Genomic DNA, 72,089 nt, shown 5'->3' on the forward strand with positions numbered 1-72,089 from the left:
TCACGTGATTCTACATGTCGAGACAAGCAATTTACACATAGAAAACATCTCCAACGGAGCTACGGATCAAAAGATACAAGCACCGCAAGATATGATGGCATGAATGCAATATGTGTGCAACGACGGCTACGGGCACTTCAAAACATACAACCAGTAAGATAAAATGAATCTACACGAGATTCTAAGCAACTTTCAAGTAGGACACGATCAAATCGGAGCTACGGATCAAAAACTACGAGCAAAACAAGAAATCACTACAATCTGCCAAAATCAGCCACATAGCATTTTCTACACCCCACAACTACGAGCTACACAACTCAAATATAATCAACCAAGGCATGACACGAAACAGGGCAAGAAGCACTACAACAAACAACTAACAACAACTAGCATGGCATCATGGAACACTAGGAAAAGAAGTCACAAAATGGCATCACACACACTATTTCAGACTTAGTGAAAATTACACTTCATGAAAGTGCAGTTTCGATCTGAAGCAATATTGACAGCAGCAAAACCTATAGCTACGGTGCTCCAAATGGCATGAAAACTCACAGCATGCTAGAGAAACACAAGGACTACAACTTACTCCATTGGACCAACCTCAAAAGAGCTAAAGATCACAAGATACAAGCAAGACAAGACAGCAACAAAATATAACAGATTCCAGACTTAGAAATATTTCAGCTCCTCCAAAACAGCACTATTTCTAGCAACTTGAGGGCAATAAAACCACACCTAAACATGCATTTCTATTGCAACGAAAAATACCAGGGGCTAGTCTAAACACCCAAGAACAACTCCCTAGTTGACAACTCCGTCAAACGAAGCACGGAATAAATCCTACGAATTAAACAAAAGGGCGTCATGACAAAATATCACGCGAAGTAACTTACTCAAAAGCTAAAACTAATTGCACAAAAAAATCCCATGGATTTTTCTACCCCGAAAACATATAAAATATGTGGGGTTGCAACACAAAAATAATGCCACACATAAATGCGAGAAAATAACCTATACACGGGAAAATAAACTAGCGGCAATCCCTACACACAAAAATACCAATGACCGCTCTAAAATACATAGCAAGAGGGTTCCTAAAACATGGGCATTTCTAATACGGCATTCGGGCTATACGGTCTTGCGCAAAAAAATAAATACGGGACAAAACCTATTAGGACAGCACGTAAACCTAGGCATTTAGCACGGCAAACCACGTCAAACAAATATGCATGTTGCAAAAACGGATTGTACGCGCAAAGCTACCCAAAATCCATATATTACACGTCTCGATCCGACTAACGGATTAAAAGATACGCGCGTTTTAATATTTAGCTAAAACCTGAAATTAATAATCTCAGAAAAACCTAAGCTAAATGGGCCGGATTTAAACGCTAACGGGCTACAGGGGTATGGGCGTTTCATAATAAAAAAATGCACACGACGAGAGTTAGGAACCTCACCTAGGGTTGGGCCGGCGGAGGTTGGTGGAGATGGGCCGGGGAAGCTTCGCCCAACTGGGCCACTACGGGGGCGCCTGGTCTGGGCCGACTCGGGGCCCAGCCAAGGCGGCAGGTGGCGCTGGCCACGGGGCTTCGTCCCCCCACGACCGGAAGGTGCTGGCGGCGGCTCCAGGCGGGGCGACAGCGCAAGGCGACGCGAGGGCTGGCGAGCAGGCGGGGCGCCGGGGACGGATCCTAGCGGGAGGCGGCCAGAGGAGCCAGATCCGGGAGGCTACATGGCGGCGCGAGCTTTGGGCAGGCGGCGGAAAACAAGCAACGGGTGGCGTGGGATCTGGCCGAGCTGACGACGGCGATTTGGCAGCACGGAGGCGGGGCAAGGAACAGCGGCGAGGAACGGAGATAGGGGCGACTCGGGCTCAGGGGCTGGCCATGGCGGCGGCGCACAAGAGGACGGGGACGCAGACGCGGGAGGAGGCAGCGTCCTCGGGAGCTGAGGTGTCGCATGAGGCAGGGAGAGCCAGCGGCGGCGGCGGGGCGATCCGGGCCTGGGCAGGCCGGATCTGGGCTCGCGGGCCGGTGGCGGCTGGGGCTGAGGAGAGAGGAGAGAGAGGTGGGAGAGAGGTGGCTACGCGGATTTCGAGGCAGGGGCTAGGGTTTCCTTCACGGGCAGATTAGGGGTGTTTATATAGGGAAAGGGGGCTAGGGTTATCCGAATCGGGATCCAGTTTCTCCCACGAAATTGTGATCGGACGGTCACGGACACGTGAATGGATTGGATGGGCTGTGTAGAGTGGCTAGCTGGGGACGAGAGCGAAAAGGTGCGGTGCGACAACCTGATTTTTAAAACACCGAAAAACGTCCGACGATAGACCGAATATGGTGCCGCTACGGTCGACCGTTCGGGTACCAAACGGACTCCGATCGCGACGAAATTCAACAGGCAGCCTACCTATAACTAATCACGACCGCATGCTAAGTTTCACCCCGATCAGAGAAAGTTTTATGCACACTTTTGAAAACTAGATTTAAACGTAGCCACGATCGCGTGCGTGTGTGGTAGGACTCAGAACGGGCAACGACGAACACGGAGAGAACCGGCAACTAATAACGGACGCAAGTTTTTAAAACGGGCGGCAACGGGATGCCGATGCAATGTTGATGATGCGCATGATGGGATGATGATGCAACAAATTAAAATAACCACACGACGAGAATGGAATAGAAGGGGAATCTTCTGGAACGTCGACATCGGGCTGTCACATAGAGAGTCTCTCGTTTTGTCACCTCCATATACTAGTTGTAATTTTCATTATATAACTTGGCTTGTATATTCCAATGATGGGCTTCCTCAAAATTGCCCTAGGTCTTCGTGAGCAAGCAAGTTGGGTGCACACCCACTAGTTTTCCTTTTGAGCTTTCACACACTTATAGCTCTAGTGCATCTGTTCCATGGTAATCCCTACTCACTCACATTGATATCTGGTGATGGGCTTCTCCATAGCCCGTTCATATGCCGAGTCAATGTGACCATCTCCTCCTTTTTGCCTCACAACATCCACCACACTCTATTCCACCTATAGTGCTATATACATGGCTCACGCTCATGTATTGCGTGAAAGTTGAAAAAGTTTGAGAAAGTAAGAGTGCGAAAACAATTACTTGGCCAATACCGGGGTTGTTCATGATTTAAATTCATTGTGTGGGGATGATGGAGCATAGACAGACTATATGATTTTGTAGGGATAACTTTCTTTGGCTTTGTTATTTCAAAAGTTCATGACCACTTTGCTAGTATGCTTGAAGTATTATTGTTTTCATGTCAATAGTAAACTATTGTTTTGAATCTTACAGATCTGAACATTCATGCCACAAGAAAGAAGTTACAAAGGACAAATATGTTAGGTAGCATTCCACATCAAAAATTCGTTCTTTATCACTTCCCTACTCGAGGACGAGCAGGAATTAAGCTTGGGGATGCTTGATACGTCTCCAATGTATCTATAATTTTTTATGGTTCCATGCTATTATCTTGTCAACTTTGGATGTTTTATATGCATGAATATGCTATTTTATATCTTGTTTGGGACTAACCTATTAACTCAGTGCGAAGTGCCAGTTTCAGTTTTTTTCGTGTTTTTTACCTTTTTCAGAGAAAACTATTAAACGGAGTCCAAATGGAATAAAACCTGCGGGGTGATTTTTTCCATAACAGAAGATACACAGGGGACTTGAGAACCAAGGCAGGAGACCCCGGGGGAGGTAACAAGCCCCCTCGCCACGGCCTGGGGGGCCGCGCCTAGCAGGCTTGTGGGCCCCACGTGGCTCCTTTGCCCTACTGCTTTCGCCTATAAATTCTCTAAAAATCAAGAACCGCCAGAGAGAGCCACGAAAATACTTTTCCGCCGCCGCAAGCTTCTGTCTCCGCAAGATCCCATCTGAGGACCATTCTGGTGCACTGTCGGAGGGAGATTCGGACACGGAGGGCTTCTTGATCAACACAATTGCCTCTCCGATGATGCGTGAGTAGTTCACCACAGACCTTCGGGTCCATAGCTAGCAGCTAGATGGCTTCTTCTCTCTCTTGGATCTTCAATACAAAGTTCTCCATGATCTTCATGGAGATCTATCCGATGTAACCTTCTTTTGTGGTGTGTTTGTCAAGATCCGATGAGTTGTGGATTTATGATCAGATTATCTATGAATATTATTTGAGTCTCCTCTGATCTCTTGTATGCATGATTTCGTATCCTTGTAATTCTCTTCGAGTTGTGGGTTTCGTTTGGCCAGCTTGATCTATAATTCTTGCAATGGGAGAAGTGTTTGGTTTTGGGTTCATACCGTGCAGTGTCCTCACCTAGTGACAGAAGGGGTAGCGAGGCACGCATCATGTTGTTGCCATCAAGCGTAAAAAGATGGGATTTATATCTATTGCATGAATTTATCCCTCTACATCATGTCATCTTGCTTAAGGCGTTACTCTGTTTGTTATGAACTCAATACACTAGATGCATGCTGGATAGTGGTCGATGTGTGGAGTAATAGTAGTAGATGCAGAAAGTATCGGTCTACTTGTCTCGGACGTGATGCCTATATGTATGATCATTGCCTTAGATATCATCATGACTTTGCGCGATTCTATCAATTGCTCGACAGTAATTCGTTCACCCACCATAATACTTGCTATCATGAGAGAAGCCTCTAGTGAACACTATGGCCCCTGGGTCTACTTCACCTCATATTTTCAGATCCACAAAATTACTTTGTTGCAGTTTTCACCTTTCAGATCTCACCTTGCAAATAATCGTGAAGGGGTTGACAACCCCTTTATAGCGTTGGGTGCAAGTTTGTTTGTTTTTGCGCAGGTACATTGGTGCCTCATCTTGATACTCATACTGGATTGATACCTTGGTTCTCAAACTAAGGGAAATACTTATTTATACTGTGCCGCATCACCCTTTCCTCTTCAAGGGAAAAACCAACGCAAGCTTAAGAGCTAGCACCCACTCCCAAGTTTGTTCCCCAAGAAGAGAAGTGTGATTCCACTCCTTCCGAAGGAATAAGCTCACAAGTTGGTCTTCTACCACAAGACCACAGAGGCAATGGAAAGCTTCAAAAATACATTTACCTATTTGAAGAAGAACCCCAAGCCAAGGTCAAATGGATTCCCAAGGATACTACTAGCTCTACCTCAACAAGTGCTACCACAACTCCAAGGATTCCAATCAATTTGGTGTGGATTCCCAAGAGGAAGAACTAGAAGTTCTTGAGGGGTGACTCTGCCAATGAAATTCACTCTTGTTCATTTTGGCAAGAACCATATGCAATCAACCTCAACCATATGCATTATTTCAAGGTGTCACACATTCCCTCAAAAGTTAGCAAAGAACAAGGTAATTAATGCATCTTTGGACATTATCCCATGTGTGCTTCACTCCATGTCCATAGATATTCTTGCATATGTTCCTTTTTGCTTTGGGACTAACCCATCTAGGTGAAAGGAGTATGAAAACAACAAGGATTTCTCCCAAGTCAAGATGATCTTCATCAACATTGAACATCCACCACTACTTCACCTACTTGAAGCCTTCTACGACAAAACCCAAGGTTAGTTGATCCCTCTTAGTGCGGATATCATATCAAGGGGGAGATTTACTCTAAGACTTGAGTATAAGAATCTCCTAAGGATATGAACACATTAATGCTTATGTAAAAGTGGTAACCCCACTTATGCTTAATGATGAGTATGACCTATGATCAAGTATTCTTACTTGGCTCCTATGTCAATATACTCATATATAGATGACTTTGTCATCGCCCAAGTGCTTGAAAGCTGCTAGTTTTTTGTGTGCATATTCACCATGTTTTATTCATCATTCTTATTGTCTGAGCATGTTGGTGTGCATGTGTTTGATCATTCGACGACATCCAATTGTTTCTATTTGGCTTCTGATTTATCTTTTGCCAATTGGATGGACAAGAATGCCTAAGAACCTTCTCTAGCTATCTATGCTATCTCATCTCAAGTTCTATTCACGCTCCATCACAAAACTTGAACAAGCATTTGTCGAGCCCTCTGTGTGAAGGTGCACTCATAGTTCCGTATCATCAAAGGCTACCTTCTAAAACCTCTTTGAAAAACTCGGTGTGACCAACTCCACATACTCGGCGCCAATGATTTCTCAAAGTTGATCAGGTTTTCCAATCTCGATACCACCCAAATCACCAACTCAGTAACACCGAGTTTCCCTATCTACTGATAGTTGAGGAACTTGGTGACACCAATTTTTCTATCTCGATGACACCGACAACGCACGGGTATATATATATCCGCACACCGAATCCTTTGATTTCACTTAATCAAAACGGTTTGTTCGCCCAACCCTCGCTGCCCCCCAAGACCGCAGGTCATTTCCCTTGTCTCCCCGAGCGCCGCCGCCTCTGGGATTCACCGCCGTCGACGCAATCTACTCCGCCGTCGTCGTCGTAGTCGAACCGCCACCGAGCTAGGGTATGGTTCGATCTCCTTTACGTTTCCCCGTCCGATTATCACGCATTGGAATCTTTATTCTTCATACCACCATGTGCAAACCTTCTGTCCACCAGATAAATCCTTACATTAGTAGAACTAGGAAATTTCGGATCTTATCTCGCGTGGTATGCAACTCGGTGAGACCGAGTTTGTAAAATTGGTTCCACTGATTCTTGTTTTAGGGTTCCTCAGAAGCAACTCGATGAGACCGAGCATCTCTTTTCGGTGCCACCAAAAATGGCTGCCAAGTTTGTGTTAAGCGAGTAAGCTTTCTCGATGACTCAGAAAATGCCAACTCGGTGCCACGGATTTACATCGTGCAGAAGATCATACCCTAAGTTTCAGACTTCAAATTTTCAAAAATATTTGAATTTTGTGATGCTCATCCATTCTGTATTTCCTATATCCACCTCACAAGTTCTATTGTTTGCTGTCGAGCGTGTGTGTCAGTATGTCAGGTTCAGATGATAGTCAGAATGATTTCAGGGAACCAAGTGTTGACTTGGATACTGGCACTAGTCCAGAGAGGACAGACTCTGACCCTGGATCATATATCTCCCATGGGTTTCCCAAGGCAGCCACCAGGCATGGAGAAGAACATACATGAGGTCATGCAAAATCAGAAGAGTCTTGAGAGAGTTGTGGAGACAAAATTCCATAATATGGATGTGAAGGTAACTGAGTTGACCACCATTGTAAGACAACTTCAACATGAAGTTGACTCTTTGGAGATTCCACACTCATATGATGAAGATGAAGATGAGGATGAGGATGATGACAAGAATAAGTCTCCTCCTCCCACTACTACTAGGTTCAGTACCAGGCCTCGGTCACCTGTTGTTCCAGCTCACGAGATAGGTCAGACATCTTCAGCACAAGCTTCAACACCTTCAGCACCAGCTCCAGCTTAAGCACCTCCAGTATCAACTCCTCCAGCTCTAGGGATATCACGAGACGACTTCGAAGATGATGTTCTATCGACTCCATCATCAGTTGTCCAGAGAGATGGGTAGTTCTATACTTTTTAACATTTTGGTAACTTGTTGCCAAAGGGGAGAAATGTATAGATCATAAACTTCGTGTGGGAGAGAGCTTTTCACTTTATTTGATCTCATTTGGTTTTAAAAACTTTGGTTGTTGGATGACTTCATCCTATCTGTGTGATTGATCATACGTTTTATCATGTGTGATGCTACAATATCATCTCTTAGATATCCTTGTGATGATCACTCAATTATCTTGTTGGTGTCATGTGCATTGCTATTATTTTTACGCACCACCAAGATGTATGTGACATGGAAGATTAACCCATGATCCTAATCGATTGTGCATTTGCATTCAAACGCAAATTTTAAATAATGCGCAAATTTAGGGGGAGCTCTTGATTTACACATACTTCTCAAAACGTCTATGCTGATCATTTATTATATCTTTTGTCGAAGCTTTGATCTATATGTTTTCATCAATTATCAAAAAGGCGGAGATTGAAAGCACGATTGCTCCCTAGGCTGGTTTTGATAATGGATCACAACACGTGCATCATTGGGCTAATGTGTTTTCCAAGTATATTTCAAAAAAGTTCAAAAGATGCTATGGCTTAAGGTTTTTGTGGAGATGCCCCTTGATGCAAGAAAGGAATAATTTTGGCTCAAGATTCAAGCTAGAAGACTCGTCATTTTATATTTGTGATAAATCACATTTTGAGTCTATAGGAAAGCCAATACTATTAAAAGGGGTGAGGTAGTAAAATGAACTGATTGCTCAAATGCTCAAAGTTAGCCACCAAAACGTTTAGTCATTTTTCCCACATATCCACTCTGTCAAGTTCCACATTCACAAATTCGGTGTCACCAACATTACCACGTCGGACCCACCGAGTTTGAACCTCAAACAGAACCCTAGCCATTCTCACTAAATCGATGCAACCGAAACTGCATCCGTGCTACCAAGTTTGGGCGACCAACATTTTGTTGCAAAGATACACAAAATCAAAATTTCCGAGTTTGAGTATCGGTGCCACCGAGTTTGGCCGTCTGACCGTTAGTCACTTTTTCGGTGTCCCAAGTTGTATATATCGGTCTCACGGAGGTTTAAAAGTTCACACCTTTAGTGCTAGTTGGTACCATCGAGTTTCCAACTTCGGTGTCATCGAGTTTGCTCTTTTGTGTGTAACGGTAGGATTTGGGTTGCTGCCTATATATACCCCTTCACCCACCTCTCATTCGTGGGAGAAGCACTCCAAACACACACTTCATTTCTAGATCCATTTTCTGAGAGAGAACCACCTACTCATGTGTTGATACCAAGATATTCCAATCCAATCATTTGAAACTTGATCACTAGCCTCCCCAAACTGCTTCCCACCAGATCAACCTCTCCTACCCATGCATATTCTGTGAGAGAGTGATTTGTGTTGAGGAGACTATCTTTAGAAGCACAAGAGCAAGGAGTTCATTGATCTACCCCATCTATTACCTTTTGGAGGGTGGTGCCTCCTAGATTGGTTAGGTGTCGCTTGGGATCCTCCTACTTCATTTTGCGGAGTTGAACCAAGATGTTTGTAAGGGCAAGGAGATCGCCTAATTCGTGAAGATCTACCGTGAGTAAGGCTAGTCCTCCTTGGACGGAAGCCGTGGTGGGATAGACAAGGCCGCTTCTTTGTGGACCCTCCGTGGGTGGAGCCATCCGTGAACTCTCGCAGCCGTTACCCTCCGTGGGTAGAAGTCTCCACTAACATGGACGTACAATAGCGCCACCTGTCGGAACCATGCCAAAAATCGTCGTGTCAGCCTCATGCATTTGATCTCCCTACCTTACTCCTCTATTTACACTTTCATGTTTACTTTCCGCTGCTATAGTATTAGAACTGCATGTGTAGGGTGTACTTGACTTGTTATAACTACCGTAGCTGCCTCTCAAGTAAAATTGGGAAAAGGCAAAAAATTATCTTGTCAAGTAGTCTAATCACCCCCTTTAGACATACTTCTGATCCTACAGCCGGAATTTGCTAAACGCGCAGACCCACGGTGGGCGCCAACTCTTGAGGGAATGAACCTGACAATAGTACTAGGGATATGAATGAGAGGGTGGATCCTAGCTATGACGCAAGTGTAACACTCGGATTTTACGATTTTGGGCACCTCTCAAGGGAGGTAACAACCTATGTCTCGTGTCCGGAGGCTAGTGTTTGATTTAGGGGTGTGTGAATACAACAGGGTGTTGAGCCCTCGTGCTAGAGCCCCGAGGCGGCTTATATAGAGTTCACCTGGTCCCAAAGTGTCTCATTACAAGGGCATTTAAAGATAAAAAACCACGGGAGTTACTAGTAACAGCACCTCTAACTATGATGTTACACATAACGCTGGTGTTCACTACGCTTTATGTAAGATGTTAAGTCCCTCGGCCGTTGCCTCTCCCATGCTTTCCATGCCTCCCCTCTGTCCAAGTGTTGGTGTTTGGCCGAATGATGATGTGGCATTCATGTGTTGGTGCATGTCCGACTGACTCGAAGACGATCGAGTGACTCTATGGGTCCAATTGAAACCTGAGTTGCAACGATAGTCATGGGGCTTTAATGACTATGTGCGGCCCCATATGGGTCGTGGATGGCTGGTCCATGACCCTACCCCTGGTAGGTAACCCCATTAAACTTGGGTTGGGTAACATGGCCGGCCCTAGGATCATATATCCTCGGGAACTAGTTCAACTATCGTGTTCATGCTGATAACACTGTGGTGCAGCTCGGCAGGAAAGATGTCGAACTTTGGGTCAGAAAAGATTTTCCAAGCAGAACCATCATGTAGAATGATGACCCACAAGTATAGGGGATCAATCGTAGTCCTTTCGATAAGTAAGAGTGTCGAAACCAACGAAGAGCAGAAGGATCTGACAAGTGATTTTCAGCAAGGTAAAATCTGCATGCACTGAAATTGTCGGTAACAAGTGATTGTGTGGTGAGATGATTCGTAGCAAGCAACAAGTAACAAAAGTAGCAATGGTACAGAAAAGTGGCCCAATCCCTTTTGTAGCAAGGGACAAGCCTGGACAAAGTCTTATAGGAGGAAAAACGCTCCCGAGGACACACGGGAATTTCTGTCATGCTAGTTTTCATCATGTTCATATGATTCGCGTTCGTTACTTTGATAGTTTGATATGTGGGTCGACTGGCGCTTGGGTACTGCCCTTACTTGGACAAGCATCCCACTTATGATTAACCCATCTCACAAGCATCCGCAACTATGAAACAAGAATTAAGACAAAGTCAAACCATAGCATTAAACTAGTGGATCCAAATCAGCCTCTTACGAAGCAACGCCCAAACTAGGGTTTAAGCTTCTGTCACTCTAGCAACCCATCATCTACTTACTACTTCCCAATGCCTTCCTCTAGGCCCAAATAATGGTGAAGTGTTATGTAGTCGACGTTCACATAACACCACTAGAGGAAAATCAACATACAACATATCAAATTACCGAACGAATACCTAATTCACATGACTACTATTAGCATGACTTATCCCATGTCCTCAGGAACAAAAGTAACTACTCACAAAGCATAATCATATTCATGACCAGAGGGGTAATGAGTACCATCAAGGATCTGAACATAAACTCTTCCACCACATAATCCAAGTAGCATCAACTCCAAAGAGTAATCAACACTACTAGCAACCTTACAAGTACCAATGGGAGTCGCGAGACGGAGATTGGTTACAAGTGATGAACTAGGGTTTGGAGATGAGATGGTGCTGCTGAAGATCTTGATGGTGACGAGTCCCCTCCGATGAGAGGAGTGTTGGTGCTGACGATGGCGACGATTTCCCCCTCCGGGAGGGAAGTTTCCCCGGCAGGATCGTCCTGCCGGAGCTCTAGATTCGTTCTGCTCAAGTTCCGCCTCGTGGCGGCGGCGAATCCACGAAAAAGCTCCTCCCTCATTTTTTCCTAGACGAAACCCTTCATATAGAAAAAGAGGGGGGCAAGTGGGATTGCTGGGTGCCCACAAGCCCTCATGGTGTGTCCTGGGGGGTGGCCGTGTCGTGCAGGCTTGTGGCCACCTCCACGCCCCCTGTGGCACTTCTTCGGCCCAGTATTTTTGATAAATCGGGAAAAAAATCCTCGTTGATTTTTACAGCGTTTGGAGTTGTGCAGAATAGGTATCTCAACTTTGCTCCACTTTTGGGCCAGAATTCCAGTTGTCGGCATTCTCCCTCTTCATGTAAACCTTGCAAAATAAGAGAGAAAAGGCATAAGAATTGTACCGTGAAGTGAAATAACAACCAAATAAGCGATAAATATCAACATGAAAACATGATGCAAAATGGACGTATCAACTCCCCCAAGCTTAGACCTCGCTTGTCCTCAAGCGAAAGCCGAGCTCAATAAATATGTCCACATGTTTAGGGAGAGAGGTGTCGGCAAAACAAGATACGAACATGCATGCATCATGATCAAGATCAGAACAGCAATACCAACATATAATATCTCATGCTAAAGTGATAATTCCTTCACAAAGTAAAGCATGGATCAAGAATCTTACCGAGAAGTAACAACCGATAGCCTTTAATCGTTGAAGCGATTGCAATTTATCACAACATCAGAAAGAGTCAAATAAGAGCTTGTAAAGCAAATCCACATACTCAATCATTCTTTCGTTCTCTACAATTGCTACAACTCACGTGGTACTCATGAGATCAAAGTTTCAGCTGGACACAGAGAAAGATAGGGGCTTACATTTTTGTCTCCCAACTGCTTACCTCAAGGGTAATGTCAACAATAATAATGCATGAATGCCTACCTCCAAGTTGACATATGAATATAGATCTTTCTCAAGCATATGACGTTAGCCAAGATAAAGGCGAAACAAGGAATTGGTGAAGATCACCATGACTCTTTCAAGGGCAAAAAGTAAAGGTACAAGATAGGCCCTTCGCAGAGGGAAGCAGAGGTTGTCATGTGCTTTTGAGGTTTGGATGCGTGTCCTCTTAGTGCGGAGGAACGTCACTTTATATTGCCTCTTGTGATAAAGAACTTTTTTATGCAGTCTGTCGCTTTTATGTCTTCCTCATCACAGGTTCGTATAAAGCTTATTTTCCACACACTAATAGATCATACATATTAGAGAGCAATTTTTATTGCTTGCACTGATGACAACTTACTTGGGGGATCTTATTCAATCCATAGGTAGGTATGGTGGACTCACATGGCAAAACTGGGTTGAAGGTTTATGGATGCACAAGTAGTATCTCTACTTGGTGCGGGAGTTTTGGCTAATATGAGGTGGAAGCAATCGTCACATGCTAAGGGGTCTCTAATCATATAACATTGTTTTGATCCAAACAAACACAATTCATTATGTTGTCTTCCTTGTCCAACATCTACTTCTAGGCATGTAATAGTTTAGTGAGTGTTCACAATCATAGATGGTGTCAGAGATGATATATTTATATGTGAACCTCTCCTTATTTATCACTTCCTATTAATTGCAACAATGACCAATGTCTATGTTTGCCTACCCTCAACAAGTTTCAATCCTCATTATTTTTATATGTGAAGCCATCACTTCCCATAAGATCATTACATGATCTTTCATGCTTTTGTTCTATTCTCGTTCTTTTGATCATGGCAAGAGGCAAAGCCCTTCAACTAAGACACTCTTTATTATATGGCTCACGAGCTCGAATACATCGGGCCTGACACAAACCAAAACTCAAGACTAAAACACTAAGACTTTTAAAACTACTAGAGAAAAAAGAAAACTGAAAAGGAAAACTAAAACAAAGGTAAAGGCAAAAGATGTGATGGTGATACGATACCGGGGCAACTCCCCCAAGCTTGGCACAAGCCAAGGGGACTGCCCATACCAATGCTCAGTTGTCTTCTTTTGGTGGTGAAGGTGGAGGAGTTGTTGCAATCTTTGACTCCAAGAGGGCCATTAATCTTTGATTTATACCTTGGAGATATGCGATATGTTTTTCCAGCAAAACAACTTCACGAGTGAGATAAGTATTGCGAGCACGAGTTGTTTCACAAAACCTCAAGAGTTCAATCAAAGATGGAGACAGTAGGTGGAGGTAGGGTTGTAGGAAATCCACTTCTTCAACTTCTTCCTTGTTGAGCACAGATTGCACTTCGTCCCATGCCTGATCCTTCTCCTTAGCTTTGCCCTTGGTTTCTTTAGGTAGCCTTTCCTTAGCCTCCATGACCTCCATCCTTTTCAAATCAGCATGAACTTCTCCATAGACTTGACGGAGGTTGTTCTCCCCCACAGATTCCTCGGACGACATCTTGACCTAGATCTGCGGCAGAAAACTGGCTCGATACGAAAAACACAGGAAATCTGCGTGATGTAGGGGTTAGACCAAACGGAAGTATATATAATGATTTTTTCCAGACCAGAAGGAGTACCCTACACGAAAACGGAGTCCGGGAGGCGCACGAGGTGGCCACAAGCCCTCACGGCGTGGCCAGGGGGTGGGCCCGCGCCGTGCAGGCTTGTCGCCTCCTCGCACACTTTCCGGACTACTTCTAATTTTTGTATTTTTCAAATATTCCAAAACGGAGAAAATTTCCTACTGGAAAACTTTTGGACTCTATTTTCTTACCGAATCACATACCTTTTCGTTTTTAGAGTCTGAAACAGGCTGATAAATGTCCCTTAGGTATTCTTCCGGAGTTATGGTATTGATGATATTGCTTTCAACATTTATGGGAGTACCTGAGATATAATGCTTGATTCTCTGCCCATTTACCACTCTCGGACAATTACCTTCCGTGTTGTTGATCTTGATAGCACCGGAACGATATACTTCCGCAACAACATAGGGACCTTCCCATTTAGAGAGAAGCTTGCGTGCAAAGAATCTTAAACGAGAGTTATATAGAAAGACATAATCACCTACATTGAACTCACGCTTTTGTATCCTCTTATCATGCCACCTCTTAACCTTCTCTTTGAACAGCTTGACATTCTCATATGCCTGAGTTCTCCACTCATCAAGCGAGCTAATATCAAATAACCTCTTCTCACCGGCAAGTTTGGAATCAAAGTTGAGCTCTTTGATTGCCCAATAAGCTTTATGCTCTAGCTCAAGAGGTAAGTGACATGCTTTACCGTACACCATTTTGTACGGAGACATGCCCATGGGATTCTTATAGGCAGTTCTATAAGCCCACAGTGCATCATCGAGCTTCTTAGACCAATTCTTTCTAGACCTGTTGATAGTCTTTTGCAGAATTTGTTTAATCTCTCGATTACTTAGCTCCACTTGACTACTGGACTGAGGGTGATAGGGAGACGCAATTCTATGGTTGACATCGTACTTAGCAAGCGTTTTACCGAAAGCACCATGAATGAAGTGTGAACCACCGTCGGTCATTAGATATCTAGGGACTCCAAATCTAGGGAAGATAACTTCTTTCAGCATCTTGATAGAGGTGTTGTGATCAGCACTACTAGTGGGGATAGCTTCTACCCACTTAGTGACGTAATCAACAACAACTAAGATGTGAGTATACCCGTTGGATTTGGGAAAAGGTCCCATATAATCAAAGCCCCAGACATCAAATGGTTCAATGACAAGTGAATAGTTCATAGGCATTTCCTGACGTTTTCTAATATTACCTATTCTTTGACATTCGTCACAAGACAAGACAAACTTACGGGCATCCTTGAAGAGAGTGGGCCAATAGAAACCTGATTGCAATACCTTGTGTGTAGTTCTATCTCCCGGATGGTGTCCCCCGTAGGCCTCGGAGTGACACTTCTGTAGGATCTGTCCCTGTTCATGTTCAGGTACACAACATCTAATAACACCATCTACTCCTTCCTTATAAAGGTGAGGATCATCCCAAAAGTAATGTCTCAAGTCACAGAAGAATTTCTTCTTTTGCTAGTATGTGAAACTAGGTGGTATGTATTTGGCAACGATATAGTTTGCATAATCAGCATACCACGATGCACTACGTGAAGCATTGATGACATTCAATTGCTCACCGGGAAAGCTATCATTAATAGGTTGTGGGTCATCAAGAACGTTCACCAACCTAGACAAGTTATCTGCTACTGGGTTATCAGCACCCTTCCTGTCGACAACGTGCAAATCAAATTCTTGTAGCAAGAGAATCCATCTGATAAGTCTAGGTTTAGCGTCCTTCTTCTCCATGAGGTACTTAATAGCAGCATGATCAGTGTGAATAGTGACTTTGGAATCAACTATGTAAGACCTGAACTTTTCACATGCAAACACGACTGCTAAAAATTCCTTCTCCGTAGTAGCATAGTTTCTGTGGGCACTGTCTAGAGTTTTACTAGCATAGTGAATAACATTCAACTTCTTGTCAACTCTTTGCCCTAGAACAGCACCAATAGCATAATCACTAGCATCACACATGATCTCAAAAGGTAAGTTCCAATCAGGTGGTTGAACAATAGGTGCAGTTATCAAAGCCCTCTTAAGTATTTCGAAGCCTTCCTCACAATCATCGTCAAAAACAAAAGGAATGTCCTTTTGCAAGAGATTGGTAAGAGGCCTAGAAATCTTAGAGAAGTCTTTAATGAACCTTCTATAGAAACCAGCATGACCAAGGAAACTTCTTATACCTTTGATATCTGTAGGGTATGGCATTTTCTCGATTGCATCAACCTTAGCCTTATCGACTTTAATACCTCTTTCAGAAATTTTATGTCCTAAGACGATGCCTTCATTAACCATAAAGTGGCACTTCTCCCAATTCAAGACAAGATTGGTGTCTTTACATCTCTGTAAGACTCGATCAAGGTTGCTGAGGCAATCATCAAAGGAAGACCCATAAACAAGAAGTCATCCATGAAAACCTCGACAATATTTTCACAAAAGTCAGAGAATATAGCCATCATACATCTTTGAAAGGTGGCAGGTGCATTACATAAGCCAAAAGGCATACGTCTATAAGCAAAGGTACCGAAGGGACATGTGAAAGTGGTTTTCTCCTGATCAGATTGTGCAACTGGTATTTGGGAGAAACCAGAATAACCGTCTAGAAAGCAGAAGTGTGTGTGCTTAGACAACCTTTCTAGCATTTAGTCGATAAAAGGCAAAGGGTAATGATCTTTCCTAGTGGCTTTATTCAGTTTCCTAAAATCGATCACCATCCTATAGCCAGAGATAATCCTCTGTGGGATCAATTCATCCTTATTATTAGGGACAACGGTAATACCTCCCTTCTTAGGGACGAATGCACCGGACTCACCCAATCGCTATGAGCAACAGGATAGGTGATACCCGCTTCCAGGAGCTTTAGTATTTCTTTTCTCACTACTTGTTTCATCTTAGGATTTAATCTCCGTTGATGATCAACAACTGGTTTGAAATCATGATCAGTTTTAATCATGTGCTGGCATAGGGTAGGACTAATGCCCTTAAGATCATCAAGAGTATATCCAATAGTAGCACGGTGCTTCCTTAGAGTTTTTAGTAACTTCTTTTCTTCATGCTCTGAGAGGCTAGCACTAATAATAACAGGATATATCTCCTTTTCATCAAGATAGGCATGCTTAAGAGTATCTGGCAACTGTTTAAGCTTGAACATAAGATCACCCTTTGGTGGGGGTGGATCCCCAAGCAGTTCAACAGGCAAGTTATTCTTAAGAATAGGATATTGTTCTAAGACAACTCTATCTATCTCATCCCTTTCATCCATATGCATATAATTTTCATGCTCAATAAGTATTGCTCTAAGGGATCAGTAGGAGGCACGACAATAGAGGCTAAGGCAATAGTTTCATCCCTACCAGGCAACTCCTTTTCATGAGGTTGTCTACCAAACTTAGAGAAATTGAACTCATGTGACACACCTTCAAAGCCAACAGTGACAGTTTGCTTCTCACAATCAATATGAGCATTGACAGTATTGATGAAGGGTCTGCCAAATACGATGGGACAAAAGCTATCTTGTGCAGTAGCAAGAACGAGAAAATCAGCAGGATACTTCCTTTTACCACACAAGACTTCAACATCCCTAACAACTCCCACAGGGCAGATAGTATCTCTATTGGCAAGGTGAATAGTGACATCAATAGGCTCTATCTCAACAGGTGCAATCTCATCTTTGATTTCATCGTATAAGGATTGAGGTATTGCACTAACACTAGCACCCACATCACATAAACAATGATAACAATGATCTCCTATCTTAACAGAAACCACAGGCACGCCAACAACAGGCCAATGTTTGTCTCTAACGTGAGGTTTAGCAATTCTAGCAGCATCTTCACAGAAGTGAATATTATGTCCCTCAACTTCTTCAGACAAAAGATCTTTGATAATAGCAATGCTAGGTTCAACTCTAATTTTCTCAGGGGGTGTAGGTGTTCTAATATAGCCTCTATGTATCATAGTTGAAGCTTTAGAATGATCCTTTATCCTAACAGGGAAAGGTGGTTTCTCAATGTTAGCACTGGGAACAACAGGATCACTATAGGCAATGCTTTGTCTTCAACTGGAGTGGGTTTAACTACATTGACTTCTAAAGGAGGATGATTTTTAAACCACTTCTCTTCGGGAGATCAATATGAGAAGCAAAGGATTCACACAATGAAGCTACTATCTCAGAGTCAAGTCCATACTTAGCGCTAAAATCACTAAAGGTATTTGTCTCAACAAAGGATTTAACACAATCAAACGTGAAATTCATACCTGACTCCTTACCTTCTTCAAGCTCCCAATCTTCAGAGTTGTGTTTAAAACTCTCCAATAAATTCCATTTGAAGTCAATATCTCTCTTCATAAAATAACCGGTACAAAAAGTGTCAAGCATGGTGCGATCGTCATGAGAAAGCCGAACATAGAAGTTCTGAATGATAATTTCTCTCGAGAGCTCATGATTGGGGCATGAATATAGCATTCATTTAAGCCTCCCCCTAGCTTGAGCGATGCTTTCTCTGTCACGAGGCCAAAAATTATAAATATAGTTTCGATCACGATGTACTAAATGCATAGGATAAAACTTTTGATGAAATTCCAATTTCAACCGATTGTAGTCCCATGATCCAGTATCATGACATAGCCTATACCATGTCAACACCTTATCCTTCAAAGATAAAGGAAATACCTTCTTCTTGACCTCATCCTCAGGCACACCTGCAAGCTTAAATAAATCAGATGCAAGTCTCAATGTGATGTTCCATCTCCTGTAAAAGGATTAGCCATCAGTTTCTCAAGAAAAGCTGAAGGAAATTCAAAGCAAATATTTTCAGTAGGTGCAGCAGGTTGAGGAGAAACTCTTTGTGCTTCCGTTCAAGGTGAAGATACCCCGAACAAGCCCCTCAAAGGATTATTATCCATAGTGACAAGTGACAATAAATTTCAGCACACTATATGAATGTTTCCTTACCAATTTCACTCCCCGGCAACGGCGCCAGAAAAGAGTCTTGATGACACACAAGTATAGGGGATCTATCATAGTCCTTTCGATAAGTAAGAGTGTCAAACCCAACGAGGAGCAGAAGGATCTGACAAGTGGTTTTCAACAAGGTAATCTGTGCAAGCACTGAAATTGTCGGTAACAAGTAGTTGTGTGACCAGAAGATTCGTAGCAAGTAGCAAGTAACAAAAGTAACAACGGTGCAACAAAGTGGCCCAATCCCCTTTGTAGCAAGGGACAAGTCTGGACAAACTCTTATAGGAGGTAAAGCGCTCCCGAGGACACATGGGAAATTCTGTCAAGCTAGTTTTCATCATGTTCATATGATTCGCGTTTGCTACTTTGATAGTTTGATATGTGGGTGGACCGGCGCTTGGGTACTGCCCTTACTTGGACAAGCATCCCACTTATGATTAACCCCTCTCGCAAGCATCCGCAACTACGAAAGAAGAATTAAGACAAAGTCTAACCATAGCATTAAACTAGTGGATCCAAATCAGCCCCTTACGAAGCAACACATAAACTAGGCTTTAAGCTTGTGTCACTCTAGCAACCCATCATCTACTTACTACTTCCCAATGCCTTCCTCTAGGCCCAAATAATGGTGAAGTGTTATGTAGTCGACGTTCACATAACACCACTAGAGGAAAAAGAACATACAACACATCAAAGTATCGAACGAATACCAAATTCACATGACTACTATTAGCATGACTTATCCCATGTCCTCAGGAACAAAAGTAACTACTCATGGGGCTTTAATGACTGTGTGCGGCCCCATATGGGTCGTGGATGGCTGGTCCATGACCCTACCCCTGGTAGGTAACCCCATCAAACTTGGGTTGGGTAACATGGCCGACCCTAGGATCATATATCCTCGGGAACTAGTTCAACTATCGTGTTCATTCTGATAACACTGAGGTGCAGCTCGGCAGGAAAGATGTCGAACTTTGGGTTAGAAAAGATTTGCCAAGGAGAACCATCATGTAGAATGATGACCCACGAGTATAGGGGGTCAATCATAGTCCTTTCGATAAGTAAGAGTGTCGAACACAACGAGGAGCAGAAGGATCTGACAAGTGGTTTTCAGCAAGGTAAAATCTATAGGCACTGAAATTTTCGATAACAAGTGATTGTGTGGTGAGATGATTCGTAGCAAGCAACAAATAACTAAAGTAGCAACGGTACAACAAAGTGGCCCAATCCCTTTTGTAGCAAGGGCCAAGCCTGGAAAAATTCTTATAGGAGGAGAAACGCTCCCAAGGACACACGGGAATTTCTGTCATGCTAGTTTTCATCATGTTCATATGATTCGCGTTCGTTACTTTGATAGTTTGATATGTGGGTGGACCGGCGCTTGGGTACTGCCTTACTTGGACAAGCATCCCATTTATGATTAACCCCTCTTGCAAGCATCCGCAACTACGAAATAAGAATTAAGACAAAGTCTAACCATAGCATTAACCTAGTGGATCCAAATCAGCCCCTTACGAAGCAACGCATAAACTAGGGTTTAAGCTTCTGTCACTCTAGCAACCCATCATCTACTTACTACTTCCCAATGCCTTCCTCTAGGCCCAAATAATGGTGAAGTATTATGTAGTTGACGTTCACATAACACCACTAGAGGAAAACCAACATACAACATATCAAATTACCGAACGAATACCAAATTCACATGACTACTATTAGCATGATTTATCCCATGTCCTCGGGAAAAAAAGTAACTACTCACTAATCATAATCATATTCATGACCAGAGGGGTAATGAGTAGCATCAAGGATCTGAACATAAACTCTTCCACCACATAATCCAACTAGCATCAACTCCCAAGAGTAATCAACACTACTAGCAACCTTACAAGTACCAATGGGAGTCGCGAGACGGAGATTGGTTACAAGTGATGAACTAGGGTTTGGAGATGAGATGGTGCTGCTGAAGATGTTGATGGTGACGAGTCCCCTCCGATGAGAGGAGTGTTGGTGATGACGATGGCGACGATTTCCCCCTCTGGGAGGGAAGTTTCCCCGGCAGGATCGTCCTGCCGGAGCTCTAGATTGGTTCTGCTCAAGTTCCACCTCATGGCGGCAGCGAATCCATGAAAAAGCCCCTCCCTCATTTTTTTCTTGACGAAACCCTTCATATAGCAAAAGAGGGGGGCAAGTGGGCCTGCAGGGTGCCCACAAGCCCTCATGGCGCGGCCTGGGAGGGTGGCCACGCCGTGCAGGTTTGTGGCCACCTGCATGCCCCCCTGTGGCACTTCTTTGGCCCAGTATTTTTGATAAATTGGGAAAAAAATCCTTGTCCATTTTTACGACGTTTAGAGTTGCGCAGAATAGGTATCTCAACTTTTCTCCACTTTCAGGCCAAAATTCCAGTTGCCGGCATTCACCCTCTTCATATAAACCTTGCAAAATAAGAGAGAAAAGGCATAAGAATTGTACCGTGAAGTGAAATAACAGCCAAAGAAGCGATAAATATCAACATGAAAACATGATGCAAAATGGACGTATCATAGAACACCTCAGTAAGAGGATATCTTGCCTCCTGAAAAAATATAACAGTGTAAAAATCTCAGAAAACCAAAAACCTCATGTAAAAACTTTACGTCTACATTGTATCAAGTCTTTTAGTGCCAATCTGAAATTGGTCTTAAAATTAATGTTTGCTTCTGTCGTGCTTTAACATCATACATCCGATCTCCAGACTTCAAGTGTGCCAGCCTTCAGCTTCAACCTCCTATCCCGAAGGCAGAGTGTTTCTGAGGCGACTTTAGCAAACTAAACTCAAGCGGATTTATAGAGAAACTAGGTTACCTGGCTATTGACCACACACTCACCTTGAAAAAAGGAGTAATTGAAAAAGACTTTGCAACTATTAAGAAGAAAACATATTTATTGTAAAATGACTCATATGATTTACGAGTACCCAGTTAAAATGGAAAAAAGAAGTGTTTTAACAAACCACTTTTTGTTTAACACAAAATAATGCTTGGTTGAACCACACAAAAATTAAAAAATTAAAAAGTATTTGAGCATGAAAGGGACTTAGCTCGTTAATGTGCTCGGTGTTGATGACCTGGGCCAAGCTTGCAGCGGATAGAGGATCCATCCCCTAGGCCGGCCCCGAGGTGCCCAAGCAAAGAGCTCGGCTTGATAAAGTGGCAACGCACCACATTCGATGTGGCAAGGTGAAGTCTGTGTTCCAACCGAGGTGGCGAAGTTGGTCGACTGGTGACGCCGAAGTCCCCGGAGTAGGTTGATGAAGAGATGGCAAAGCCCCTGGTCTAGCCAAGGTGTCGAAGCCTCCATCTCAGCCGACGAGTCGAAGCATGCTGGCATGTTCATTGTTGTCTTGAAGAAGAGGTGGCACGGCGATGCCGACGAAGGTCAAAATTTGTGACGCGGCTGATGCGAGCTTGATGAAGTAACCGCGCGACGATGACAATGTGCCCGCCCCGTGTAATCCATGGGGAGGTGGTGAAGATTACCTCAAAAAAGGGTTTAAAATTTATGGTCACGTGTTTGAGAACAACACACAATACCCTAATAAAAAAATTCCTTCGAAAAGGATGTGAGATAACCCATTCATGAAAAAGATGAACTCGGCTCATATTCGTTTTCATGCAAAAAAAGATCCAAAAATTAATGTACTCATCAGCCGTTTCCAAAAGTTTTGATGGTCAGATCGAGCTGAAATATTAAGGGACGATCGATATAAGAATTACAGAGCCGATGAATGGTGGGATTTTCCAACGGATATTCGAGATGGACGCTGGACCCCACGACTTAAACTCATCCAGATTCCCATCCAGATTCGACAAGGCTCCGGTATATCGGAGATTGCCGGAGATTCCTCATTAGAACGTGATGAAATTTTGCAGTGTTGTTGTAGATTCATTTTCACCCAATTGCACCGAAGCAATCTTCAAAGCGATGCTCGACGAGACAGGGACAGTGAACACGATTTCGATGTCCGTAAATATTGTTGCCAATCTACACACGAGTCATCAATCCTTGGCGATCCAACAACGAGCTCTCAATAAAAGCACCAATGTGAGTGTCAAAACTGACAGACATCGGGTAGGGGGCCTGAGCTGTGAGATTGGATGATGGGTAACATGAGATGAGGAACACATGGTGTTTACCCAGGTTCACACCCTCTCGATGGAGGTAAACCCCTACATGCTGCTCTTGTTGTATTATTGGTTTAGAAAAGTACAGAGTTGATCTACCTTGAGATCGTTTGTTGTGGTCTAAACCCCAGGGGTGATGATGATATGTATGTATATATATATATATATATATATATATATATATATATATATATATATATATATATATATATATATATAAGTGATCTATCGACTAGCCTCACTTCGGCTTATATAATGTACGTGAGGCCAAGGATAACAAGAGTCCTAGTCGGCTACATCGGTGGAGAGGAGTCCTTGTCTTGATCATCAAGCCTTGTGGAATCTTGCTCATATATGTCATGGGCTGCCCAAAATGACCCACTAGTGAACCACCATGGTGGTCCTCGGCCCGGCCCTCATAACAAGGAGATGACATGACGAGTGCCCCTAGTTCAGTACACCGTCAGCTGGGCTACTAACCAAACCAAATTCGGTTTGTTTGGTATATTTATTAGTTTACCAAAATTGCCGAATAACATCCCACCCACCCGGCCCCGGCCTAGTACAAGCCGACCCAAACCCCAGGCCGCACACCTAATCATGCCCGTAGGCCAGCACGCTGCCATGCCCGCTCGGCTGCACACCACCCCCATGCCCAGCAAGACCTAAACCGAGCTCCTATGACCTCCCCCTTCCCTACTCAGCCGTCACTTCTACTCATCTGAGCGACTAAGACGCTGTCGGTGCCACCATCGCATCTTCTCCCTCTCCCCTGCCCGACCACCCCAGCGTCATGGACTACACTGCATCACCAATCCACGAAAGAAAAAGAGAAGCAGGGTCACTGACTCACAGGGAGACAAAGGCCCGATGTCGTATCATCTCCCAATAGTCTGTCGACCTCGCATGAATGTTTCATTATGTCTCGACTGAATTATCATGTGCTTACTGCTTTATTTATCAAGATATGTTGTTATTAGTTGTGAGATGTGTTTTGCATGGTTCTTATGTTTTTTTTGTGTTCTATTCATCGATTAGGGGTTGTCTTGCTCAAATTTCGCTTCTGATGCTCTAATTACCACGTTCACATTACTTGAATTATCAATGTTGTTGTTCAATTTTTGTTCCTTTCATACTACATTTATATACAGTGACGTTGTGCTAAAATTACCACGTGTTTAACACTCCTAATTTTTACACTGGTATTGGTGTGTGCTTAAAAAAGTGTATTGGGTTAGTATTTATCGTACCTACCAACACGATTGTTATGAGTTGCCATGTGACGTCTCTGTAATTATCATGGTACCAACTCTCCAGACTTGATGTTGTTTAAGCTTATCAGCAGCATCTCGGCTGAATTATCATGTGCTTACAACTTTATTTATCAGGGTCACGATGTTATTAATTGTCAGATGTGTGGTGCTGTTGTTTTGTAAGTGCTTCGTGCTTTTGAATTCTAAACATGGTCATAGTGCTGGATTTATCAAGGGCGTGTAATTTTAAAATTTATTAACAGCGTGTCAATTGTGTTTTTATTACCAAGTGGTATATTTCCCTTGCAAATAGAGTTCCCACATTGGCTTGCCAAGCCTATAACAACCCTCCTCCTATAGCCGGGCTTGGTACCGGCTATGTTGAGATAACATAGGCAGGATTTTATCATTGGCAAACACTGGCATATAATTATTTCCGTTACTTGGGATATCAATGTTTCATATGTCATCTAATTGGTTTCATTCGCCATCTTTTTTTTCTTATGTTAAAGGGACACAATGCCGAGGAAGCACAAAGGAGGTGGTGATGGAATTGACGACGTTCATCCAAAAAAACAAAGCACCCTCCTCCGCCTCCGCGCAAGGGAGCCTCCCCCTAGTTTGCTTCTACTTGCACGCAAAGACATGACTGATAACAGGCATGTTGCCAATTATGAGATGGACTTCACAAGCCTTCGAAATATCAAGTGTGACCATCTCTTCCATAGTCTTAGTGTGTGGCTTGCCGACCTGTACGATCCTGATTCCCATGAGGTGGTCGTATCAGGGCAGGGTACGATTCCTATTAATGAAGAACATGTGCATCGTGTTATGGGCGTGTCACGTGGAGGGAAGGATGTTCCTTACAACATTGATACTGAAGTTGATATTGAGTTAGGACTTGAGTTGTTTGGTGAACTCGGATATGCCCCTAAAATGACTGATCTTTTTGATCTCATCAAGGGTTCTAATAACGCTGAAACTACTTTCAAGCGGATGTGGCTTTTGCTTGCGAGAAATACTTTCATTTCCTCGACCACCTCCAACGAAGTGAGCCCTAGGTGGTATGTTGTGTTGGTAAGTGGTGCTGTAATCATGTGATATTTTCTCTTGTGTGCCTGATAACTTCATGGTATGTCAGTGTGGTAACTTTAATATTTCTTTGTGTTCCATTGGATTAACTTTACCTTTTTTGTTTTCAATTTGCGGAGGGACATTGACGATGTTAAAAATCTCAACTGGTCCAAATTCATTGCCGATGAACTACACAAGGCGCTTCTAACTCGGAAGCCTACCAAGGGTTGCCTCCTTTGTTAGAAGCCTACCAAGGGTTGCCTCCTTTTCTACAATGTAATTGATGCCACTTTCATTTGCTTTATTTTTTGTCATTTTTCATCTTTTCATATTTATCTGTTGTTGTTTGTGTTTATCATGACGCTTGTATCTTTCTTATCAGCTATTGTACATTCATGCGATTGACCTTTGGTGTCGACATTGTATTGCATGCTAGGCCTTTCCCAGTCAATGTATGGACGAAGGAGTTGATAACTCGTGTCCTCAATAAGGATGTTCAGGTGGACATAATTTCTTTTGGAAAACTGCCGGTAATTTATCTATGTTATTTCCGTTTTCAGGTCGCACACTACATGCAAGTGTATTTTTCTTTATTTGTTTTTCTTATTACTTACCTGACTTATCACTTCATTTTTTTCCAGTTGAAGCCCGAGTTTGGCATGAACTTTTCTCTATTTGGTGGTGTGGAAGGTCTTGATAAGTTTATCCATGTTCATGCTGCACCAAGTTGTAGTCAATATGTGTGCATGTAACCCCTATTATTTTTTGTTTATTTTTCATGCTATTCTAGGTTTTTATATAGTATGATAACTTTGTTGCACTTTTTGAGGTAATTATTCTTTGACAACTTTTTTCTGCCAGCTTAAGCTCTTTTACTCATGCCATCAGAACTTGCTCTTCATTCTCAATGTGGCATATGCTCTTTAAAGCCTAATAACTTTGTTGCAATCTTATAAGAGTTATTATCGTAATTTCTTGATAAGTTTTGCTCTGAACTTATGCCATCATGCTTGATAACTTGGTTGCATTATTGTGGTGATTCCTTTTGTAAATCCTTGATAAAATAATTAGATGTGATTTATTAATGTTGTTTACTTATGCCCTCATAGGTTGCTCTTTATTGTAATGTATCAGTACATTTGTGTGTTTCATTGTAATGACATTGTACATAGTGTTTTTTATATCCTATTTTTTATGTTTCTAACTCATGATATCTACTTTGCATTTGGATGTAACTCGTGTCACTTTACATCTTGTGTGCTTTTCGTTGTGTGTGTTTACGGTAACTTATCTATCTTACCATACGAAGTTTCATCCTCTGAACTCTCGATGTGTTCTTAACTTTGTTTGCATTTTTTTTATTGAGCGGAAACTTGTCAAATCTACTCAGATAGTTGGATCATTCAGATCTGCCTTGGTTGGCATAGTTGGCGATCTCGTGCAATCATTCACCTCTTTGGGTGATGAAGGACATTATGATGCCTCCCTCAGCTAGACGATGGACTAAATGTTATTTCTTCTGTTGTTCGTACTACGGCTAGGACCACTCAGTTATTGCATAGCATGCAACTAGAAACCACTAGAAAAAAGATTACTGATGATTCTAATACTAATGATGAGTACCAGGGTGCCCATGATGTTGACTCTGATGATGATTGTGGTGATGATTTTATGGATTATCGATTTGCTCATCGTGGTAGTAAGGATCATTTTGTTGGTTCAAGCAGTGGTACCGTGGGTGTCGCTATAGGCAGCGGGCCAGCTGGTGTTGACACCCCACACCCAGAGAATGTAACTGGTGAAGCTGATGACAGCAGAGCAACAGATGTCGAAGACACGCATGTCCGCACTAGCGATGAGAACCTTTATGAGTCTGAGATCATGCTCACTACCACCTCCCACCCAGAATGAGTCGGATCAGGTGATGTAAGGCTTAGCCAGCGAGATTTGATAGACATGCAAGCTAAGGTGGCTACTGAATCTTCTATGAATCGATGTTCTTCTCAGCTTGTGAAACTTGGATTACAAGAGGCGTAGCAACCTGAGGCTTCCATCTCCCACACGTCGAGCTTCACCGGACATGATGTCCCATCCAACTTCACGAGTTGTCCCTCCACGACCTTCTTCACCAATTCTACCGCCAAACCCATCGCAAAGGACAAGTTCACCATATGTGTCGTCAACATATGAAATTCACTTATTTGTGAAGAAAATTGTTGTCCAAGAGCTTGGTATCCATTGCACTGAAAAGGGCACTGGTGTCACCACACTACAAGAAATATGTCAACTAGGACCTTTTGTGAGTGACCCCAGCTGAATTGGTCGTAAATCCACGGCCATTTCACTAGGAAGGGCTCAAATCCACGTCAGCTTGGTCATAAAAGAGACAACAGTGGTCAACGACCTTATTTCTACCTGATTACGACCAATATAAATGGTCATGAGGTTGTGAACGTGGGTGCATTTGTACTTAAAGCCACCTCCTTTTTAAATGTATTGTGAAGGAAGTACCATTTTTATTTATCCAAATGGTATAAAAAATTTTGCAGCGCCTTCATATGCCTAAATTATCATCCTTCTCCAACTTGCAGCTCAATCCAATCATTTATGTGAGCCCAACATCAATTTCTATTTTTTGTCCAAATTGGCACATTGCAAAGCAAGTGCTATCTAGACCCCTCCTATTTCCCGCGGACTTTTCAGGCTCTCTTACATATTCAAATCATTTGTACATGCCAATATTCAGCTCCATTTGCCTAGTAAAGCTTCGTCAGCAAATTTCCAAAGTTTCTATCCAAAAAGAAGCTTTGTGAAGGAAGTACTGTCTAGGATTATCCAAATGATTTGAGATTTTTCCAAATGTTTCATATGCTCAAATAATCACTCTCTGCAAAATTTTAGATTTATCGAGCAATCCATGTGAGCTCATCATCCAAACTTTTATTCTGGTCATATTTCCAGTTTGTGAAGCAACTAGACTTTATATTTCTTCATTATTTATGAAACTTTACGAGGGAATGTTGATACATATATAACTTATCTCCACAAAATTTTAGCTCATTTCATTTAGCCAATTTCTCTCAATGATTTTCCCAAGTTTCTCTCTAGAGAAGAGCATTGTGAAGGAAGTACCTCTTTGGCACGCCCAAATGGTATCACATTTGTACAATACCTACCTACGCCCAAATTACCATCCTCCGCCAAATTTCGCCTCAATTCATTCATTCATTCATTCATTTGAGTCCAACTTCAAAATTCATATTGCTGTCAAGTGTGGTACTTTGCAAAGCAAGTGCCACCTAGTCTCCTCCGTTTGATGTGAAAATTTGCCAAGAGAGTCTCCTTAGTTGATGATCCTCCTCAGCCAAAACTGAGGCTCATTGGCCATGTGCATTTACCTTACCGCTAATCAAACACTTGGTTGTTAATTCATGTTTGAGCTTAGTTCCGCCTCCTTGTAAGATTCTTCTGTTGTATTATTCTTCCTAACACATACCAGGGGAGTGTCTGACACATCAGACATGCCTATGCCACCCATCACACGTGGCAACGCCAAGGTCACGCGGTGACCACACGGTTGGCATGCCAATTTTCGCGCTCTAGAGTTGGGGTCCTTGGACACCATTCAAATCTTCACGTCTTACCACCACACCATGTATACCAGATTAAATGGATACTTATGTACCAATAAATAATTTTTGGGAAAAATAAAGAGCAAACTATAATGCACCTGCAGTTTAAATTTGACCCTCTTCCTTCTGAATCGGGGGAAAATTGTCTTTTTCACGAGAGGTGTCTCAAAGCTTTTGACACCCAACCATTTATTCAATTGTACATTAAATATGACCTAATATTTTAGAAAAATGATTTCGTCCAAATTTGCAACAAATATATGGTAGGTCCTTCACAGAAAAACTCATTTTGGACACACGAAAAATGGAAAATGAACTTTTTGTCCAAAGAAAATGAAAAATTCCTTAGGCAACATTGTTTTTCATTCCAATGTGCACCCTTGTGCATAATATGAGATCATTTTAGCAAACTATATGCCATGAATGTGGCCATAAGACTCATCATTTGGCTTGAAAACTATGAATCTTCACACATGATAACTCAGTTTTGAGAACACTTTTTTAAAGTAATTATCGTATTACAAGTTTATAATTTTACCTGGTAACTTTGTCACATATAATGACACAATGCAAAGGTTTTTCAATTTTTTGATTTTTTTTTGAATTTTTCATGCCCATTTCAAAATGCGGTCAAAACAGCGGGTATGACCGTTCCTAGCTAGTGGTTGAATCTTGAAAAACTTTTGGTTTTTCTATGATTAAATAGATACTTGTGTACCTACAAAAGATTTTTGGGGAAAATAAAGAGCAAACTATGAGGCAGGTGTAGTTCAAATTTGACCCGCTTCCAATCGATTCAACAAAAATTTGTCTTTTTCACGAGAGGTGGATAAAAGCTTTTGACATCCAACCATTTGGTGAATTGTACATTAAATATGTCCTAGTATGTTAGAAAAATGATTTGGTCCAATTTTGCAACAAATATATGGTAGGTTCTTCACAAAAAAACTCATTTTGGGTACTCGAAAAATGGAAAATGAATTTTCCGTCCAAAGAAAATGAAAACTTCCTTAGGCAACATTGTTTGCCATTCTAATACGCACCCTTGTGCACAATATGAGATTATTTTAACAAACTATGCCATGAATGTGGTCATAAGATTGATCATTTGGCTTGAAAGCCATGAATCTTCACACATGATAACTCATTTATAAGAACACTTTTTAAAACTAATTGTCACATTACAAGTTTATTATTTTACCTGGTAACTTGGTCACATATAATGACACAATGCGAAGGTTTTCCATTTTTTTTTTATTTTTCTTGCCCATTTCAAAATGCGGTCAAAACGGCGGGCATGACCGTTCCTAGCTAGGGCTTGAATCTTGAATTTTTTTTGTTGTTTCTTCAATTAAACAGATACTTTTGTATCTAGAAATGATTTTTGCAAAAAATCATGAGCAAACTATGAGGTAGCCGCAGTTCAAATTTGACCCGCTTACACCTGAATCGACGAAAATTTATCTTTTTCACGAGAGGTGGATAAGAGCTTTTGACACCCAACCATTTGGTCAATTGTACATAAATTATGGTCTAATATTTTCAAAAAATGATGGGTTGCTGGAACTGTTGATTCGGGATGCTTCATCCATGGTGGTGAGCAGCCAGAGGAAGGTGCTGGAACTGGCGAATGCTACAAGTGGAGCACGACGGGGTGATGACGACAATGAGGCGACAGACTGTCGTTGTGCATGAAGGTGCTCCAGTGGGAGAGTCAATGATGTGTTCTATCTCCTGGAGAACGAACGAGATGGGGAACAAACCATAACATGAGGGTGAATCCAATGGTTACAGACAGAAAAATCGTAGGGTTGTGAGGCGATCGACCCAAATTTGAGATGCTCGACCATCGGCTATCAACCCCCTTTTGGAAATAGTGTGGTCCAATTTTGTAACAAAGATTTGTAGATATTTTAGAAAAAAAATCAAAGATTTCGGGTCAAATTTTAGAGATTCGGATGCAAGACAACCGGCCAATAAGAAGCGAGGAACCACCTCCTCGCGGATCACCAAGTTGGAGAGGATCTGAGCCATCCATCGGGTACCCGTCCAACGCTGGATCTTCTCTTGAAAAAAAAAACCTAATCCACCTACCCACCAACCTAGATCCGATCGAGGCCACCCTGCCTTCCTCTCCCTTGTCTCGTCTCCCTACCGCAATTCCTTCCATCACCATTCCCACCCACCGCCGCCGCCCCCACCCACCGTCGACCTTGTCTCCGCCACGCATCCTCTCCCCCTCCCCTCGCCTTCATCCCCCAGATCGAGCAAGCCACGATTCCATCGTCGGTGCCACCTCCCCTCCATGGACGGAGATCCACTCGAGCTCATCCTCTCCAATCTCGTCGCCGACGATGACCCCCAACACCACACCAATCGGCGAATGTCTCCCGGACCCACCTCCCCTCACACCACCCCTACCTGATCCAACCCGCCTCGCCCGCTCCAGCCGCCACCGCACCAGCCCCGAACCACTACTCGCGGGCGCGCGGGGATGGAGAACCCCGACGTGCAAGCGGGAGCTGACGCGGGGCTTCCCCTGCCCCCACCGCCGTCCTTGGATTCCGCGGGGGGCGGCCTAGGCAGCGACCCGGCCGAGGTGCTCCCACTGCCGCCCCCGCACCTCCTCGGTGGCGCCCCGTACGATGCTGTGCAGGGAGTTGACGGATCCGCGCACCCGTCGAGCACGCCTCGCTGAACGGCACCTCCGGCAAGGCGGCGGGCTACCAGGCCGCAGAGAACGGCGCACTGAATTGCTTATTTTTCCTTGCTGTGTGATCTTCAGTTCTTCATGATGTTATAGAGATATTTATGTCAAATCTACAGCTTGGGATCCTCTCGTTCCTATGCAGAAGCTGGATAGATTCCTGCTTTAACATGTGCATCTGTTATTTGATTAACATAATGTCATTCGGTCTCGTACTATTACCATGTCATAACTCATAAATACTGGTTAGGTTAAAAGGACCGTCTTTGCAGCTGAGGCTTAGCAATCTATATAAAATATTTAATTATTTATTCCAAACTGTTATTAGCATGGCTATTGATACTTTTGTCATCCCACTTCCATATAAAAGGAGAATCATGAGAAGAGAACATGTTGTGTGCCCCTAGTTTTAATTTTCCTATATTATATTTAAGCATTCAATATCTTCCTATATTGAAGTTGTTATTTTACACTAAATATTTTCTGTAACAAAAATGTAGCCGAAGAGGGTCTCGGAAGAGGGAACTACTCCACTGACCGAAGCACTTCATGGCACCAGTTCAGGACTACCTGAATGTACTACACTGGAGCGTGTCAAAGCTGCTTGTGGAGGTCTCGTAACTGTCCACCTTGACTTCATGTTAATACATATAGTTTTCTTGTATGAATTGCATAGTCCATAAGTTTTTGGTTTGACATGATCCATATCTACATGCATGCACATATGTAAATTCTGCTAATAGCAAAACTCCGTTGGTAATAGCATGGCTTAATTAACTGACTGCGTCAAGTACCGTTGGAAGCCTGCTGCATAGGTGGAGCTGCGTTGGTAATAGCAAAACTCGGTTTGAAGCTTGTTGGCTGGTATCTGGCAAGGCGGCGGACTTTAATCTATGTGAGAGTATTATGGACACGCCACATGTTTTGGCTTTAACTCAAGGACCACATTGCTTCTTGACTTTCTTGGATGCTTGTTGGCTGCCCAATCTTGAACTATATCTTTCTAATAGTAGTATAAATCAGGCACATACATTTTTTTGTGTTGCTTACTAGAGTTAGTGTATTTACTAAGTGTGTTTAGTCGAATCATCTGTCATCCTTCTCTTAACTCACTTTTCCTCATGATATTCAGTCCATCGGGTTTTCGACTACTGTATGTGTATGCGTGCAGATTTTCAGCACCTTATCCTTGCTCGGTTCCCACGTGTGTTAGATATTTGTTCGGTTATATGCCATCGATCTGTATTTTGTGCACCACACAGTCTTGTCTGTAGAAGTTAATCATGTTGTTTCTTTAGGATTAGGAAAGAAAGCTAAACCGAGTCCTAGTAGTATTAGGATTCCTAGTCCTAGTCTATTTCCATAGTCCCTTGTGAACGCGTATAAAAGACACCCTAGGGGTGTTGATTGTAACACCAAAAAAACGAAAAGCAATACAAAGCAAAGGCTCGACACGGGCCTTTAGCCATCAAATCCATCGATCAGTTTTATTCGTGTCGCTAGTTACGCAAGTTCCGTCAAGTAGCCGGCCGAAGCAAGAATCGCGTAGGCACGCCTGTACAGCTGCATACGCACGTTCAAAAGCCAACAATTGGTATCAGAGCCTCGACGATCTACGATCTACGATGACGGACAGCGACGCTGAGTCGGTTGAGTCCGGCAGCGGCGGTGCCAAGGCGAACAAGAACGGCGACAAGGTGAAGAAGGGCGTCAAGTCAGCAACCAGTGGTGGAGGAACGAGCGGCGCCAACGTCCAGGCGCATCGCAACATCCCCATCCAGTACCCGATGCTCACCGACGCCAACTACGTGTGTGGGCGGTGAAGATGAAAATTATTCTCCGAACCCTTCGAGTGTTGCAGGCAATCACGGACGACGACGTCGATGACGAGTCCGACGAAGGTGCCATGGCCGCCATAGCCCAGTCCGTGCCGGATTCCGTACTAATGACATTGGCGGAGTTCGAGACGGCAAGAGAGGCGTGGAACGCACTCAAGGAGATGAGGATCGAAGAAGATCGCGTCACCAAGGCTCGGGCACAAGTGCTGAAGCGCCAATTTCACAAGTTGCAAATGAAGGAAACTGAATCGGTGAACGACTATGCCATGCGTCTTACTACTTTGGTGGGAGAGATCCGCGCGCTTGGTGCAAAGCTCGATGAGACCGAGATTGTGGAGAAATTTTTCAGTTCGGTGACTGATAAATTCGCATACATCATCGGCACGCTCGAGCAGCTTTACGACATCGACGACATGACCATAACGGAGGCAATCGGACGCTTGCGGACATGGGAAGAGAATGCTCGTGGCTGTCGGAAAGGCAAAGGAGGAGGTAGCGACCAACTCATGTACTCGTGCGGAGATTGGGAGGCCCCAAGTAGCAAAGGAAGGCGTGATGGTGGCGAAGGCTCAAGCAACGTGAAGCGGACCAATCTAAAGGAAAAGGCAAAGGAAAAGGCAAGCCACAAGGCCGTGCTAAGGCGGACCAATCTAAAGGGCGGAAGCCACGGAACTTGGATTTATCCGAGGTTAAGTGCTATAACTGCAACGAGATGGGTCATTTTGCAAAGGATTGTCCGAAGCCTAACAAGCGGGAGATCAAGGCAAATTTGGCAAAGCAGGAAGACGAAGGCCCAGGTCTTCTGATGGCCGAAGTTTGTGATCTCGCTAAAACGGTGGTTGTGAAACCAACCCGGAAGGTGCTACTTCATGAGAAGAATGTGACACCTAAGTTATCCGGGGATCACAATGGGTCGTGGTATCTCGACACGGGTGCCAGTAACCACATGACGGGATGCAAGGAGAAATTCCTCGAGCTGGAATGCGATGTTGAAGGCTCGGTCAAGTTCGGTGATGGTTCAGCTGTGGAGATTTGCGGGCAAGGATCTGTCCTCTTCGAGGGTCTCACAGGCGAACATCGCATACTCACCGGAGTGTACTACATCCCACGGCTTCGCAACAACATTATCTCTATTGGGAAGCTTGACGAGAATGGATGCAAGGTCAATATCGAGAACGGAGTGATGACGATCTTCGACAACCTCCGAAACGTGCTAGCTCGTGTTAATCGCACACGGAATAGGCTCTATATCCTCAACCTTGATCAATCTCAACCGGAGTGTTGGCTCGTCAGGAGTGATGATGATTCATGGTTATGGCATGCTAGATTTGGACACGTTAACTTCTATGCCTTGAAGAAGATGTCAAAGATGGAGATGGTATCCGGGATGCCAGTTATCGACCATGTTGATCGAGTATGTGACAGGTGCTTGGTTGGAAAACAGCACCGCAGGCCATTCCCTGCTCAGTCTACCTATCGTGCAAGTGATGCACTCGAGCTGCTCCATGGTGATCTATGTGGCCCTATCACCCCGACAACTCACGCTGGAAAGAAGTATTTCTTCCTTGTGGTAGACGACTACTCGAGATATATGTGGGTCATTCTCCTACAATCTAAAGATGAGACGTTTGACGCGTTCAAGAAGTTGAAGGCTGCAACAGAGATGGAACACAATTTGAAGGTTCGCGCTCTATGGACAGATCGCGGCGGAGAATTTACGTCGAATGAGTTCAACGACTACTGCGGGAAGATTGGCATAAAGAGGTTCCTCACGGCACCTTACACGCCGCAGTAGAATGGGGTCGTTGAAAGGCGCAATCGAACCGTCGTTGACATGGCAAGGAGTTTACTCAAGAGCAAGAACCTGTCGGGGACTTTTTGGGGAGAAGCTGTCTCGACGGCGGTCTATCTTCTCAACCGGGCTCCAACGAAGGCGGTGATCGGCAAGACTCCGTATGAAGCAATTTACGGACGTAAGCCGAATGTGTCTCATCTACGGACATTCGGGTGCGTGGCACATGTGAAGACGGCGGAGCCACATCTCTCAAAGCTTGCCGATCGTAGCACCAAGATGGTGTTCATCGGATACGAGAGCAGTTCTGGCACCAAGGCATACCGTTTCTACGATCCACAAACCAAGCGTCTACGGATTTCACGCGACGTCGTGTTTGAAGAAAACCAAGCGTGGAATTGGACCGCCGCAGCCGACAATGCTCCAAACAGTAACATATTCACGGTTGAATTTCCAATTAATGATGATGCAGGGGAGGATGTCCAAGTGGTTGATAAGACGCCCAACCAAGGTTACCACAATGGTAGTGATCATCATGGTGCCGACACCGACGACGACGTGCATAGGTCGCAAGGAGATAGCGACAACGAAGCGCACGGCACGGGTGGAGATCTCGACGACAACATCGACAAGGAGGCGCATAGTGACGATGACAATCAAGATGATGATCATGATCACGACGACTACGCCGACGCCGCGGATGTCGATGACACGCCCGAGACTCAGCCATCTTCCTCAAGTGCATCAACATCGACACAATTTGTGTCACCTCCTTCGCAATCCACAACGGAATCCTCAGGGCCTCGTCGCTACAAAGACCCTCAAGAAAGTCTACAAGTACACAAAGCCAGTTACGCTCGAATACTCCAGACTATGTCTTTTCGGAGTTGAGGAGCCGACGAACTTCGTAGAGGCGAGCAAAAGTCCTAGCTGGACGCACGCCATGGATGAGGAGATGAAGGCGATTGAGAGCAATGGCACGTGGACTTTGGTAACCCGACCTCCAAACCAAAAGATGATAGGTTTGAAGTGGGTTTACAAGTTAAAGAAGGACACGGAGGGTGCCATTGTGAAGTACAAGGCAAGACTCGTTGCAAAGGGCTACGTACAACGTCAAGGAGTTGACTATGATGAGGTGTTTGCACCGGTTGCTCGACTCGAGACGGTGAGAGTGCTCCTAGATTTGGCAGCACAAGAGGATTGGAAGGTTCATCATATGGATGTTAAATCCGCTTTCCTTAACGGCGATCTCACAGAAGAAGTGTACGTGGAACAACCCCTCGGCTACGAGAAGAAAGGCGAAGAAGGGAAAGTTTACAAGCTCAAGAAGGCACTTTACGGGTTGAAGCAAGCGCCAAGAGCTTGGAACTCAAAGTTAGACCAAAGTCTGGTCTCGCTCGGGTTCAAGAGATGTCCCCTCGAGCACGCAGTCTATACAAAGAACTCCAAAGGCTCAATGCTAGTTGGAGTTTATGTCGACGATCTGATTATCACTGTAGATAGCGTACAAGAAATTGAAGGTTTCAAGGCGCAAATGAAGAACAAGTTTAGCATGAGTGATCTGGGATTGCTCAGCTATTACTTGGGCATCGAAGTGAAGCAAACCTCCGGAGAAATTTCCCTATGTCAATCGGCTTACGCGGTCAAGTTATTGGACAAGTGTGGCATGTCAGATTGCTACGCGACACAAGTTCCAATGGACCAACGTCACAAGTTGAGCAAGCGTAGCTCAAATCCGCCGGTGGACACCACAATGTATCGAAGCATTGTGGGCAGCCTAAGATATTTGGTGCATACCCGACCTGACTTGGCTTATTCAGTCGGGATCGTGAGTCGTTTCATGGAGAATCCGACAACCGAGCACATGAGCGCGGTCAATCAAATCTTGCACTATGTGAAAGGCACCATTAATCTTTGTTGCACGTACAGAAAGGGAAAGGAAGGATTGATCCTTCGTGGATATTCAGATAGTGACATGGCAGGTGATGTTGATGACCGAAAGAGCACAACGGGCATGGTTTTCTACCTTGGCCCGAATCCGATTAGTTGGAATTCTCAGAAGCAAAAGGTGGTGGCACTGTCTTCATGCGAGGTAGAATACATAGCGGCAAGCACGGCGGCTTGTCAAGCAGTGTGGCTGAGAAGACTCCTAGCTATTCTTGCAAAGCGGGAGGTGCAGAAGGTGTCACTGAAGATCGATAACCAAGCTGCAATCTCGTTGTGCAAAAATCCGGTTCATCACGAAAGGAGCAAGCACATAGATACCCGGTTCCACCATATCTGGGAGTGCATTGAAGAAGGGTTGATCGAGGTTCAACATGTGAACACGAAAGACCAACTTGCCGATATTTTCACCAAGTCCCTCGGTCGACAGAAGTTCATCGAGATGAGGAGGAAAGTCTGAGTGCAAGAAGTGAAGTCAAGCAACAAGATTAAGGAGGTGAATGTAGAAGTTAATCATGTTGTTTCTTTAGGATTAGGAAAGAAAGCCAAACCGAGTCCTAGTAGTATTAGGATTCCTAGTCCTAGTCTATTTCCATAGTCCCTTGTGGACGTGTATAAAAGACACCCTAGGGGTGTTGATTGTAACACCAGAAAAACGAAAAGCAATAAAAAGCAAAGGCTCGACACGGGCCTTTAGCCATCAAATCCATCGATTAGTTTTATTCGTGTTGCTAGTTACGCAAGTTCCGTCAAGTAGCCGGTCGAAGCAAGAATCGCGTAGGCACGCCTGTACAGCTGCATACGCACGTTCAAAAGCCAACATTGTCAGCCTTTATTATGCATGGATGGACGGTCACTCGCTCCCTTGTTTTGAGCAGCATGTTTTGTTCTATATTCTTCTCTCTTGTAGGACCCCAGTATATATGCCATCTTATTTGACTTCATCTGTGTTGTTCCGTGTGTTGGTTTCATCATTGTCCGCTCCGATCTGATATGTACAAGCTGTTGTTGTTGCTGCTGTAGGTGGACAAGGAAGCCCTCATCCCCATGGCTGCTACTCCTTCAGGTGAACAACAAAACCCTAACGGTGACAGAGGTGGTGAGCTCCATCGCGTGCAAATCAGATCTTAATGTAGTAGCTTCCAGCAAGTTTTTCTTTCCCGCTACTCATAACTGAATGAACATGTTGATAAAAATATATGCTATATATATATATATGCATCTAAATTCGTGTATCTTGTTGGAACCCGTACTGCAGAAAACAGATATTATCCTAAATCTTTCAAATCTTAGGATTTAATTAATTACAAGTTGTTGGAACCCCTACTGTAGAAAACTGATAGTATCCTAAATCTTTCAAAATATTAGGATTTAATTAATTGCCGCCAGATACTGCCCACGTCAAGTTAAATCATGTCATAATATCCTCTAAGGTGTTGTTTCGTAAACTGAACAGTATGAACACCGGAACAATGTTAATATGCTCATACATAAAACAACAGTATGAACACCGGAACTGTATGAACACCGGAACAATGTTAATACACCGGAACACCAGAGCAATGTTAATATGGTTCTTGAATTTATTGTTCTGTTTTATTGTTAGCATATATTATCCATATTGAGACTGAACATGTGGCTTTTCTTATCATGTACAAGAGAGTTACATGCTAATATTTTTGAAGAAGCTGGAAGTCCAAGTCAATCACTTGCTTTAGATGTTTGTTGTAATGTCAAATTTTCTGGGAATATTGACGTATTGTTTATCTTGCTGAGAGTTTGATGTATATTTGCCTGCTAAATTTATTATTCAAATTCTAGGATTTATGTTCAAATCCTTGGAATATTATTCTGTGTTTCCTTGGAATGCATTCTTGGATTAAAGTGGTCAAAAAGAGAATATATTAGTATTAAATTGAGGTTGATTCTAAGTTTGTGCTGTCATCTGTATTTGAAATAAAGAGGCCTGACCCAAATGAAACACTGGCCGAAATGTGTATTGGATCAGATATATTTGTGCCTTCATAATGCTACAGGCCAAAAAGAATTGGATTACAAAAAGTACAAAGTCCAACAAATAAATGGACCGTAAACATCTCGAGGCCCAGAATTGAAATGGGCTGCAAAAAACCCAAAGCAGGCAACCAAAACTGAGAGAAAAAAAACAATAAATGGGCTGAATTGTTGGGCTCGGCCCATATAGACACCGAACTGGACTGGGTTGATTGTAATCAACGACCTTTCCGTTCGGTCGCAATTTTGCCATGTCAGCTTGCCACGTCAGATCCGACGTGGTGTGTGCAGATTGCGTGCAATCAAAAAATTGGTCGTAGAACCAACGACCTTTCATTTTGGTCGTTATAGTTCATTAGAGACCCTCAGCTTTTGACCTTCTGTTTTTGGTCGTAAAAATGTCGTAAATGGAAACCAACGACCATTCGGTGACAAATATTGAAGGTCGTAAGTTAGCATATTTCTTCTAGTGCCATCTCACCATCCACCTAGCGGAAAGAGGCGCCACACACGTGAATTTTTTTCCATGTTTTTTGATGTATCGGATATTACATGGTATATCCAGTTTGTTATTGTATGTTAGTTTTAGTAGTTAGCTCCTCATAATTAACTTTTCAATAGTTTTTCAGTATCTGATGACTTATGTTGTTGAACATTGATAACTCAGTTAGACTTTCCTCATAGTTTATTCCTACATCATTTGATAACTATTTTGTGCTTGTAACTTCTGTTAAAAAATTTATGCAGGGCACCTAGGAAACTAGATGCTATCAAACAAGTTATTATGGCTAAAGCTTCGTCCAGTGTATCACGAACAAGGTATTTGCAGTGCTTTCTCGTTTGCGTTTTCCTTGAACATTATTATTTTTGCACTGAATTATTATATGTGTCAATTTAATGAAGATAAAACGCTGGTATTTTTTGTTCATATCATCTGATAACTTTATATTATTTAATCATTGATATCTTAGTAATAATTTCCTCGTAGTTTTTATGCCTGAATCATGTCATAACTTTTTTGTGTTGGTAACATCTGGTAACTTGAGTTTACCAACATGTGTAACTTCTTCAGCACAGAGTTGAATCCCTCACTTCTTGATGTTGTCTACAAGAATGGAAAAAAACGTGGATGTAGTATGCCAGGACCAACATTCCGTGTTTTCCCACATCCAATGGAAATGCTCGTTGTCAGTCTGGCCATATGTGTCCATCATTACCCACCATTTGTGTTCAAACTCTTCAACTGGATTCAAAACAGAAACATGATAACATCAGGGCTTGAATGGTGGTAACCTTAGTTCAAACAGATTGGTAACTTAAACACTGTAATGTTGATAATTCTATCACAAACACTTGGTCATTTTATTTCAAGCAACATGGTAACTACAGTGCACATACAATTATTTTTTGCACGACGAATACTTCTTGTTGTTTGTACTTCAAGCATCAATTTAACTAGCAAACACAACATATATATTTATCAATCACATCTAGTTGGGGATGCAAAGTTATTTTGTGTATGCAACAAACATGATAGTTTCAACACAAAAAAATATGCACGTATCTTGGCTATACTTTTGTGGTAACTTATCACTTTTTTTACATGGTGACTGGTGACCACATGCATGTGAGCTCATTTGTGTTTAAGGTAGTTTGGGTGTGAAGTAAAATACCGGTCAAGCTGTTGTCAACACAATCCTTGAATGCCTTGTTTAGTGGTTCATCATCAGCCATCACCTTCCCAAGCTTCTCGTGGGCCTTCTTCATTATATGTCAGCGGCAATTCCTGTGTACTATCCCGATGAACACTTCGTGAATAGCACTCCCATTGCAAAATATTGATCTGTTATTATGTTCTTTTGCACAACTCCACCCATTGCATCCAAGAATGCATTAAACAACCACACAAAGTTACCAGATAGTTCATTGTGAACAATCCCACAACCAAACTGGATTGACTGGCCATGGTTATTAATGCCAATGAAGGGCGCACAGGGCATCTTGAACATGTTTGGCATGTATGTTGTGTTGAATGAGATGATGTCATTGTATCTAGCATACACCCTGCGCGACGCACCATCTATCCAGAACAAATTTTCCACTCTGTCCTCGTCGTCAAGTTTAATTCTCCAATAGAAATCTGGATCTTGTGCCTTCAAATCTTGGAAGTATGAGATTGTGCTTCCCACATCAGTGTGGCGGTACTCCATGCGGAACTTAGCTCGCTGGTTTGCGATGTCCTTTGTCGTGTATGGTACATCGTTAGGATTCCTGTAGAATAATGACATTAGTTGAATTTGTCTTGATGTCTCTATGTTGCATTTGTGCAGTATCTTCAAGAAGTCCTACTCATCCTTGGGAATGTTTCTATGTGATGATAGGAACTTTATCAGGGATGGCTTTCTGATTAGAGGGTGGTTGTGGTTGTCGTTGAAGTGTTTTACGATCCACCACACATCCGTGTGCGTAATGTATAGGTGGGCTTGACATTCTGTCCTCACAACCTTACCTCTTTTCCTCTTCTTCATGATGTCGTTTGGGTCCTGCACATCCTGTGTCTCCTCCTTGTTATTTTTTGGCTTGCCGTTTTCCCCACAAACCAATAGGAATATCCTTATAGTACCGTCCTTTTTTTGTTTTCCTGTATTCCAGCCTTATCCCAAACCCATGCCTGAGCGCATATAACTTGTAGTCATCATAATCTTCCTTATAAGTGTCGAACTTCATTGTTTCATCAGGAGGCTTTGGTGTGGAGTAGGCCTCGGTGTTTATGTCTCCATGTTCAGCATTCACCCCTCTTGTTTTTTATCTTGCTCGCTCGCTGACTGACTGATCAAAGAAGCTTTCTCTCCCCCTATGCCACTAGTAGTTAGTTCTTTATTTCGCTCTCCGACCACTGCCTTGCCTCTAGATGTAGCACCTGTAGTGTTCTTGAAAATGTTAGTTTGTCCGGTAATTTGTAGATCAAAATTTAGTGGTAATTTACACCCCACTGCCCTGGTAATTTTTTCATGTAGTAATCTCTTGGTAGTTGTAAACTCAAACACATGGTAATTGTAATGCAAATTGCATGATGATTTCGATGTAGTGAGTGTGGTAATTGTACCAACTTGCATGGTAACTTTTATGCATTAAGTTTGTCGGTGTTTCTTTTTGTGCAATGATGGATGGTAAATGTAATGCATTTTTGCATGGTAACTTGCTTGTAGTAAATGTGGTAGTTGTAAACAACACGGATGGTAATTGGAATTCTAGTTGGATGGTAACTTCTTGTGTATAACAAGGTGGTAGTTGTGACTAATGCATGGTAAATGTTACCTTTGTCTGCATTGTTGATGTTGGCAGAACCAAAGCTTACCGTAGGTGCATCCTCACATTGCTTGTTTGTCCCCACACCACTCATCACGATATCCGCATTACCCCCGTTGTCTTGCACCATTTTGTGTGGCAACACCTGTTAGCACATATAATCATCCATTAATTCAACACTTACAAGCAATATTGGTTATTTCTTCACAGCAATTATCATTTTCTTTTTTTGCACTGATTACTTCATTTTTATAACATGTATCACTTGAGAAGTGACCAGCACATGAGCATATGACAACGATAGTATCTACAACCTCATTTCATCAACATCGTGTCTTATCACTCAGTTCTGATTGCAACAATGTAAATCGACACATGGTATTCTTGTAGTGTTAGCGCCCTAGTTTTGTGTACATCCATGGGCTGATAACTAGTACGTATAGAGTTTTTCTGGTAAATTCTTCTGAATTAGGATGATAACTTTTTTCTTTCCTCGGTTGGTGTGCCCTGTTTGTTATTGACATGCAATAATGGTTCGTATCGTGAATAAAAACAGATGTTTTTTTTACAGTGAATAAGTGTTAAAGGATGTTTTTTTCAAATTTTATTCTTCTTTTTAGTGATAGCTTTGTGCATACATTATGGTAATCTCTATTGATTTTAAATGGTAAATCAATTATTAATGAGAAATTTTAAACATGTTGTTTTAACTGGCTACGAAAAAAGATAGTTCAACACAATCTTGATGGTAACCTATGTGTGTTCGAGTGGTAACTCAATGAAGAGGGATGTAAAAATAGATGTATGATGTGTAGGCTAGGAAATAAGCTCTATTCTACCAACTTTTGGGCTTTTAAAAGGCATCTTAAAGCAATCTTTATGGTAACTTGTACGGATTTGAATGGTAACTCAATCATGAGTGAGGAGTTCAACACATGTAGGATTTGTAGGCCAGTAAAAGGGCTATCTTTTTATCTCATGTATTTGCCTTGATTTTCTTGGTATGAAATGAAAATGAAGCATTGTAGATGGAGTTTGAATCACTTACTTCTTTGGTTTTCTTCTTGATTCTGGTGAAAATCAGACAAACTAGGTAATTAGCGTTGTAGTATGTGGTAATTCTGGTATTGATAAAGTGGTAATCCCGGATGTCCCTCAAATCCTTGTGTATGGGGGATTAGTTGTCCTGGTATGGTTGATGTGTTTTTGGTGGATCAGATTGGGGAAGCAGCCCGTCGGCGATGGAGGCACGTCAGGGAGGGAGGAGGAGAACGGATTGGGGAAGGATTCTCGTAGGGTTGGCGTGGTAATTATTGCGGGGGTAAGGGTTGTCTTGGGCCTCATGCGATGCGCGCGCCCTCGCATGGATGGGCCTCGCGAGCGGGGTGCCTCATGTTCATGGAGGGAGAATCGTGCGGATGTATCCCTTACACACCGACCGGTTGGTGGTTAGCACAATCCATCATATAATTAATGTGTATTAGTAGTCTCTTGTTGTTGCGGTTTTTGCAATGAGGACATTGTTTCCCAATATATATTGCACTACTGGTAACTTGTATTTTTGACATCAGGTGTGATTCAATTTTTAATATTTCCCCATTATGCCTACTATTTTTAGATGGTTGAACCTCGTGGGCTTGGTGATGTTGAGATGACTGAAGAGCAGAGGCGAGTTTATTTGGAAGAAGAAATAAAGAATGAGGAGTAGGAAAATTAAAAGAAGGAGATGTAAGAACGACCTAGAAAAAGGTAGATGAAAAAAAGTTAACAGATGTGGGATCACTTTTCTATGTGTTATGTTTTAAAGTGTAATAATATGGTTGTGTAACTTGTGTTTGGTTGAACTTGTACTTTGGTTATGTGTTGTGCTCGGACTTGGACTTTGGTTTTGTATTGGAGTTCTATTACTATATTCTCACTTATTAGTGTGGGTTTTATAAGTTGATTGGTTATGCATCTCTCACTTTTATGAAATCCTTGTATCTGATATTATGTGATATTTGACAAGATATGAATATGTTCCACTTCTATGCATTTTCCAATTTTGTGTTGTTATATTGCCAAACAAATTGTTTACAATATGCTTGTTTATATGCTCTGAAAGTACATTATATGTAGTCCAATTTTAGTGCCAAATTCGGTTTCCAATTTTGCAAACCGAATTCACAAAAAAACAAACAGAAAAAACCAAAATTTTGGTTTCTACTCACCGCCCATGCCTAATTGCTAGTAGTGTTGATTACATCTTGTAGTTGATGCTAGGTTGTTTATTTCATGAAAGATCGTATGTTCGGATCCTTAAGCATATTCAATACATCTGTAATATTGAACATGAACATGCTTTGTGAATAGTTACATTCGTTCTTGATTACATTGGAGAAATCTTGTTATTAGTAATCATGTGATGTTGGTATTTGTTCGATATTTTGATGATATGTATGTTGTTCATCTCTTTGCGGTGTCATGTTAATGTCGACTACGTGACACTTCACCGTACTTGGCCCTAAGGGAAAGCATTTGAGAGTAATAACAAGATGATTGGTTGTGATACTGACAGAAACATAAACCCTAGTTTATGTGTTGTTGTGTAAGGGAATCATTTCGATCCTTATGTTTCATGCTAGGGTTATATTTATCTTAATTCTTCTTCTGTAGTTGCGGATGATTGCGAGGGTGGTTAATAATAAGAGGGTTGTTTTTCCAAGTAAGGACAACACCCTAGCACCGATCCACCCACATATCAAATTATCAAAATAACAAACATGAATCAACTAAACATGATGAACGTGACTAGAGGAGAATTCACATGTGTCCTCAAGTAATATTTGCTTCCTATAAGAGAACACTCTGACTTGTCCTTGTTATAAAAAGGATTGGGCCACGTTGTTGCACCCATGCTACTATTATTACTTGTCACTTACTATGAACTACCTTGGTACAAAACTATCTATCACCGCTACTTTGAGTACTTGCAGAAAGTACCTTACCGAAAACACTTGTCATTTCCTTCTGCTCCTTGTTGGGTTCGACACTCTTACTTATCAAAAGGACTATGAATGATCCCATACACTTGTGTGTTATCACAGTGATGGCGCCCAACTACACAGCTATGGCTTAAAACCATTGAAATCCAAAGTGAAGTCCATATACAAGGAACATTTTTTTGAAACTTGATGAAACCTTTGGAAGGTTAGTAAGGCACAAAACGTAAATGGAACTTTGAAATTTCATGGAGAGTGATCCAAAAAGAAGAGTTTTTACGAAATAGTTTTGTAGGAATGGAAGAGTTGATCTTGTCAAATCATGTTAATTAGTAGCAATACTAAAATATAAATGGATTACACATGCTGAGTGTTATATATTACTGATATTACAATAGATGAGTAACAAAACTGTTTTGAAAAAGATTTCAAAATAGGGTGTATATAAGATACAACCAAAAAAAGGTTTTGTTGGGAATACCGGAATGGTATATATATTTCAAATCATATAAATGATTTGAATTAAAAGATCAAGTAGCTGGAATTAGATGAAGTAATTGGAGAATTTAAACTTTATCAAGAAGCTTGTGGATACAAGAAGTTCAGTGGGAGTTCTATGACATTTTCGATCTTACATATATATGACATAAAACTTGATAAGAAATAATATAAAGTTCTTCAGCACAAAATAATATTTTAAGAAAATTTTCCTATCAAAAGTCTAAAGGCAAGAGCAATTTATTGGTCATTGAAGATCTATATAAGATAGATAAACATGTCTAATTAATCTTAGCCAATATAAATACATTGACAAGGTTGTAAAAGGTTTAAACTCGAGAATATGTTTTCTCCAAGTATCACATAGCATGATGCTTAGGAGAAATCAAATGTCTTAAGACAATTGATAAGCATAAGAATATACGTGGTATTCAATGTGGTATTCAATGTAAATTGATAAATTTGATCCATCACAAAAGCTATGGAGCATATTAAGGCAAATTTTTATTATGTACTAAGAGTTAGTGACAAGTACCAAAGTGATCTTGGATAAGCTCACAGGGTATTTATTTATATAAATAAGTTCTTGGTGTTGCTGATGTGTTGGTTTTTCCCTCCAAGTGTAAAGGGTGATGGAGCACAACGACAACAAGAATTCTCCCACTTTGGAATCAAGGTATCAAACCAGTAGGAAGATCCACAAGACTATGTAAGTAGTACCTGCACACAAACAACAAATCCTCGCAACCCAACGCGTGTAGGGGTTGTCAACCCCTCGTGGTAAACGATACGTCTCCAACGTATCTACTTTTCCAAACTCTTTTGCCCTTATTTTGGACTCTAATTTGCATGATTTGAATGGAACTAACCTAGACTAACGCTATTTTCAACAGAATTGCCTTCGTGTTATTTTTGTGCACAAATAAAAGTTCTCGGATTGACCTGAAAATTTACGGACAATATTTTTGGATTTAATAAAAAATACCGGCGAAAGAATCTACCAGAGAGGGGCCACCCTCAGGCCATAAGCCTGCAGGCCTCCCCCCCCCCCCCCCGATCGCGCCCCTGGCTTGTGGGGCCCGTGGAGCTCCACCGACCTTGTTTCCACTCCTATATATTCCCATCAGCGGAGAAAAAAATCAGAGAGAAGAGTTCATCTTGTTTTACGATATGGAGCCGCCGCCACCTCCTATTCTTCCTCAGGAAGGCAAATCTGGAGTCTGATTTGGGCTTCGGAGAGGGGAAATCGACGCCGTCGTCATCACCAACCATCCATCATCACCAATTTCATGATGCTCTCCATCGTTCGTGAGTAATTCCATCGTAGGCTTGCTGGACGGTGATGGGTTGGATGAGATCTATCATGTAATCGAGTTAGTTTTGTTAGGGTTTGATCCCTAGTATCCATTATGTTCTGAAATTGATGTTGCTATGACTTTGATATGCTTAATGGTGCCATGATTTCAGATCCGAACCTATTATGTTTTCATGAATGTATATGTGTTCCTGATCCTATCTTGCAAGTTATAGACACCTATTATGAGTTATGATCCGCATCCCCAGGGTGACAATAACTGGGATTCTTTCCGGTGATTACCATAGTTTGAGGGGTTCATGTATTCACTAAGTGCTAATGCTTTGGTCCGGTTCTCTATTAAAAGGAGGGTTTAATATCCCTTAGTTTCCATTAGGACCCCTGATGACCCACAAGTGTAGGGGATCTATCGTAGTCCTTTCGATAAGTAAGAGTGTCGAACCCAACGAGGAGCAGAAGGATCTTACAAGTGGTTTTCGGCAAGGTATTCTCTGCAAGCACTGAAATTATCGGTAACAGATAGTTGTGTGATAAGATGATTTGTTCCAAGTAGCAAGTAACAATAGTAACAAAGGTGCAGCAAGATGGCCCAATCCCTTTTGTAGCAAGGGACAAGCCTGGACAAACTCTTATAGGAGGTGAGGCGCTCCCGAGGACACATGGGAATTTCTGTCAAGCTAGTTTTCATCATGTTCATATGATTCGCGTTCGCTACTTTGATAGTTTGATATGTGGGTGGACCGGTGCTTGGGTGCTGCCCTTACTTGGAAAAACATCCCACTTATGATTAACCCCTCTCGCAAGCATCCGCAACTACGAAAGAAGAATTAAGACAAAGTCTAACCATAGCATTAAACTAGTGGATCCAAATCAGCCCCTTACGAAGCAACGCATAAACTAGGGTTTAAGCTTTTGTCACTCTAGCAACCCATCATCTACTTACTACTTCCCAATGCCTTCCTCTAGGCCCAAATAATGGTGAAGTGTTATGTAGTCGACGTTCACATAACACCACTAGAGGAAAGACAACATACATCGCATCAAAATATCGAACGAATACCAAATTCACATGACTACTTATAGCAAGACTTATCCCATGTCCTCATGAAAAAAAGTGACTACTCACAAAGCATAATTATGTTCATGACTAGAGAGGTATTGAATAGCATCAAGGATCTGAACATATGATCTTCCACCGAGTAATCCAACTAGCATCAACTACAAAGAGTAATTAACACTACTAGCAACCTTACAAGTACCAATCGGAGTCGCGAGACGGAGATTGGTTACAAGAGATGAACTAGGGTTTGGAGATGAAATGGTGCTGATGAAGATGTTGATGGTGATGAGTCCCCTCCGATGAGAGGAGTGTTGGTGATGACGATGGCGACGATTGGTTCTGCTCAAGTTCTCCCTCGTGGCGGTGATTCCTCCCGAAAGCCTCCTCCTGATTTTTTTCTAGAATGAAACCCTCCTTATAGCAAAAGATGGGAGCCAGAGGGGCAACAGGGGGGCCACAAGGCTCCTAGGCACGGCCAGGGGGTAGGCTGCGCTTGGCAGGCTTGTGGCCTCCTCATGGCTCCCCTCTGGTACTTCTTCCGCCCAGTATTTTTTTTAAAATCCAAAATAATTCCTCGTTGATTTTCACGGCTTTTGGAGTTGCGCATAATAGGTATCACAAACTTGCTCCTTTTTCAGACCAGAATTCCAGCTGTCGGCATTCTCCCTCTTCATGTAAACCTTATAAAATAAGAGAGAAAAGGCATAAGTATTGTACCGTGAAGTGTAATAACAACCCATAAAGCGATAAATATCAACATAGAAGCATGATGCACAATGGACGTATCACCCCGCTGCCACGGGAAGGTAGGACAAAAGATGTCATGCTAGTTCTTTTCCATAAGCACGTATGACTATATATGGAATATGTGCCTATATTACATTGATGAATTTGAGCTAGTTCTGTATCACCCTATGTTATGACTGTTGCATGATGAATGTCGTCCGACATAATTATCCATCACTGATCCATTGCCTACGAGTTTTCCACTTATTGGTCTTTGCTAATTACTTTTCGGTTGCTACTATTATGATCACTACAAAACTGCTACTGTCACGTTAGCCACCATTACCGTTACTTCCATACTACTTTGCTACTAAATACTTTGCTACAGATATTAAGTCTTTCAGGTGTTGTTGAATTGACAACTCAGCTTCTAATACTCGAGAATATTCTTTGGCTCCCCTTGTGTCAAATCAATAAATTTGGGTTGAATACTCTACCCTCGAAAACTATTGTGATCCCCTATACTTGTGGGTTATCAAGACCTTTTTCTAGCACCGTTGTTGGGGAGCATAGCTTTATTCTCTAAGTCACTTGGAATTTATATATGTGATCACAATGAAGAATCTGAAAGACGCTAAAATCAAGATCTAACCCTCAACTACGAGGGCATGTAAGGAACTGTCATCTAGCTCTGCAATTGATTCACCGTCTGTTATGAGTAAATTTGCGACACTACCACCTGCTACTGAATATGATATATCGAAAGTAATTGATGATGCTACTTCTACTATGCATGATGCTTATGATGATACTTTGCTTGATAATACTGTGCCACTTGGTGAATTTATTGATGAACAAATTGCTAGAGTGAATGCTGAAACTGATAATATTGTTGAATCTGGTGAAACTGAACACTACAATTCACCTACTAGACCTATCTCTCCTAGAAATGAATTGCCTAATATACCTAAGGGTTATGTTATGGAAGGAGAAGTAGATAGGGACTTTGTTGCTTGTAAGGATAGAGATGATCTTAAGAAATTGCTATGCAAGTGGAAGGAAAAATCTTTGAATGCTGGAATGCAATATGATCCAAAGTTTGCTACTTCACCTATATGTGTTACTGATAAGGATTATGAATTCTTTGTCGATCCCGAGTTAATTACTTTGGTAGAATCTGACCATTTTCATGGTTATGAATCTGAAACTATTGTGGCACACCTTACTAAATTGAATGATATAGCCACCCTATTTATTCATGAGGAAAAAATTGTTACTATTATATTCTAAAGCTTTTTATGTTCTCATTAAAGGGTGATGCTAAGATATGGTTTAATTCTCTTACTCCTCGTTGTGTGCGTAGTCCCCAGGATATGATTTACTACTTCACTGAGAAATATTTTCCTACCCATAAGAAACAAGTTGCCTTGCAGGAAATATTTCACTTTGTGCAAATTGAATAAGAGAGTCTCCCGCAAGCTTGGGGGAGGCTTCTCCAGTTACTTAATGTTTTTCCTGATCACCCTCTCAAGAAAAATGAAATACTTGATATCTTTTATAATGGACCAACCGATGCTTCTAGGGACCACCTAGATAGTTGTGTTGGTAATGTTTTCAGGAAACAAACTGTTGAACAAGTTGAACTACTATTGAATAATATATTGAGCAATGATAATGATTGGACTATTCCCGAACCACCTCCAATACCAACTCCGAAGAAAAGAGGTATTCTATTCCTCAGTCCGGAAGATATGCAAGAGGCAAAGAAATCTATGAAATAAAAAGGTATGAAAGCTGAAGATGTTAAGAATCTACCACCTATTGAAGAAATACATGATCTTGATAACCCTACAAAGGTAGTAGAGGTAAATTCTCTTCGTAGATTTGACGAAAGTGATATTCCTTATAATAAGTCTGCTAGCCAATGCTTGGATGAATTTGATAACTTTGTTACTAAACAAGAAAATTTCAATGCTTATGTTAGTAGACAATTGAAACATAATGCTTACATGCTTGATCACTTTGGTGAATATATGAGTAGAACTGTTAATGACCTTAGGCTTACTAGTAAACATGGATCCATGGTAACTACTCAAGTAGAACACGTACTTAAGGCACAAAATGAGTTGTTAAATGAGATGACTAGTAAGAACAATGATCATTTTGTTAGAGTTGTGACTAGGGGTGGTAGAATAACTTAGGAACCCTTGTATCCCGGGGGCCATCCTAAGAGAGTTGAGCAAGATTCTCAGAGAGATAATATTAATGCACATGGTCCTTCTAATAATAAGAAAAAGAATGATGATAGAACTTTGCATGCTGCTAGTGAACTTGTTATAGAGTCACATCAAAACCCAATTGATACCTCTATTTCTGATGCTGAGACACAATCTTGTAATGAACATGAACCTAGTGATAATATTAATGATGATCTTCATGTCAATGCTCAACCTAGTAATGACAATGATGTGGAGATTGAACCTGTTGTCGATCTTGATTACCCACAACCTAAGAATAAGAGATATGATAGAAGACATTTTGTTGCTAGGAAGCATGGCACAGAAAGAGAACCATGGGTTCAGAAGCCCATGCCCTATCCTCCTAAAACATCCAAGAAAAAGGATGATGAGGATTTTGAGCACTTTGCTGAAATGTTGAGACCTGTTTTCTTACGTATGCGCTTAACTCATATTCTAAAAATGTCTCCTTACGCTAACTACATGAAAGATATTGTTACTAATAAAAGAAAGATATCGGAAGCTGAGATTTCCACCATGCTGGCTAATTATAGTAATAAGGGTGGAATATCAAAGAAATTGGGAGATCCCAGAGTACCTACTATACCATGCTCTATTAAAGGAAATTATGTTAAAACTGCTTTATGTGACCTTGGAGCTGGTGTTAGTGTTATGTCGTTCTCTTTATATCGTAGACTTGACTTGAATAAATTGACACCTACTGAAATCTCTCTGCAAATGGCTGATAAATCACAATCTTAACGGACTTTGTTATTCTTGATATTCCCGAGGACGACAGCTTGTCGATCATCCTTGGTAGACCCTTTTTGAATAATGCAGGGGCTGTTATTGATTGCAACAAAGGCAATGTCACTTTTTGTGTAAATGGTAATGAGCATATGGTACACTTTCCTAAGAAGCAATCTCAAGTTCATAGCATCAACTCCATTGAAAAATTCCAACGTTCATTATTGGAGACTTTGAATTCCCTCTTCCTAATGCCAAGAAGAAATATGATATACTTATTGTTGGGGACATGCATATCCCCATTGAAGTAACCTAGTTTTATTCGAAAGTTCTCCAGTTCCATGTCAATCGAAAAATGTTTGTCAATAAGACTTGATCAACCTTATTGATGGATTCTTTTTGACGGGCATGAGATGGATGAATTTAGAAAGCACAACCTTTTGTACCCAACTTTTATTTTTCTGTTCCTTAGTTTTATTTTAGTAAAAAAAGTTATTATTTCCCTCTTTTCCGTTTTATCCGTGCAATAGAAAATATCCTGAAAAATAAAAGTTCTCAGAACTCCCTGAAAATTTAGAATGATTTTCTGTGGAATATTTAAGAATTTCTGGTACTAAGAACACATCAGGGGGCTGCACCAGTGGGCCACAAGCCTGCAGGGTGCGGCCACCCCCCTAGGTCGCGCCCCCTTGACTTGTGGGTCCCACATGGGGCCCCTTCACTTCCAGTACCCATCCAGTCCTTCTTCCTCCAGAAAAAATCCCACCATTGCTCAAACCCGTGTTTTAGCTCATCTTGCTGCCATTTTTTATCTCTTTGCTCAAAGCTCCATTTGCAAAACTATTTTAGGGGATTGATCATCGGTATGTAACTCCTCTAATGGTCCAATTAGTTTTTGTTCTAGTGTTTTGTATATTGCAAAATCTTGCTGTTGTGCTGACCTTGTTCTTGAGCTTGCATGTCAAATTTGTAGGGTCCCAAGTAGTTTTGATGCATGATATAGCTTCTAGGAACTTGTGGGGTTAGTTTCTATAAGTTTTGATTGAGTTTGTTCATTTTTATGTGGAGTCACTAAGAATTTCAGATTTATTTTTCAGAAAAATAAAAATGTTAAGGAAAATATACCAAGGTGGTTCCTCGAGCAAGAAGACCCTCAGACTCGCGATACGCGAGCCCGACCTTGAACACCCAAGGGAAGCTCAAGTGCGGCCTTGTGAATGGCCATCGGAATCATTCATGGTCCAGGCTGGATTCAAGGAAGAATTTTACACGTAGATACGAATTGTTGGCCTTCAAGATTTTGTTTCAGACCAATGCAAGCAATATTATCAACTCACTTATTCCTTCGTGCGGAGGTTTGAATTTTCGTCGAGGCGTAACACACATTCCGTTCTATTTAATCTTTATGATGAATCTTATACTATGGACCTAGAAGATTTTAACCATGCATGCAAAATTCCACAATGGGGTAGCTTTAGTGATCCTCACAAAGCTTAATATAATGATTTTCTTGCTATTATCACTAGGGGAGAAACTAGAAATATCACACAGGCTATCGTGGGGAGCATTCACTTACCCGCCATACATTATCTTGCTCTCTTTATAGGTAGATGTATTAACAGTAAACATGAGCATTGCCACCTTTGTGTACGTGACCTTAGCATTCTTAAGAGTGCGGTCATGGGTGATATACGGTATAACTTAGGAGCTATTATTTCTAGGAGGCTACACGAAAATGCTAAGAACAGAGATATCTTTGGTGGAATTTATGCCACCCATGTAGCCAATTATCTTAGGATACCTATAAAGGAGAATGATATTGAGCTACCACCTGCTTTTCTTGACTATGAGGCTATGGTGCGCTACCAATTACTCAAGATAAAATGAACAACATCTCCTATATCGACTAATTTTTTATAGGCAGCATGTTGTCCATATTACCCTTCCTGCTCCTTCCTTCTTTAACTTTCAGGAAAAACGAAGGTACTTCATAACCAGAGAGGAGGCACACGCGTATGAGAGAGAGGCAAAGGCATCTCGCATCCACGCTGAAGTTGTTCAGGCGGCAGCTGCCGCAGCCCTATACAACCCCAACTATGACTTTGGATATTATCGAGGCCAACCATGGCCTTAGACCAACTTAGGCCAAAAGCCTAAGCTTGGGGGAGTACGTATTTCTCACCGACATTACATTCATGTTCATACACTCATTCCAATTGTCGGTGTTCATACTTTTTCATTGTACTATCCATGGTAGTTTATTTCTTCTTTTTGTTTTCTTCTTTTTGTTTTCTTCTTTTTGTGTTTCATTAACCTTGAGAAAATCCAAAAAAATAGTTCTAGCTTTACCTTCTAGTTTGTTTAGTTGTAGTATTAAAAGAAAACCCTTAAAGATTTTTCATTCTTCGTTTGCTTGTTGCAGGCTTTCCTGTGTAAATAGTTTTACTTTCTTCTTTGGGTCAAAAGGAGAAGACCACGATGACATGCTGAGTGGCTCTCATATTTATTATCATTTATCTATCAAAGAGTCCATACTACCTTGTCTTCTCCTTTGAGTTATTGCTTGCATATTCCAGCTTACTCCAATGAACGCGCACTCTTATTATTATTTTTCACACTATTCAGTCGTGCAAGTGAAAGGCAATAATGACGATACATGATGAAGTGTTTGAGATGGAAAAAATATGGTATGAACTCAACCTATTTTGTTTTTGTAAATATGATTAGCTCATCATTCTGAATTCAGCTCGTTATGGATTGAACATGTTTGAAATAACAATTACAGATTATAGTTACTTATGCCATGCTTAATTAGCTAGGAGTGAATAATGGTTTGTCTTGAGTGCCAACATACATATTAAAATGGTTGTGATGTAGTATTATAGAATGGTATCCTCCTCCGAATGATTTGAGTGGCTTGACTTGGCACATGTTCATGCATGTAGTTGAAACAAAATCAACATAGCCTCTAGATGTTTATGTTCATAGTGATTTATATCCTACCCATGCTTGCATTCAATGTTGGTTAACCTCAAAGCATGTTTATGACTCTTGTCGCTCTCTAGTTGGTCGTTTCCCAGTCTTTTGCTAGCCTCCACTTGTACTAAGCAAGAATACTACTTGTGCATCCATTTCCATAAACCCAAAGTTGTTCCATATGAGTCCACCATACCTACGTATATGCAGTATTCACCTTCCGTCCTAAGTAAATTTGCATGTGCCATATCTCTAAACCTTCAAATAAATATTTTGTTTTGTATGCCCGAATCGCCCATGTGGTGACTAGGGGCTATCAGTATCTTCCATGCTAGTTGGGTTATTCTCAAGATATGTGTTGATTCACTATCATTCACGAGAAACTGGCTGGTAATCGGGATGCCCGGTTCCATTCTCAAAAGTCAAATAAAACTTAATGAAACAAAACTCCCCCAGGATTGTTGTTTATATGGACTGTACCCGTGGATTCGGCCCGCCATAGAATGTGATTGATTGGTGGAGGGGGAGTAAAAACTTTACTATTCTGTTTGGGAACCGCCTATAATTTATTTAGCATGGAAGATATTGATAACTCTTAGTTGTTGTGTTGACAATGAAAGCATACAACCCAAAATTTTGATTCATCCCTATTTTAAAAGCTTGAGCTCTGGCACCTCTACAAATCAATGCTTCCCTCTGCGAAGGGCCTATCTATTTTACTTTATTGTTGAGTCATCCTCTTCTTATAAAAGGCGCCACTTAGAGAGCGCCCCCGTCATCTATATGCTTTGCTATTAATTGATGTTGAGTATGAGTATCCCTGGATCCCTTTTACCATGAATTACAATGTCTAGTCAGTCCTTGTTCTTCGGAGGTGTTCTGCATTTATGTTTTGCAGTCTGGAAAAGGGCTAGCGAGATACCAATTTATCATATTGTATTATGATTGTTTTGATTAAATTGTTATCTGAGACTTATTATTGCTTGATAGTTGATTATGCCATTGATATAAGTAAACATGAGACCTGAATATTATTGTGAATGTGGTTAGTCTATAATGTGAGCTGAAAAGCTGAACATAAGTTAGACATATTCACAACAACAACATCAAACAGAGTTTGTAAAAGTTTTTCTTTATCACTTTCAGTTTATCAACTGAATTGATTTAGGACAAGCAAAGGTTTAAGATTTGGGGAGTTGATATGTCTCCAACGTATCTACTTTTCCAAACTCGTTTGCCCTTGTTTTGGACTCTAATTTGCATGATTTGAATGGAACTAACTCGGACTGACGTTGTTTTCAGTAGAATTGCCTTGGTGTTATTTTTGTGCGAAAATAAAAGTTCTCGGATTGACTTGAAAATTTACGGAGAATATTTTCGGATTTGATAAAAAATAGCGGTGAAAGAATCTACCGGAGAGGGGCCACCCCTAGGCCACAAGCCTACAGGGCACGGCCCCCCTAGGTCGCGCCCCCTGGCTTGTGAGCCCCCTGGAGCTCCACCGACCTCATTTCCACTCCTATATATTCCTATCCGTGGAGAAAAAAATCGGAGAGAAAAGTTCATGGCGTTTTACGATACGGGGCCGTCGCCACCTGATATTTCCATTTTGCATCATGCTTTCATGTTGATATTTATCGCTTTTTGGGCTGTTATTACACTTCATGGTACAATACTTATGCCTTTTCTCTCTTATTTTGCAAGGTTTACATGAAGAGGGAGAATGCTGGCAGCTGGAATTCTAGCCTGAAAAAGGAGCAAGTTTGAGATACCTATTTTGCGGAACAACAAAAGCCGTGAAAATCGACGAGGATTTATTTTGGAATTTATAAAAAATACTGGGCCGAAGAAGTACCAGAGGGGAGCCAGCAGGAGGCCACAAGCCTGCTAGGCACGGCCCCCTGGTCGCGCCTAGGGGGCTTGTGGGCAACTTGGTGGCCCTCTGGCCCCCCTCTTTTGCTACAAGACGGGTTTCCTACCAAAAAAAATCAAGAGGAGGCTTTCGGGAGGAATCGCCGCCGCCACGAGGCGGAACTTGAGCAGAACCAATCTAGAGCTCCGACAGGGTCGTCCTGCCAGGGAAACTTCCCTCACGGAGGGGGAAATCGTCTCCATCATCATCACCAACACTCCTCTCATCGGAGGGGACTCATCATCATCAACATCTTCATCAGCACCATCTCATCTCCAAACCCTAGTTCATATCTTATAACCAATCTCCGTCTCGCGACTCCGATTGGTACTTGTAAGGTTGCTAGTAGTCTTAATTACTCTTTGTAGTTGATGCTAGCTGGATTACTTGGTGGAAGATTATATGTTCAGATCTTTGATGCTACTCATTACCTCTCTGGTCATGAATATGATTATGCTTTGTGAGTAGTCACTTTTGTTCCTGAGAACATGGGATAAGTCATGCTATAAGTAGTCATGTGAATTTGGTATTCGTTCAATATTTTGATGTGTTGTATGTTGTTTTTTCCTCTAGTGGTGTTATGTGAACGTCGACTACATAACACTTCACCATTATTTGGGCCTAGAGGAAGGCATTGGGAAGTAGTAAGTAGATGATGGGTTGCTAGATTGACAGAAGCTTAAACCCTAGTTTATGTGTTGCTTCGTAAGGGGCTCATTTGGATCCACTAGTTTAATGTTGTGGTTAGACTTTGTATTAATTCTTCTTTCGTAGTTGCGGATGATTGCGAGAGGAGTTAATCATAAGTGGGATGCTTGTCCAAGTAAGGGTAGTACCAAAGCGCCAGACCACCCACATATAAAACTATCAAAGTAGCGAACGCGAATCATATGAACATGATGAAAAGTAGCTTGACAGAATTTCCCATGTGTCCTCGGGAGCGCTTTACCTCCTATAAGAGTTTGTCCAGGCTTGTCCCTTGCTACAAAAGTGATTGTGCCACTTTTCTGCACCGTTGTTACTTTTGTTACTTGCTACTTGCTACGAATATTCTTGTCACACAACTAATTGTTACCGACAATTTCAGTGCTTGCAGAGATTACCTTGCTGAAAACCACTTGTCAGATCCTTCTGCTCCTCGTTGGGTTCGACACTCTTACTTATCGAAAGGACTATGATAGATCCCCTCTACTTGTGTGTCATCAAGACTCTTTTTTGGAGCCGTTGCCGGGGAGTGAAGCGCCTTTGGTAAGTGGAAATTGGTAAGGAAACATTTATATAGTGTGTTGAAATTTATTGTCACTTGTCACTATGGAAACTAATCCTTTGAGGTGCTTGTTTGGGGTATCTTCACCTCAAACGGAAGCACAAGGAGTTTCTCCTCAACCTGTTGCACCTACTGAAAATATTTGCTATGAATTTCCTTCGGGTATGCTTGAGAAACTGCTGGCTAATCCTTTTACAAGAGATGGAACATCATATCCCGAGTTGCATCTAATCTATGTAGATGAAGTTTGTGGTTTATTTAAGCTTGCAGGTTTGCCCGAGGATGAGGTCAAGAAGAAGGTCTTTCCCTTATATTTGAGGGATAAAGCATGACATGGTATAGGCTATGTGATGATACTGGATCATGGAACTACAACCGGTTGAAATTGGAATTTCATCAAAAGTTTTATCCTATGCATCTAGTACATCGTGGTCGGAATTATATTTATAATTTTTGGCCTCGTGACAGAGAAAGCATCGCTCAAGCATGGGGGAGGCTTAAATCAGTGTTATATTCATGCCCCAACCATGAGCTCTCGAGAGAAATTATCATTCAAAACTTCTATGCTCGGCTTTCTCATGATGATCGCACCATGCTTGACACTTCTTGTAGCGGTTCTTTTATGAATAGAGATATTGACTTCAAATGGAATTTATTGGAAAGAATTAAACGCAACTCTGAATATTGGGAGCTTGAAGAAGGTAAGGAGTCAGGTATGAATTTCAAGTTCGATTGCGTTAAATCCTTTGTCGAAACAAATACTTTTTGTGATTTTAGCGCTAAATACGGACTTGACTCTGAGATAGTAGCTTCATTGTGTGAATCATTTGCTGCTCAAATTGATCTCCCCAAAGAGAAGTGGTTTAAATATCATCCTCCCTTAGAAGTCAATGTAGTTAAACCCAATCCAGTTGAAGAGAGAGTCATTGCCTATAATGATCCTATTGTTCCTAGTGCTTACATTGAGAAATCATCTTTCCCTGTTAGGATAAAGGATCATTCTAAAGCTTCAATTGTGATATGTATGGGCTACATTAGAACATCTACACCCCCTGAGCAAATTAGAGTTGAATCTAGCATTGCTATTATCAAAGACCTCATGTCCGACAATGTTGATGGCCATGATATTCACTTCTGTGAAGATGCTGCTAGAATTGCTAAACCACATGCTAGAGACAAACATAGGCCTGTTGTTGGCACGCCTGTTGTTTCTGTTAAGATAGGAGATCACTGTTACCATGGTCTATGTGACGTGGGTGCTAGTGTTAGTGCAATACCTCAATCCTTATATGATGAAATTAAAGACGAGATTGCACCCGTTGAGATGGAACCTATTGATGTCACTATTCAGCTTGCCAATAGAGATACTATCTGCCCTGTGGGAATTGTTAGAGATGTTGAAGTCTTGTGTGGTAAAACGAAGTATCCTGCTGATTTCCTTGTTCTTGCTACCACACAAGATAGCTTTTGTCCCATCATATTTGGCAGACCCTTCCTCAATACCGTCAATGCTCATATTGACTGTGAGAAGCAAACTGTCACTGTTGGCTTTGAAGGTGTGTCACATGAGTTCAATTTCTCCAAGTTTGGTAGACAACCTCATGAAAAAGAGTTGCCTAGTAAGGATGAAATTATTGCCCTAGATTCTATTGCCGTGCCTCTTACTGATCCTTTAGAGCAATACTTGCTTGAGCATGAAAATGATATGCATATGGATGAAAGGGATGAGATAGATAGAGTTGTCTTAGAACAATATCCTATCTTTAAGAATAATTTGCTTGTTGAACTACTTGGAGATCCAGCCCCACCAAAGGGTGATCCCGTGTTCGAGCTTAAACAGTTGCCTGATACTCTTAAGTATGCTTATCTTGATGAAAAAGAGATATATCCTGTTATAATTAGTGCTAGCCTCTCAGAGCATGAAGAAAAGAAGTTACTCAGAACTCTGAGGAAGCACCGTGCTGCTATTGGATATACTCTTGATGATCTTAAGGGAATTAGTCCCACTCTATGCCAGCACAAGATTAAAACTGATCCTGATTCCAAACCAGTTGTTGATCATCAAAGGAGGTTAAATCCTAAGATGAAAGAGGTAGTAAGAAAAGAAATACTAAAGCTCCTCGAAGCAGGTATTATTTATCCTCTTTCTCATAGTGATTGGGTAAGTCCGGTGCATTGCGTCCCTAAGAAGGGAGGTATTACCGTTGTCCCTAATGATAAGGATGAATTGATCCCACATAGGATTTTTACTGGCTATAGGATGGTGATCAATTTTAGGAAATTGAATAAGGCCACTAGGAAAGATCATTACCCTTTGCCTTTTATTGACCAAATGCTAGAAAGACTGTCTAAACATACACACTTCTGCTTTCTAGACGGTTAGTCTAGTTTCTCCCAAATACCCGTTGCACAATCTGATCAGGAGAAAACCACTTTCACATGCCCTTTCGGTAGCTTTGCTTACAGACGTATGCCTTTGGCTTATGTAATGCACATGCTACCTTTCAAAGATGTATGATGGCTATATTCTCTGACTTTTGTGAAAAGATTGTTGAGGCTTTCATGGATTACTTCTCTGTTTACGGGTCTTCTTTTGATGATTGCCTCAGCAACCTTGATCGAGTCTTGCAAAGATGCAAAGACACCAACCTTGTCTTGAATTGGGAGAAGTGCCACTTTATGGTTAATGAAGGCATCATCTTAGGACATAAAATTTCTGAAAGAGGTATTGAAGTCGATAAGGCTAAGGTTGATGCGATCGAGAAAATGCCATGCCCTACAGATATCAAAGGTATAAGAAGTTTCCTTGGTCATGTTGGTTTCTATAGAAGGTTCATTAAGGACTTTTCTAAGATTTCTAGGCCTCTTACCAATCTCTTGCAAAAGGATATTCCTTTTGTTTTTCACGATGATTGTGAGGAAGCCTTCGAAATACTTAAGAAGACCTTGATAACTGCACCTATTGTTCAACCACCTGATTGGAACTTACCTTTTGAAATCATGTGTGATGCTAGTGATTATGCTGTTGGTGTTGTTCTAGGACAAAGAGTTGATAAGAAGTTGAATGTTATTCACTATGCTAGTAAAACTCTAGACATTGCCCAAAGAAACTATGCTACTACAGAAAAGAAATTTTTAGCACTCGTGTTTGCATGTGAAAATTTCAGATCTTACATAGTTGATTCCAAAGTCACTATTCACACTAATCACGCTGCTACTAAGTACCTCATGGAAAAGAAAGACGCTAAACCTAGACTTATCAGATGGGTTCTCTTGCTACAAGAATTTGATTTGCATGTTGTCGACACGAAGGTGCTGAGAACCCCGTAGCAGATAACTTGTCTAGGTTGGAGAATGTTCTTGATGACCCACAACCTATTGATGATAGCTTTCCTGATGAGCAATTGAATGATATCAATGCTTCACGTAGTACACCGTGGTATGCTGATTATGCAAACTATATCGTTGCCAAATATATACCACCTAGTTTCACATACCAACAAAAGAAGAAATTATTCTTTGATTAGAGACATTACTTTTGGGTTGATCCTCACCTTTATAAGGAAGGATTAGATGGTGTTATTAGACGTTGTGTACCTGAACATGAACAGGGACAGATCCTACAAAAGTGTCACGCCGAGGCCTACGGAGGACACCATGCGGGAGATGGAACTGCACACAAGGTATTGCAATCAGGTTTCTATTGGCCCACTCTCTTCAAGGATGCACGTAAGTTTGTCTTGTCTTGTGACGAATGTCAAAGAATAGGTAATATCGGTAAACGTGTGGAAATGCCTATGAATTATTCACTTGTCATTGAACCATTTGATGTTTGGGGCTTTGATTATATGGGACCTTTTCCAAAATCCAACGGCTATAGTCATATCCTAGTTGTTGTTGATTACGTCACTAAGTGGGTAGAAGCTATCCGAACTAGTAGTGCTGATCACAACACCTCTATCAGGATGCTTAAGGAAGTTATCTTCCCTAAATTTGGAGTTCCTAGATATCTAATGACCGACGGTGGTTCATATTTCTTTCATGGTGCTTTTCGTAAAACGCTTGCTAAGTACGATGTCAATCATAGAATTGCATCTCCCTAGCACCCTCAGTCCAGTGGTCAAGTAGAGCTAAGCAATAGAGGGATTAAACTAATTCTGCAAAAGACTGTCAATAGGTCTAGAAAGAATTGGTCTAAGAAGCTCTATGATGCACTATGGGCTTATAGAACTGCCTATAAGAATCCCATGGGCATGTCTCCATACAAAATGGTTTACGGCAAAGCATGTCATTTACCTCTTGAGCTAGAGCACAAGGCTTATTGGGCAATCAAAGAGCTCAACTTTGATTTCAAACTTTCTTGTGAAAAGAGGTTATTTGATATTAGCTCACTTGATGAATGGAGAGCTCAGGCATATGAAAATGCCAAGTAGTTCAAAGAAAAGGTTAAGAGGTGGCATGATAAAAGGATACAGAAACGTGAGTTCAATGTAGGTGATTATGTCTTGCTATATAATTCTCGTTTAAGATTTTTTGCAGGCAAGCTTCTCTCTAAATGGGAAGGTCCTTACATTGTTGAGGAAGTATATCGTTCCGGTGCCATCAAGGTCAACAACACGGAAGGTAATTTTCCGAGAATGGTAAATGGGCAGAGAATCAAGCATTATATCTCAGGTACTCCCATAAATGTTGAAAGCAATATTATCAATACCATAACTCCGGAGGAGTACCTAAGCGATATTTATCAGCCTGTTACAGACTCCGAAAATGAAGAGGTATGTGATTCGGTAAGTAAACACACTCCAAAACTTTTCCAGTAGGATTTTTTCTCCGTTTTGGAATTTTTGAAAAAACAGAAAAATTTAAAGCAGTCCGAAAGCGCACGAGAGGCGACAAGCCTGCCACGCGCGGGCCACCCCCCTAGCCACGCCTGGGGGGCTTGTGACCACCTCGTGTGCCTCCCGGGCTCCGTTTTCTTGCGTAGTACTCCTTTTCGTCGGACAAAATTCATAATATATTCCCCCGTAAGGTTTGACCCTTGTATCATGCAATTTTCCTCTGTTTTCATTTCGATCTTGTTTTCTATCGCAGATTCAAAGCAAGATGCCGTCTCAAGATTCAGAGAGGAAGAGCTATGCGGCCGATTACCTTGCTAACCCCAAGGTCTATGGGGACTTGGATCCTTATGGCTGGGCCACTGATGAGGAAGATGATTATGATCCCAAGGGGACGGAAGGAACAAGTTCCGATGAGGAGGAGGCTCCTCTACCTCAACTTGGAGACACGCATGTGGAGTTCAAGAAGTCGAGCCTCCCTGACTCAAGGAATAAGCCTAAGATTTTGTTTATGCCTTCTCGTCTTTTGCAGGAGAGTAAGAAGGAATTATGCCAAAGGGTGTTGTGGCTTGAAGAGGAAATTAATAATCTAAAGGAGCAGAATTTTATGCTCAAGAAGAAATTAAACAAGTTCAAGACCTCTGCAACAACTCCACCACCATCACCATCGAAAGAAGACAACTAAGCATGGGTATGGGCAATACCCTTGGCTTGTGCAAAGCTTGGGGGAGTTGGCCCGGTATCGTATCACCATCACATCTTTTGCCTTTACCTTTTCTTAGTTCGCTCCTTTCTAGTTTTATCTTTCTCTAATATATTAAAGTTCTTAGTGTTTAGGCTTGAGTTTTGCTTTGTGTCACCCCCGGTATATTCGAGCTCGTGAGCCATATAATAAAGAGAGTTTTAGTTAAGGGCCTTGCCTCATGCCATGATCAAAATAATGAGAAAAGAACAAAAGCATGAAAGATCATGTAATGATCTTATGGGAAGTGATGGCTTCACATATAAAAGGAATGATGATTGAAACTTGTTGAGGGTGGACAAACATAGACCTTAGTCATTGTTGCAATTAATAGGAAGTGATAAATAAGGACAGGTTCACATATAAATATATCATCTTTGACACCATCTATGATTGTGAAAACTCACTAAACTATTACATGCTTAGAAGTAGATGTTGGACAAGGAAGACAACATAATGAATTGTTTTGCTTGGTTCCGAACAATGTTATATGACTAGAGATCCCTTAGCTTGTGACGATAGCTTCCACCTCATATTAGCCAAAACTTCCGCACTAAGTAGAGATACTACTTGTGCATCCATAAACCTTCAACCCAGTTTTGCCATGAGAGTCCACCATACCTACCTATGGATTGAATAAGATCCCTCAAGTAAGTTGTCATTGGTGCAAGCAATAAAATTTGCTCCCTAATATGTATGATCTATTAGTGTGTGGAAAATAAGCTTTGTACGAACCTGTGATGATGAGGACATAAAAGCGACAGACTGCATAATAAAGTTCTTTATCACAGGAGGCAATATAAAGTGGCGTTCGTCCACACTAAGAGGACACACATCCAAACCTCAAAAGCGCATGACAACCTATGCTTCCCTGTGCGAAGGGCCTATCTTGTACCTTTACTTTTTGCCCTTGAAGGAGTCATGGTGATCTACACCAATTCCTATTTCGCCTTTTTCTTGGCTAACGTCATATGCTAGGGAAAGATCTATATTCATATGTCAACTTGGAAGTAAGTATTCATGAACTATTATTGTTGACATTACCCTTGAGGTAAGTGGTTAGGAGGCGAAACTATAAGCCCCTATCTTTCTCTGTGTTCAGCTGAAACTTTGATCTCATGAGTACCACGTGAGTTGTAGCAATTGTAGAAGACGAAAGGATGATTGAGTATGTGAATTTGCTTTACAAGCTCTTATTTGACTCTTTCCGATGTCATGATAAATTGCAATTGCTTCAATGACTAAAGGCTATTGGTTGTTAATTCTCAATAAGGTTCTTGATCCTTACTTTACTTTGTGAAGGAATTATCACTTTAGCATGAGAAATTATATGATGATATTGCTATTCTAACTATGATCATGATGCCTGCATGTCCGTATCTTGTTTTGTCGACACCTCTCTCTCTAAACATGTCGGCATATTTATTGATCTCGGTTTCCGCTTGAGGACAAGCGAAGTCTAAGCTTGGGGGAGTTGATACGTCCATTTTGCATCATGCTTTCATGTTGATATTTATTGCTTTTTGGGCTGTTATTACACTTCACGGTACAATACTTATGCCTTTTCTCTCTTATTTTGCAAGGCTTACATGAAGAGGGAGAATGCCGACAGCTGGAATTCTGGCCTGAAAAAGGAGCAAATTTGAGATACCTATTCTGCGCAACTCCAAAAGCCGTGAAAATCAACGAGGATTTATTTTGGAATTTATAAAAAATACTGGGCCGAAGAAGTACCAGAGGGGAGCCAGCAGGAGGCCACAAGCCTGCTAGGCGCCCCCCTGGCCGCGCCTAGGGGGCTTGTGGGCACCCTAGTGGCCCTCTGGCCCCCCTCTTTTGGTACAAGAAGGGTTTCGTTCCGAAAAAAATCAAGAGGAGGCTTTCGGGAGGAATCGCCGCCGCCACGAGGCGGAACTTGAGCAGAACCAATCTAGAGCTCCGGCAGGGTCGTCGTGCTGGGGAAACTTCCCTCACGGAGGGGGAAATCGTCTCCATCATCATCACCAACACTCCTCTCATCGGAGGGGACTCATCATCATCAACATCTTCATCAGCACCATCTCATCTCCAAACCCTAGTTCATCTCTTATAACCAATCTCCGTCTCGCGACTCCGATTGGTACTTGTAAGGTTGCTAGTAGTGTTAATTACTCTTTCTAGTTGATGCTAGTTGGATTACTTGGTGGAAGATTATATGTTCAGATCTTTGATGCTACGCATTACCTCTCTCTATTCATGAATATGATTATGCTTTGTGAGTAGTCACTTTTGTTCCTGGGGACATGGGATAAGTCATGCTATAAGTAGTCATGTGAATTTGGTATTCGTTCGATATTTTGATGTGTTGTATGTTGTTTTTTCCTCTAGTGGTGTTATGTGAACGTCGACTACATAACACTTCACCATTATTTGGGCCTATAGGAAGGCATTGGGAAGTAGTAAGTAGATGATGGGTTGCTAGAGTGACAGAAGCTTAAACCCAAGTTTATCCGTTGCTACGTAAGGGGCTGATTTGGATCCACTAGTTTAATGTTATGGTTAGACTTTGTCTTAATTCTTCTTTCGTAGTTGCGGATGCTTGCGATAGGGGTTAATCATAAGTGGGATGCTTGTCCAAGTAAGGGCAGTACCCAAGCGCCGGTCCACCCACATATCAAACTATCAAAGTAGCGAAAGCGAATCATATGAACATGATGAAAACCAGCTTGACAGAATTTCCCATGTGTCCTGGGAGCGCTTTACCTCCTATAAGAGTTTGTCCAGGCTTGTCCCTTGCTAAAAAAGGGATTGGGACACTTTGCTGCACCGTTGTTACTTTTGTATTAACATAGGTTTCACTAGTGGCTTCTCTCAAGAAAATAGCATACAATGGGTAAACAAATTAGTGTTGGGCAATTGATAGAAGAGAGAATAATTATGACAATATAAAATACAATGATCATGTATATAGGCATCACGTCCAACACAAGTAGACCGACTCATGCGTGCATTTACTACTATTACTCCACACATCAACTCCTATCCAATATGCATCTACTGTATTAAGTTCATGGAGAAATGGAGTGATGCTTTAAGAACGGTGACATGATGCAGACAATATATATTCATGTAGGAATAGACCCCTTCGTTTTATCCTTAATAGCAACAATACATTCATGTCATGTCTTGTTCTGTCACCGAGATTAAGCACTTCAAGATCGAACCCATCACAAAGCACATCTACCAATTGCAATATGAAAACATCAAGTTGGCCAAACAAAATCCAAATACCGGAGAAGAAATACGAGGCTATAATAATCAAGAATGGATATAATTTCATATATATTATCATAAACCTACAGTTCATCGGATCCTAGTAAACACACTTCAAAAGAAAGAGTTACATCAAATAGATCTCCAAGAGACCATTGTATTGAGAAGCAAAACAAGAGAGAAAGCCATCTAGATACTTCCTACGGACTCGTAGATCTGATATGAACTACTCACGTATCATAGGAGGAGCACCAATGAGGATGATGAACCCCTCCATGATCGTGTTCCCCTCCGGCAGGGTGCCGGAAAGGGCTCTAGATTGGATATCGTGGCTTCTAGAACTTGCGGTGGCTAAAATGATTTTCTTTAAATGTTGTTATCCTCTAGGGTTTCTAAAATATCTTGGTATTTATGGAGTCAAGAGGTGGTAGAGGAGGTTCCCGAGGCCCTCACTACCCACGAGGGCGTGCCCTGGTGTCTAGTGGGCCACCTTGGTCTCCCCTGGTGAGCTTTCTTGGTTCTCACCTTTCCTTCTGGTCCAAAACAAATCTCCATAAAGTTTCATGGCATTTGTACTTCATTTGATATTTATTTTTTTGCGAAGGAGAAAACAAGCAAAAAACAACAACTGGCACTCGACACTATGTCAATAGATTAGTCCTAAAAAATGGTATAAAGTTGCTATAAAATGATTGTAAAACATCCAAGAACGGTAATATAATAGGATGGAACAATTAAAAAATAGATGTACATTGGAGACGTATCAATAAGTACCTTAGATATGACAAAGGATTTGTTGCTCATCAATGGAGGGGATGAAAAAGTTTTGTATAAAATGGTTATAAGGAACATGAAGTTCATGACTCATGTATATTCTTAGGGTATAATAAAATAGTTGTTTGAATAGTTTTCAAGCATTAATAATATTGTGGATACTATAGCATAAAGAAAATATGTTGAAAGTATTACATGTTTCAAAGTTGTATGAATCAAGAAATATCTTGATATAATCAAGAAATTTCGTAATACAAGGGATGTGATCCATAGTGCAATGAAACCAATGACTCTATATTATGAACACTAGTACCATTATTGAAAGAAAAAACAGATCTAAGGATCCTACAAAACCAGAAATGACTAACACAAATAAAACATTGTTTTGATAGTGCCGAAACCAATGACGAATGTTATACCACTAGCAAAGCATAAGTAACACCTGATAAAGCCATATGTGTTAAAAGACTATGCAACTAGATTATTAACTCTGGTGCAAGTGTGGTATTGTTGGAAATATTCCCAAGGGGCAACAATATTATATTATTATATTTCTATATTCATAATTAAGAGTTTATATTCTATGATATTACTGGTATGATTCTGTAATATGCGATTCAGTGGAAAGCTCATATACACGTGTGGAATGATAAACGGTTAAATAGAGATTCTCGGTCTTGCCTCTAAGACTGGCACAAGTATTGTTGGTGATCATGTTTTATGGAACTTAGGATATCGTTAAGCGTAACGATGGTCCTAAAACAACAATGAGATGATGATGTTAGAAGAACGATCGTATTGATTGACCCAAAAACTTGTTTATTATACTTTGAGATCATATCGTCTCAAATCAATTGTTATAACATGGAGATTTAACATGTGTTTTATGTTCCTTTGACCATGAGAGTATCGTAGTCACTTATTACTGTACGATAAGCTATGGGGTTGCTTGAATATTATAAGTAACTAGGTGATTATAACGATAACTTACAGGTTCATCTCAAAGTTTGACAACGGACTAGATAGGTCAAGAGTAGGATTTGACCCCTCTGATGACGGAGAGATATTCTTAGGCCCCCTCAGTGTGATAGCATCAATCATGTATATCCAGACACAGGTGACTTAGTCATGGGGATGCCGAAACACGAAACGAGAAAGAAGAACAAAACTGGTAACGACGATAACTGTATAGTGATGACTCGGGAGGGTATCGGTACATCCCAGGTTTTGTAAAGTATTCTGAATAAAAAGGAATGTTACATGATAACCAAAGGTTCACTCGAATATCATTCGTCTACTCATAGGGATCGATATGGATGTCCACGGTTCCGCAATGGGTCATTGAATGAAGGAGTTTCGTTCATGTCTAAAAGTTAATGAACCTACGGGGTCAGAAGCTTAAGGTAAGCACGACCTATTAGGTATTAGTATGACTGGAGTGATGAGAAGATATTTATGAAAATGTTCCATTAATATTCAAAATAGGTTCGAGAGGATCCGGAAGCATTTCGTGGTCATTAGAAGGGTTTCGCCCAGTATCGGGTAATACTGATTATTATCGATAAATAATATGTAGATGGAACACACAAGTTTTGGAGCCTCCTAGTTCTTCTAGTTCTAGTTCTAGTTGGCCCTAGTTGACTAATTAGAGTTTTAGTTGGTCTAGTTCCTCTAATTCTCATAGTTAGAAGCCCCGTGTGGCTATCCTCCCTCTAATTCTCTGACGACGATTAGCTCTGGACAATGAAGTGTTACCGGATCGTCAAGATCGTACACTTGCAACCAAGTAGAGAGGTCGTGCTTTCAATCTTTTGTTCGAGGGATCATTCCTCGGCGATTCACGAGATCGTTCATCTATAGTTCGAGGGACTTCAAAGATGATCTACATAGTCATGTTCTTCTTCCTTTGCAACTTGGTGACGGTAACGATCGTGATCACAACCATTATTGTATCTTCATAGTGTTCCTGGTTAATCACTACTTTTCCCAACATTTGGATGGTCGACTTCACCCAACATCAAGAATACTATTAAGACTAGTAGAGTGCACATGCATTGCCACGGGATTTTGAAATATTTTGTTAGAGTTATATAAACATAATGCATATTAAAATTTATATGTAGAGAAAATATAGCACATGCATAATTGGGTAGTAATTGAAGTCCACTTCGATTACAATGTAAACTAATAACAAAAAGGCAATTTGACGACGTATATTTCTAGATCGATTATCCAACTCAAAATCTATAACAAAATAAGGTATACTTGATGCACTTAAAAAAATCTCGCGCAATATGAGGAATGTTCTTTTTACCTTCATTTGAACAATATTTGAGCAAGTATAATAGAAACTTCATCATCAACCCATACCCATCATGCACATATGTAGTTAACACAAATATTTCACGTCAAAGGTCTCAAAAATGTGTAATGAAGAATACTCATCGTGCAAACAATATGAACCAATTCTTTACCGTTCCACCAGAGCATAAAATGAAAAAACAAATAGCGAGACATACCCCTACAAATTTCTAAATTAATTTGTCTTGAATATAGTGGTAACAAAAATAAATGTTTATATTTTGAATTTTATGATAATGAAATATATACATTTACCCATCTATGCCCATTGGATTACCTGGTGGAAATAAATATTGCCACCTTGACATATCAGAATTCCAGCCGGGTTGCTTTATTTCGAGTGCGTTGTTGAATTTCCTCACAACTCAATTCATATTCCTTTAGATTCATTAGTCTCATGGTAGAAAACCTCCAATCCAACATGTTCCCGATGGAGCGGTTTCATAGAGAAAGATGGAGAGCATATTCGCTCACTCCCAAGGAGGACATCTCTTTGTTGTCTGTTTCAAATCTAAGGCATTTTCCTTGATATCATGTTCCTTTTGATTTTTTTAACCAATTTCTGTACCAACATGAAATTCATATTTCTTGACGATATTGTACCGAGCTAACTTTGTGTTATTTAGATAGTTGATACAGAAATTGTGGTTGAGGATCTTCCAATGGATATTTTTGACCCCCAATTCTCTTGTGTCAAGGATAACACCAATATCAAGTGCCACCATAGAGAGCTGCCGGAGTGAAAGGTAGCTTTTGACATGGCTGTGACATGCAGGAGGTTTCACGAATGCCTTCACAAGGTACGTCTAGTTAAACGACCATGCGTTGCTACGAGTGACAAATAGATGTTTACATGACATGAATGAACTTTAAGAGTGGCACTGTTCTCTGCCCTAGTACCCTAGTTTCTCTACCATGGAAACCTGGCCTGCTAGACCTGATGTCACTCCTATTTTCTTGAACATTGTTTTGCCACTAAGTTTGGAATTCTTTTAAAAAAATTTGGAAACAAGTATCCCATCCAAAAATTAAGATGGTGAAATAAAATCGGCTCACAGGCCTACAATTTAGGTTGTTATTCTCTGTTAAGGTCACTTTACATGTTCCAAAGCAAGCTTACATGAGCTCAGTCCACACAGATTGGAAAATATGCACAAACAAGGAAGAGAATTAGAAACACTAACATTTCACAAAAGAAAATATAGATGGTGTTTTCCTTTGAGTGAATACTTAAACAGTAGAAAAAGGATCTTCTATGTCATCGCATACATGGAATACCCTGGAAACATACTTATAATTCTCAGGCACACACAAAAGACCACAAAATGCAAGCATAGAATAATCAAATAAATTGGTTGCAATGAATAAACAAACAACTACATGAGTAACCTTAATTTTATAGAGGGGGCGAAAAGCCTACTACCTGTAAGAGGATGGTGAGTGGGCGAGGATTAAGATACACGTCTCGGTGATGATGCCGGCAACGACGCTGCCGATGATGTGCACAATGGTGCTGGTGTGGTGTTGTGGCTGCTCCTAGCGGCGGGACGCAGATACGGCGCCACAATAATGAGCCAAGCCGCCCACCCACACCTCCGTCTGCATCGATGGACAAGGAGGGAAGGAGGAACTGGGGGGATTGCGATGGGTGGTTCTCGAGATCTCACACGTGAGTGCTTGGAGTTCGTAGTGACGACGGAGGCGATGACTCACAAGCGACACTGAAGGACTTGAATCGATGATGGAAGTGCTCTAGGATTGATGAAGCACCACGCAGCAGAGGCGGCGCGCGCCATCAAGATAGGGTGGGCTAAACTGGGG

At 41.5% G+C, this 72,089-nt stretch overlaps 1 long non-coding RNA gene across 2 annotated transcripts; it reads left to right on the plus strand.

The window, feature by feature from the left end:
- The first annotated feature begins 31,115 nt into the window (after window positions 1-31,115).
- On the plus strand, window positions 31,116-44,525 carry LOC123426929. 2 transcript variants are annotated; one of them, XR_006622333.1, is made up of 4 exons: window positions 31,116-32,304; window positions 38,290-38,365; window positions 40,027-40,098; window positions 44,207-44,525. It is a non-coding gene; the product is annotated as an uncharacterized LOC123426929 (long non-coding RNA). The 2 variants fall into 2 exon arrangements; XR_006622334.1 differs by having other exon boundaries at window positions 31,117-32,304; window positions 38,290-38,332.
- The last annotated feature ends 27,564 nt before the right edge of the window (window positions 44,526-72,089 follow it).

The sequence above is a fragment of the Hordeum vulgare genome, chromosome 2H, assembly GCF_904849725.1.
Source record: "Hordeum vulgare subsp. vulgare chromosome 2H, MorexV3_pseudomolecules_assembly, whole genome shotgun sequence".
Taxonomy (NCBI): Eukaryota; Viridiplantae; Streptophyta; class Magnoliopsida; order Poales; family Poaceae; genus Hordeum; species Hordeum vulgare.